The following is a 72,089-nucleotide window of genomic DNA, read 5'->3' as shown; positions in this document are numbered from 1 at the left end:
AGCACTTAATGATCCAAATTGTAGACCGGCAGTGATGGAAGAAATGAATGCTCTAAGAAAAAGTGGGACTTGGGAAATTGTTGATCCACCTAAAGATCATAAAATATTTGGATGTAAATGGGTGTTTACGGTAAAATGTAAAGCAGACGGAAGTATAGAGAGATACAAGGTAAGATTGGTTGCAAAAGGGTTTACTCAAACATATGGAGTAGACTATCAAGAGACTTTTGCTCCGGTCGCTAAAATAAACTCTATCCGAATACTATTGTCTCTAGCAGCTAATTTCAATTGGCCTTTACATCAGTTAGACGTCAAGAACACCTTTCTTAACGGAGAATTAGAAGAAAAGGTGTTCATGCGGTTACCTCCTGGATTTGAACAGGTATTGGGTCATGATAAGGTATTAAGATTAAAAAAGTCCTTGTATGGCCTTAAACAATCGTGTACATGGTTTAAGCGCTTTACTAAGGTCGTAAAGGGCTATGGTTACTTTCAAAGCCAAGCTGACCATACACTGTTCTGTAAACGGTCTAGGGATGGTAAAATTTCTATTTTAATTGTTTATGTGGATGACATAATTATAACAGGTGATGATCTTGAAGGAATAACATGTTTAAAGAAACGATTATCACAAGACTTTGAGATAAAGGACCTAGGAGAGCTAAAATATTTCCTTGGCATGGAGTTTGCAAGGTCGAGGGAAGGCATCTTTGTCAATCAAAGAAAATACATTCTTGATTTACTCAAGGGGACAGGACTACTAGGTTGCAAAGCTGCTGAGACTCCAGTTGAAACTAATATAAAACTTACACCTGCTAAGCCTGCAGATGTAATCAACAGAGAACAATATCAGCGTCTTGTAGGCAGGCTTATCTATCTATCACATACTCGTCCTGATATAGCTTTTGCTGTGAGTATGGTGAGTCAATTTATGCACTCACCTGGACAAGAACACTTCACCGCAGCCTACCGAATATTAAGATACTTGAAGGGAACGCCTGGAAAAGGTCTTATGTTTAAAAGGCGTGGTAATTTACAGATTGAGGTATACACTGATGCTGATTGGGCAGGAAGTGCCGATGCACGGTCAACATCAGGGTACTGCACCTTTATTGGAGGAAATCTTGTCACCTGGAGAAGCAAAAAACAAAGTGTTGTAGCTCGAAGTAGTGCCGAGGCTGAATTAAGATCTCTTGCAAATGGAATTTGTGAAGCAATATGGATAAAAAGGTTACTGTATGAGTTGAGAATTTCCATTTCAATTCCTATAAAAATCTACTGTGATAATAAAGCTGCCATTTCGATTGCTCATAATCCAGTTCTACTATTCATCTCATCTCATCTCATTCAACTATTCTGTTTTTTAATCCTCGTCACGACTCATCTCATCTCTTACTCATTCAATTTATCAGATTGCAAATTGTTTCTGGCGAGTAATTGCAGCTCTAAATTTCTATACATCTTTCTGCATAAGTATATATCACGGGACTCCACTTTGCTGAACTTAAAGGTAGAAATGTACCAAAAGGCCACTTTGCTGTTTATGTCGGAGAAACTGAAAGGAAGAGATTCATAGTCCCATTATCATATTTAAAGCATCGTTCATTCCAAAAGTTGTTAAGGCGGGCTGAAGAAGAGTTTGGCTATGATCATCCTATGGGATGTCTTACAATCCCGTGCAATGTGGAAACGTTCATTAGTGTGACTTTCAATTTAGGTTCCTCGAAATAGTGAAACACTTTAAATGCTTAGACTGTTAGACATTTGAAACAGAGTTTGTTGTATGTAAAAATTATATAAAAGTTAACACACTGTTCACCGAAGAAATCTAGTATTCAACCATTCATAACTCTGCTGCACTAGTCAAACTCATATGACAATATCTGTGAAAAAGAATGTTCCACTGATTCATAAGCCGTAGGTATTAAAAAATGAAGCCCAAACATAAAAATTAAGGTATGAATGAAAAGATGATGCCAGACATGAAATTCTATCTGATCCTCAATTATCTGACACAATCTAATTAAAATGAAATTAAATTGAAAGGTTGGAGATCATTTCCGCAAAAAAAATTAAGTTCTTTAAAAATCCTACCATTGACTTCTATACGGAGAAAATGATGAATGCTAAAGTACCAAATTGGATATAACATTTATTTAAAAATACAGTAAATGTCTTCCAGTAAAGAAATGTCTGCAAATTGGACTTTCTTATAGAAAAGAAAGTACAGCCAACCCTAGTTATTACTTTAAGGCAAAAAAGCAAAGAAAAAATGTCTACAAAAATGTATGATGATCAATTCTGTACATGTTGCAGTCAGTAAAAAGGCTGAAGCATCAATCCTGCCTCATAATCCCCGTAAACGAGAAGTGAGATCAAGGAATATATCCTCTCTGCATGGTATTGTAAGTCCACCATTTGGATGATTAAAACCATATTCTTCCTCGGCTTGACTTAACAAGTTCTGAAAAGAAGATATGTTTAAGAATGATAATGGAATCACGAATCGCTTTTTCTCTTGTTCTCCAACATAGACTGCACAATAACCTTTTGGTACATCTGACCATTTAGAACCTGTGTGCCTGGCACTGAAGGAAGATCGTCGAAGAATTTGTTTAGCTTGATTAATAAGAGGCATACGAATAGCCATGGCTGTCAAGAATGAATGAAAAATAATAATTTCTTGATGACTTGATAATTGAAGAACCTTAGATAGTTGAGCTTAATTGTTTTGATGAGTATCTGAAGAATTGCAAGTGTATATATAGATGCAGTTTGTAAGTGGAATATATCTCGACAAGAACATGAGTGGTGCAGGTACCTTACGTGGGGTTAGTGATAAACAATAGTTCATGGACTGCACATGGCTCTGTTTTGCAACTCAGCATCGAGAAGATAATATGGGGATTTATAGCCATTAGACTGAAATGAAAAAGCAGATGTAAATAAAAATACTGTTGGATCTCTATATTCAAAATCCGTATCTGTATTCTGTGGTTGATTTGCTGCTTATTAAGACTGTTCAGGAACATGTTTCAGACATATAAGATATGAAAATATACGACGTAGACATCTATTTATGTAATTACTGGGGCAATATGCATCCAACTGCTAATGTGGAGAGGGTATTGAAACAGTCAATTTAAGAAGATACATTGGAATTTTGTTACACATGGTTCTGCCTCCTAAAAACAACATAAGAAATTATGTAGGGCTTCTGATGAGTTGGTCATCAAAGGCGGTTACATATATAATTCTAACAACTGGTAATCAACTTGGTTATATTCGCGTTGATAGCTGAATATTTTTAGTTCATTTTGCAACAGTGACAAGTCTTGACAAAGCAATTCTTGTTTCTCTTATCTTATGGTATTGCTAAAGTACTCTCTTAACTGAGAAAGAAGATCGGCTACTTGTTGCTGTATGCAAAACTTATTGCATAGATAAAACTAAAATTGTATAAATCGGATAAAACTTAAAAGCAGTTTTTAAACATTACAAATATTTCACATCAGTATGAGGGTACAAAGACATAAAAAGTAATATTTGATTATTAACAGGACATTAAATTTGCGGATAAACACATGTGAATAATTAAAGGCAAAAAATCTAGAACAAACGTTTTCTGTAGCGAACTTATTGTGGTATTTAGCGCAGTAAGACAATATTTAGCGTAGTAAGACAAAATACACTAAACATCCTTGTCCGGTAAGTGTGACTTATCTTGGATTCACAAAAAAAACACTTAACATGTCTTACCACGCTTAATACACATGGTAAGTCTGCTATATCAAACACTTGCCGGGGATCAGGACCCCTAACTAAATTTTTTTATTTAAAACTTGTGTATAAGATTACTTCAAACAAAGTACAATTTGAATGTTTGTCTATTACGAAATGGAAGACCAGAACTCTCCTATTACTGATTCCAGTTGGTTTAGTTCTTTATCTAAACTATAAATCTCTATAAACTATGCAAAATTCATGAGTACCTGACTGAGAAACCTAGGTTTTAAATTCTAACTAGTTCAGAGTTCTTTTCACAGTATCAAGTATCGGAACATCAACTTTAGCATTGTAAACAACTATGTATGTAACTAATTAACAGTTCCTTTTTTACGGTGATTATCAAGATGTTTTTATAACTTCTGTTCTGTAAATTAACGATGTGGATAACATAGAAATATTGTTCACATTTTGGAATTAGTTTTAGGTACACTTGTACTTTCTTCCCAAGACAAGACATTTGTTTATAGAAATATTGTTCACATTTTGGAATTAGTTAAGAGTTTTGCTGTTTATGTCGGAGAAACTGTAAGGAAGACATTCATAGTTCCATTATCATATTTAAAGCATCGTTCATTTCAAGAGTTATTAAGGGGGGCTGAAAAAGAGTTTGGCTACGATCATCCTATTGGATGTCTTACAATCCCGTGGACTGTGGAAAAATTTGTCAGTGTGACTTGTAGTTTAAGTTCCTTCAAATCGTGAAAATAGACATAGTAAATGCTTAGACATTTGAAACAAAATTCATTATAATTATGTAAAAGTTATCATACAGAAATCTGAAAATCTCTGCTGCAGTAGCCATTTTGATCTTAGGCATGAAAATTCTTACTGCAGAAGAAAAGGCCTTCTTTATTGCAAGGATTTTCGTATTTGAAGAGATATTTCCATGCGGGGATGATCGTTTCACTGATGTGTAAAAGAATCAACATTGCTTGAAATTTGCAAGTAAAAAATATTTTAGGACTTGTTGGAAAATTTGAAGTTTTATCAAAATCCTAACATTGGTTGCTCAGTTCTTTGTTACCTCTACTCTATATCACTAATGAACTTTAAACAACTGCGTAAAACTTTATTTTCCACATTTCATATCTCTGCAAATGGGACTTTCTTATAGATTTTGCTGAATGTTTCAACTGGAAAAATTCTTACAGAGAAACCCTAGTTATTACTTCAGGGCAAAAAATTTCTTAGAGATCAAGTTGCTGAAAATTTCAATAAAAAAATTTCTTATATAAAAGAAAGTACAGCCAACCCGAGTCATTACTTTAGGGCAATAAAGCAATGAAAAAATGTCTACAAAAATATGTGATGATCAATTCTGTACATGTTGGAGTCAGTAGAAACTAGAAAAGGCCTGACTCATAACCCCCCTAAGCGAGAAGTGAGATCAAGAAAAATATCCTCTCTGCATGGTATTGTAAGTCCACCATTTAGATGATGAAAACCATATTCTTCCTCGGCTTGACTTAACAAGTTCTGAAAAGATGATTTGTTTAAGAATGATAATGGGATCACGAATCGTTTCTTTTCTTGTTCTCCAACATAGACTGCAAAATAACCCTTTGGCACATCTGACATTGTAGAACTTGTGTGCCTGGCAGTTAAGGAAGATCTTCGAAGCATTTGTTTAGCTTGGTTAATAAGAGGCATACGGATAGCCATAGATCTGAAGAATGAATATGAAATAATGATCTCTTGAGGACTTGATAATTGAAGAAATCTCAGATAATTGAGCTTGGTAGTTTTGATGAGAGTATCAGGTGAATTGCAAGTGTATATATAGATGCACTTTGTAAGGGGATTATATTTCGACAAGATCATGAGTGGTGCAGGTACCTTACTTGTGGGGTTAGCGGTAAACAATAGTACATTGGCATTTTGTTACACATGGTTCTGCCTCCTAACAACAACATAAGAAATTATGTAGGGCTTTTGATGAGTTGCTCATTAAATTCGGTTACATAATTCTCAAAACTGGAACAACTTGGCCTATGTTTGCACTAATAGCTGAACATTTCTATTTCATTTTGCAACAGTGACAAGTCTTGACAATCTTGTTTCTCTTAACTTATGGTACTGCTAAAGCACTCTCTGATTGAGAAAGAAGATCGGCTACTTGAAGCTCTACGCAGAACTTATTGCATAGATGGTTTTACTTGTCACTGGCTTACCTAACTAGATAAACTGGCTGCCACTAGGAAACAATTTAAGGTTATTCCCAAACTGATCATGACTCAGTGTCATGATCCATGACTCTGTGGCATTTTGTTGCAGTTGGTTCTGTCTCCCATCAACTGCAGAAGAAGTCTTGTAGGACTTGTTATAGTATGCTAACTTTATTTTAACCAATTTTTAGATGTTGAAATGGAAAAATCTTTGCAAAGAAAAAATAACTAATTTAAGCACTGCTACAGTTCTTTGATTGGTCATCAAAACAATCGGCTATTTGAAGTACAATGGAATAAGTTAAATGCCATTTATGTATACTATGCATTTTAAAGAAAACCGTTAAAGTACATGGTATTGGAATCTAGCATAGCTGCATAGGCTGAATGAAAAAATGTCTACAAAAATGTGTGATGATCAATTCTGTACATGTTGGAGTCAGTAGAAACTAGAAAATGTTGGATTTTAAACGCAGCAGGGGAATGGTAAAACACTTTTACACATACAAAATCCAAATAAAAACATATAAATCGTGAATAAAAATTTGAGGGATCGAATCTAACCTTTTAAAATAATTCGGAGACAACGATCAGAGATCCTTAGCAGTTGCTCCTCAAGTGTGAAACACTCCACCGGTATCCACCAAGAAAACGATGCTAAGAGGAGGAAGAAGGTGGAGAGAATTGGGTTTTCCAAACTTTTTGGGTTTTCGGGTTCGATGTGTGTTAGAATAAAATAGGGTCTATAATAGTGTATTTATATGCAAAATTTTCAGTTCCCATAAATATATTATTATTTTCCCATTATATTCTCATTAATAATTAAAACACCTTTTAATTATTAATCTTTTTCTAAACACTTTAAAATAATTCTCTCTCTTGATTTAATTTCCAAAAATTAAATCCTTTAATTAATAATATTAAGAACTTTTCTTAATTAATTTATAATCAATTAAATCTCATTTAATCAATTATTAAATTTGCCAATTAATTATTTATTTCACAATAAATAATTATTAGCCATTATTAATTAATTCCTCCACCAATAAATCATTCTCTTTTTATGGTGTGACCCTGTAGGTTCAATATTAAGCCGATAGTAGAAATAAATAATAATAAAACTATTTTATCATTATTTATATAAATTCTCTAATTTATTAAATATGATTAATTAATCACATTTATTCTACATCGTGAGTGATGCTTCTCAACATATCGGGACTATCCGGATAATATGAATTCACTGCTTAGAATACCAAGAACCTGTCAGTGAATAGTTTCCGTACAATAAACTCCTTCTACCCTACAATGTCCCGATTAAATACAAGGCATGGATCTCGTGTCAAGCCTATCTAATTCAATCAGTTTGCTTACCATTTACTATGCGTAGTTCTATGCAAATTAGAAACTCCTTTCTAATTTCATTTACTCTGGCCAGAGATTCCTGAACTAGCATAAGTGGATCAGCCTTGAACATTCGCTTCCTTCACTGGAAGGGGTAGATCCTTTATTGATCATACACTATCTTCGTGTACAAATTCCTATACCCAGAAGAGCCCTAATAATTGTCCCTGGAGACTAAGAACTAAACCAAAGCATAGTTCAGTGTACACAAGATGACTATGATGACCTCAAGTCTAAGGATACTTGTACAACTATCACTATGTGAACAACTGCTGACACGTGAGTGAACTCCATCAATTGTTCAGCTGTGCGAGTCATGTTCAGTGAACTTATTCTATAATAAGCACCTACATACTAGCTATAGTGTCACCACACAATGTCTATGAGAACAGACATCCTTCATAATGAAGCAAGCATAGTATGTACCGATCTTTGCGGATTATTAATTACCAGTTAGTAATCCTATGACCAGGAACTATTTAAGTTTAGAGTTATCATCTTTTTAGGTCTCACTATTATGATCTCATCATAATCCATAAAAAGCTTTACTCTAAATTATGGTATATCTTATTTAAACACTTAAATAGATAAAGCGCGTAATAAAAACAAAACAAGTCTTTATTAATATCAATGAAATCAAAACAGATTACATAAAAGTTATTCCTAAACCCTAATACATGATTGGACTTAGGACATATTCCTTTCAATCTCCCACTTGTACTAAAGCCAATCACTCTGGTATCTAATACCCATCTTGTCTTTATGACGATCAAAGTGACTTTCATAAAGTAGCTTTGTGAGTGGGTCTGCTATGTGTATGTGTGTCAACTCTATTTCAATACAATACAAGAAATGTTACCGCGCTCCCACTAACCCTTTTGTAGACGCATGGTTCATCTTCGCTTTTGATAAAATCAAACTCTTTGATTGTCTCATCAAAACGAATGTTCCATCTTTCGAGAAGCTTGCTTTAAACCATATGGTTCGCAGTATCTTGCACACTAGGTTTTCATTTCTCTTGGAAAGAAAACCATCTGGCTATTTGCCAGATCTCATAGTCGTAGTAAGCAGCAATCGCAAGCAAAATCCGAACTGATTATAACAGGGCTATAGGTAAAAGGTTTCATCAAAGTCAATCCATTGCCTTTGTTTGAATCCTTTTGCCACAAGCCTGGCCTTAAAGGTCTCCACCTGACCATCTGCTATAATCTATCTTTTGTATACCGTATACATAGATTCCATTCTGGATTTCATGGCACTATGCCATTTCTCTGAGTCAACACTACTCTTAGCCTCATTATAGGTCACAGGGTCGTCATCATCAATGATCGACAACTCATTGTCATTCTCAATGACAAGGCCATATTACCTCTCAGGTTGGCGAGACACTCTCCCTGACCTATGAATGGGCTGTTCCACAAAAGGTTGTTCAGTCAGAACAGGTGTTTGCACTTGATCCGTAGTAGTTTGTGCTTCTTGAACTTCATCAAGTTCAATTTTGCTCCCACTGTTTCCTTCAAGGATAAACTCCTTTTCCAAGAAGGTAGCATGTCTGGAGACAAACACCCGATGATCGGTGTAAAAGTAATACCCTAAAGTCTCTTTAGGATATCCCACAAAACTACATTTTACGGATCGATATTCCAGCTTATCTGGGTCAACATTCTTGACATAAGCTAGACATCCCCAAATCTTAACGTGTTTAAGACCCGGTTTCCTTACTTTCCATATCTCATACGGAGTTTGAGGAACAGATTTAGAAGGCACCTTATTCAGTAAATATGCTGAGGTTTCCAATGCATAACCCCATAGGAATACTGGAAGATTTGCATAGCTCATCATGGACCAAACTATGTCTAACAAAGTTCGATTTCTCCTTTCAGATACCAATCTGGAGGAGTCCACTGGGAGACTATACCATTTATTTTGAGATAATCTAGAAACACTCCATTAAAGTATTCACCACCTCGATCTGATCGAAGAGTTATAATACTATGTTTGGTTGTTTCTCCACTTCATACTATATTCTTTGAACTTTTCAAAGGCCTCAGACTTATGTTTCATCAAACACATATCCGAATCCAGATCTATCATCTATGAAAGTAATGAAGTATGAAAATCCACCCATGGCTTGCGTAGACATTGGTCCACATACATCTGTGTGTACCATTCCTAGCAAATTTGCAGCCCTCTCTCCATGTCTACTAAATGGAGACTGTAATGCCACTATAAAGTGAGATTTTCATCATCCCTTTTCTTTTATTAGTTTGTTCAATCTGAAGTAAATTATGTCACATATATACAGACCATTATTTAAAGTACCACGTCCATAAAGAATATTATCTCTAAGAATAGAACATTCATTATTCTCAATAATAAATGAAAATCCATCCAAGTCTAACATGGGAATAATATTCCTCACAATCGAGGGAACAAAATAACAATTATTTCAAACAATAGTCTTGCCCGTAGGCCTATGTAAATGAAATGATTCTACATCTTCAGCAGCAACTCTTGCTCCATTTCCCATCAGTAGAATCACCTCCTCTTCCTCAAGAGTCCTACTTCTCCTTGGTCCCTGCAACAAATTGCAGATATGAGAACCACAGGCGGTATCTAATACCCAAGTAGAAATGACATATTCACTTCTATCATGAACATACCTGAATCAGAAGCGGTAGTCTCACTACCCTTCTTCTTTTCAATTCTGCAAGGTAAACCTTGCAGTTCCTCTTCCAGTGCCCCACCTTGTTACAGTGAAAGCAAACAACTTTGCTCTTGGGGTCTTCAGCTTTTGGTGGAACCGGCATTTTCTCACCTACTTTCTTCTTCTTGGAAGAGTTCCTCTTCCTTTTCTTAGGATTGGAACCTTCACCAATTAGAAGAACAGAACTCTTCTTAGGGGAAAAATTCGATTCCGCAGTCTTCAACATGTTGTGGAGTTCAGGCAGGCTGACATCCAACTTATTCATGTGAAAGTTCACAACAAACTGCGAGAACGAACTCGGAAGCGATTGCAAGACCAAGTCTTGGCTCAGCTCCCCATCCATGGCAAAACCAAGTTGTCCAAGACGTTCAATCAAATTGATCATCTTAAGTACATGGTCATTCACAGATGATCCCTCAGACATCCTACAACCGAACAGCTCCTTCGATATCTCAGATCGAGCTGTCCTCCCCGCCACATCATACAACTCTTGTTGATGCATGAGGATAGTGCGAGCATCCATATGCTCATATTGCTTCTGTAGCTCAATGTTCATGGAAGCTAGCATGATGCATTGAGCAACATTTGCATCATCTATCCACTTACGATACACAACATGTTCATCATTATGTGCATCACTAGCAGGTTCAGTAGGCTTAGGTGAGTCAATCACGTATTCCAGCTTCTCAATCCTGAGAACAATTCTCAAGTTTCGAAGCCAGTCAGCATAATTAGGACCAGTCAATTTGTGAGCATCTAGTATGCTCCTGAGTGATAGTGCAGAAGACATAACGTACAAAGTAAATCTGTAAATGAAATACATAACAACACTTAGCAAATATTCGATTTCATTTTAAAGCACTATATGAATCGGGTCTTTATTCATAAGTGGCTCCCACTAGTTTATCTAATTTATTCAACCCTCTACGTGAAAAATTAAGCATTCATAATGCTAGTGGGAATAGGGATTCTACATTCCATTACACAACCCCGGCTGTGGCACGAAATGCCATGTAATGTTCAATAGGCAGACAACTCTTGTCAATTACATCTTATGTTATTCCCTAATCAAACTTTAGCCTCTTGAATAATTGAGTCACGGCTGTGGCACGACAAACTCAATATTCTAAGTCAAGTCAAACCCAACATTCCGTACAAATGAATCAGTCCCCAAAGGCCCACGGCTGTGGCACGTAACGACCTTTAGATTCTTATTCAATGTACACATCTCTATGTAATAGACAAGTATTTCTTATTTCAAAATCAAAGCCCTCGGCTGTGGCACGAAACGACAATGATTCAAAAATAAGAACTACTTTCTATCATGTTGGAAGGCTATGACCGACACAAGCCCGTTGTGTCATTGGCCAATTACTACTTGATATTATTTAATTTTAGAGGGATTATATTACGTTACAATCATAATCATATTATAAAGAGATTCTTCCTTTTAAATTAAATATTTCAAATCAATAATCAATAATCAGACGATTCCCAGATCGGGTGGAGCATTGTCAAGAGGCGTCACTTAATAACCCTTTCTTACAGATATAAATCTGTTGTTGACAGAATCATCCTTTCTCTCATATCGAAAATTCATATTCAATTATGTGTTTCACAAACATAAGAATCTCATGATTGTATTCATAATATTGTTTTTAAGGTTATGAAATAATTTCACTATACTAGGTTGTCTAACAAACACCTTATGTTCATTTAAGTTCACCTAAATCTATCATCGCATGATAAAATAAGCATATATCACATATATCAACATGAATAAACATCAAGGTAGGCATGTTACATCATCTAGCACATTGGTCTAAGCAATATACATCTCTATGTATCACATGAAGCATTTAAAAGCAACTAAAACAGTCAAAAATAGCTTTAAAAACTTCATGGAAATATAAACAGTTCAAAACTTTTATATAAACTAAAATTGATCACTCCATTAGATCGGTCTCGGAAAAACGAATCCAACGGTATATTACACACCCAAAACGGAGTTACGAAACTCCCAGAAAATCAATTTTAAAATTAACAGACGGGCTGTAACGCATTACAGGAACGCGTTACAAGCCCTGTAACGCATTCTGGTGATGCGTTACACCCCATTTAAGCCATTAAAGGGTGTAACGCATTCCTTGAATGCGCCACAGGTGTGTAACGCATTCCCGGAATGCGTTACACCCCTCTTTTTTTTGTTTGTTTTTTCAGCAGCCGCCGCTTTTCCTCGGTTTGCGCACCTGACAACTCTGATTCTTCTCTGTCCTTTACTGACAGCCGTGCAACACACAAACAACAGACAAACTTTTGCAGATGTACAGATTATATATATATACAACATATTATATATATATATCTATATTTTATTACAATTTTAATTGATACAACTTCAAAAATTCATAATAAAAAATCTATACATCATAAAATTATGAAAAAAATACCCAGACGATCTACAACACTTGTAGAACCCAGATCAACATTCAAAATTATTCTGAGAAACGATTTCTCATCAGACAAAATTAATCCATAATATAACTTGTAAAAATCATAATTAATTCATACAAGCATATAAAATTATGAAATTTTTACCACAGATCTATATGCATACAACCTATGCTCATATTAATTCAACAATGTTTTTCTCCATTTAAACATGTACCACTTATAGTTAAGGGGGACAAATCCCATGAAAAGTAGACACTTCACTGTCCATTGGAACATCCAAAACCTCCTTTTCTAGGGGTGTACACGGTTTGGCCAACCCGAACAATCCAAACCGAATCGACCCTATTTCGGCCGAACCAAACCGATTTCTTTCAACCCGATATATAGTTTGGTTGAAAAAATGTCAACCCGATTTAATTGGGTTGGATATGGTTTTCGATAATTTTAAACCAATCTAACCCAATCCGATTAAAATATATATGTACATGCTAATAAGTTAATCCAAAATTATGTTTAGGCCATTTACATAGATCCATATATCTCTAACTCTAAATGTAACTTATATCCTCCATGTTCATAGTTCATGGTACTGCTAAAGCACTCTCTGATTGAGAAAGAAGATCGGCTACTTGAAGCTCTACGCATAACTTATTGCATAGATGGTTTTACTTGTCACTGGCTTACCTAACTAGATAAACTGGCTGCTACTAGGAAACAATTTAAGGTTATTCCCAAACTGATCATGACTCAGTGTCATGATCCATGACTCAGTGGCATTTTGTTGCAGTTGGTTCTGTCTCCCATCAACTGCAGAAGAAGTCTTATAGGACTTGTTATAGTATGCTAACTTTATTTTAACCAATTTTTAGATGTTGAAATGGCAAAATCTTTGCAAAGCAAAAATAACTAATTTAAGCACTGCTACAGTTCTTTGATTGGTCATCAAAACAATCGGCTATTTGAAGTACAATGGAATAAGTTAAATGCCATTTATGTATACTATGCATTTTAAAGAAAACCGTTAAAGTACATGGTATTGGAATCTAGCATAGCTGCATAGGCTAAATGAAAAATGTCTACAAAAATGTGTGATGATCAATTCTGTACATGTTGGAGTCAGTAGAAACTAGAAAATGTTGGATTTTAAACGCAGCAGGGGCATGGTAAAACACTTTTACACATACAAAATCCAAATAAAAGCATATAAATCGTGAATAAAAATTTGAGGGATCGAATCTAACCTTTTAAAATAATTCGGAAACAACGATCAGAGATCCTTAGCAGTTGCTCCTCAAGTGTGAAGCACTCCACCGGTATCCACCAAGAAAATGATGCTAAGGAGGAGGAAGAAGGTGGAGAGAATTGGGTTTTCCAAACTTTTTGGGTTTTCGGGTTCGATGTGTTAGAATAAAATAGGGTCTATAATAGTGTATTTATAGGCAAAATTTTCAGTTCCCATAAATATTATTATTATTTTCCCATTTATTATTCTCATTAATAATTAAAACACCTTTTAATTATTAATCATTTTTCTAAACACTTTAGAAATAATTCTCTCTCTTGATTTAATTTCCAAAAATTAAATCCTTTAATTAATAATATTAAGAACTTTTCTTAATTAATTTATAATCAATTAAATCTCATTTAATCAATTATTAAATTTGCCAATTAATTATTTATTTCACAAATAAATAATTATTAGCCATTATTAATTAATTCCTCCCCAATAAATCATTCTCTTTTTATGGTGTGACCCTGTAGGTTCAATATTAAGCCGGTAGTAGAAATAAATAATAATAAAACTATTTTATCATTATTTATATAAATTCTCTAATTTATTAAATATGATTAATTAACTAATCACATTTATTCTACATCGTGAGTGATGCTTCTCAACATATCGGGACTATCCGGATAATATGAATTCACTGCTTAGAATACCAAGAACCTGTCAGTGAATAGTTACCGTACAATAAACTCCTTCTACCCTACAATGTCCCGATTAAATATAAGGCATGGATCTCGTGTCAAGCCTATCTAATTCAATCAGTTTGCTTACCATTTACTATGCGTAGTTCTATGCAAATTAGAAACTCCTTTCTAATTTCATTTACTCTAGCCAGAGATTCCTGAACTAGCATAAGTGGATCAGCCTTGAACATTCGCTTCCTTCACTGGAAGGGGTGAATCCTTTATTGATCATACACTATCTTCGTGTACAAATTCCTATACCCAGAAGAGCCCTAATAATTGTCCCTGGAGACTAAGAACTAAACCAAAGCATAGTTCAGTGTACACAAGATGACTATGATGACCTCAAGTCTAAGGAAACTTGTACAACTATCACTATGTGAACAACTGCTGACACGTGAGTGAACTCCATCAGTTGTTCAGCTGTGCGAGTCATGTTCAGTGAACTTATTCTATAATAAGCACCTACATACTAGCTATAGTGTCACCACACAAATGTCTATGAGAACAGACATCCTTCATAATGAAGCAAGCATAGTATGTACCGATCTTTGCGGATTATTAATTACCAGTTAGTAATCCTATGACCAGGAACTATTTAAGTTTAGAGTTATCATCTTTTTAGGTCTCACTATTATGATCTCATCATAATCCATAAAAAGCTTTACTCCAAACTATGGTATATCTTATTTAAACGCTTAAATAGATAAAGTCCGTAATAAAAACAAAATAAGTCTTTATTAATATCAATGAAATCAAAACAGATTACATAAAAGTTATTCCTAAATCCTAATACATGATTTAACGCTTTATGAACTCTTTATGAACAAGAATCTGTCTAAGCAGAATAAGCGGCCAGTAAGAATCTGCCAAGTTCATATTTTAAAATTCGCTAACACTTCCAAGTACATCCATTTAACGCTCTGTCAAGCTTTCATCAGACCACATAAAAATGTGTTTGTGATTTAATCTGAGAGTGTGATGATCATGAAGTACCTATAGCTTTTCCTCAAGATATCGAGTTCAAAATTCAAGAAGGTACAATATTATCACAACATATGAGGCATTTGTTATAAATAACAAAATTATAAACTTCTTAACTCCATGCAATTTTCTTTATCATCATGTTAACGATCTATTTAAGAGTAACTTGATTTCTTTAAAATTCTTTTTGGCTTTCAAGAAAATGCATTGTGCTTTAAGTATGATAAAGGTAGTTTTTGAACTCTTTCTTTACTCTTATTGAGCATAAACAGGTAATTACCTGTAATCCAAGCAAGATAATAAAGCTTGTCAGATTTTCAATTTTGTGCAAGAGTGGAGCATAAGATAATTAACAGAATGGAGTTTTAAGTATGATAAATCAAGTACAAACTAATCTATTTTATTTGCCTTTCCAACAGAAAAAACAAGTGTCCTCAAGGTCAATTTATTGATTTTTTTTAGGAAATATCAGGAAGCTGATGCTGATATACAATGTAAGACAGCTACCGGCTAGAAAAGCTTGAATATTAATAATCGAGTGGAGTTTTAAGATTCAGTCTATAAGTAGGTCCAGTGATGATTCGAGGACTGTTATATCTGCAGGGGAATCAAAACAAGATGGTGAATCCTATGTTACTGGCATTATAAATATACATTACAATTAATTAATACGTCTTTATGTTCGTTATGAAAGTTAATAACACCTATAAGTGGCGGGAATCTATCTATAACAGCATAAAGTTGACAGTAAAAGGAAATATCATAATGAACTTGTTGCTATCGTTTTTCTAATAATTTAGGGAAAAGGAAACTTGTTGAAGGTTTATGTTCCTGTACAACCTCCATAAACAACAAAAATGGCCGTTTAGGGGAGATCCTAGGTTCAAGTACTGCATACTTCTGTTAGTTGCCTTAAGTTAAGAAACTGTCCCCCAAATATGCATTTCCTTTGGATTCACCGTGCTGTTTTTTAACTTCACCTGTAATATTATTACAGACACAACTATTTATACAAAGGCAATCCTCGTCACGACTCATCTCATCTCTTACTCATTCAATTTATCAGATTGCAAATTGTTTCTGGCGAGTAATTGTAGCTCTAATTATCTATACATCTATCTATCAAAGATACGTATATATCATGGGAATCCACTTTGCTGAACTTAAAAGTAGAAATGTTACAAAATGCCACTTTGCTGTTTATGTCGGAGAAACTGAAAGGAAGAGATTCATAGTTCCATTATCATATTTAAAGCCTCGTTCATTCCAAAAGTTGTTGAGGCGGGCTGAGGAAGAGTTTGGCTATGATCATCTAAGGGATGTCTTACAATCCCGTGCAATGTGGAAACGTTCATTAGGGTGATTTTCAATTTAGGTTCCTCGAAATAGTGAAACTTTTTAAATGCTTAGACTGTTAGACATTTGAAAAAGAGTTTGTTGTATGTAAAAATTATATAAAAGTTATCACACTGTTCACCGAAGAAATCTAGTATTCAACCAGTTATGTCAAATTCATATGACAATATATGTGAACAAGAATGTTCCACTGATTCATAAGCCGTAGGTATCATACATACTTAAGGCTAATGCAGATTATGTACGTTGCTGTTGTGTCATCTTGCATGCCACATCACTATTCTCTCAACAACGACCTCTAGGACCACATTGTTGTGTATAATTCTAACTACACAGCAACAATGAGCAGTTATATATATAATAACAAGAACATGACAGATAACCAATTAACGAAATAAAACACGAAGGCAATAACAAACTATAAAGACTGTAATTGACAAAGAAAGTAAAGAAAACTTATCTCTTATCGCTTTCCAAATTCTGATAAGAAGAAGAACACAACAGCTGAGTCGCTAAACCCTTCAAGAGGACTTGACTGTTCTTGAAGAGATTATTGCCCCCCACTTAAGCTGTGATGGAATGCAGCAATATCGCTTCCAGGATAAAACAACAACAGATCAATCTGACCACAAAACCAACAATGATCAACGGCGACTCGCACCTCAGTTTGCCCAAAAAACCTATGCAACTCATATATGTTTGCGAGGTAGGCACCGAGACTTGTGTCCTTTTAATCTCAAGTATACCTCTCAATATATAGGCATCTCAAGTTGCTCTTCTTCTATTTTACTTGATGTGGTACACCAAGTAACAAAACAGAAAAAGTAAACAAAATGGGTTTTCCTTATTATTTATATATCCTGATTAATTAATATTAATATTACAAAATATATTCAGAGTATGATTAAAATAATCCCTTACTCAGTATATTTCCTCTGACTCCAATCGGGTTGAGTTGCCACTAGCACTAGGCCACACAAGCATTCCACTTATGCTAGTAGTTGTAAACAACACTAACACAAGATGCTATATAAACTCAATATCTTTCTTTTACAATCCAATTGTGGGACAAAATCCCAGAACCCTTTCAACACGCAACTTTGTCTCAATATATTCATGGATTCCACTAGAAAATTCTTAGATCCAAATATGAGGTTTAAGTCTTCATGTCAAGGAACAACCTCCAAGTGTTAGTTTCCGGAAATCATAGCAAGAACATATATAAAATATGCCTTAAACTTTCCATTTTCTAACAAGTCCCCCACAAATCCATAATTAAATTGCATACCAGATTTTATCATGACTTGCTTTTCAGAGTCGGTACACCCTCCCGGGTTTGAACCCTCCTAAGTCCTCTACTTCGATGGCTACAGGATACAGATGGAATGTTTCACCTTGAATCTTTATCCGTTGGGTGTAACCACACTCCATAGACGACGACAAGTCAAAGGCTATGGTGCCAATCTACGGCTTTGAGACGTTAATGTTCATGTCTCGATCCTGTTCGTCGAATGTTTCGAGGAATACCCTTTCCTCTAATTGCGACCACACAATTACATTCGCTTAGCTGGGCATCTCCAGAGATGTACTGCTATCATCTCGTCAAACGACTTGACCCCATTCAGAGTTCAAATAACTCTTGCTAACTAGCAGTTCAAGTACCGTCTTAAGGTTTATAGGGAATAGACTCAGATATATAAGTATCTAAATGTATATGGTAGAGGTACTACCAATTTATCCTTACAACTTGTTATTACCACATTGAATACACTTCGAGGGATCTCCTCTCAGTGTATGGGGTTCCCGCTGTTGATGAATTATTGATGGGTTACCGTCCATCCCCACCTCGACTAAGGACTATAGCTATGCTCAATCCCTTTAGTCAACGGATTAGCTATATTATCCTGAGTTCCTATGAACTCTATAGCAATAATCCTATCAGACACAAGACCCCTTATAGACTTTAGTCTAACTGTGAGTGTCTCTTTATTTAGCAATTAACTTTACACTTCTGACTTGTCGATAGTTTACGGCTATCAAATGAAAAGAAATGGCAGGAATCGGCTTACTTAATACAAGAACATACTCACGAGTCCATGTAACCATTCAGCCTCCGTCCCCGTGGCATCAAGTGCACACAACTCAGCCTCAAAGTAGACCGGTAATCAAAGTCTGTCTAGAAGACTTCCAGGACACTGCTCCACCCGCAAGGGTAACACATATCCAGTCACTCCATTGGAACCAAATTCTTACGCTATCCAACTTGCATCACTGTACCCCTCGAGTACCCCCGGAAAATCTCCGGTAATGCAAGCCAAGGGACATAGTTCCCTTCAGATATCAAAGAACTCTATCCAGTGCCTCCCAATGAGTCTTATTTTGATAGCTTGTATATCTAGCCAACTTAGACACAGAATAAGAAATATCTGGCCTAGTCACATTAGCAAGATATTGCAAACTCCCAATAATCTAAGAATACCTTAACTGAGACACAGGAACTCCTGAACTATTCTTAACTAAGACAACTTTTGAATCATATGGTGTACTAGCGATTCTACAATTTGAATAACCATACATCTCAAGTATAGATTTCTCTATATAATGAGACCGTGACAAAGTTATTCCATCAGTTGACTGAGTCAACTTGATCCCAAGAATCACACCAGCTTTACCCATATCTTTCATCTCAAAGTGCATCTTCAAGAAACTCTTTGTCTTGTTAATAATCTCAATATTGGTTCCAAACAACAAGATATCATCTACATACAAGCACACGATCACACAATCATTACCTCTAACCTTATAGTAGACACACTTGTCACTTTCATTAACTAAAAACTCGAAGTCTAAAACAGTTTCATCAAACTTTTTTTTTTGCCAGTCTATAGGTGCTTGTTTAAGGCCATAGATGGACTTGACTAGTCTACATACTTTCCTCTCATTACCAGATACAACAAATCCCTCAGGCTGATCCATATAAATCTCTTCTTCAAGGTCACCATAAAGAAAAGCCGTCTTTACATCCATTTGATGGATGATAAGACCATGTACAAAAGCCAATGCAATAAGCATTCAGATTGTTGTCATTCGGGCAACTGGAGAATATGTATCAAAATAATCAATGCCTTCTCTTTGCCTAAAGCCCTTAGCAACTAGCCTAGCCTTGTACTTATCTATTGAACCATCAGGGTTTAACTTCCTCTTGAAAATCCACTTACATCCTATAGTAGAACACCCAGGAGGGAGATCGACTAACTCCCATGTTCCATTAGAAACAATAGAGTCCATCTCACTCTTCACAGCGCCTTTCCAGTACCTTGATTCCAAAGAATCCATGGCCTGACGGAAAGTTAAAGGTTCGTCCTCGACATTGTAAGTGATGTAATCACTTCCAAAGTCCTTGACTAGCCTTGAACGCTTACTCCTTCTAGGTTCCTCTACTTTGTTAGGAGTAGAGCTACTACCAGGATCCACCCCCATATTTGTCATCTTTTCCACATGATCAGGAATAGAACTTGATGTGTGAGTGGGATCATCCTCAGAACCACCCAAAGATATACCAGTCTTCATTGGGAATACTTCCTCAAGAAAGTTTCATCATGAAACTCAACTATCGTATTCGCCACAATACCATCTATGTCAGATTTTAATACTAAAAATCTCATAGCAGTTGTGGTTTCAAGATAGCCCAAAAAGATACAATCAACAGTTTCGGACCCAGTTTCTTTCTCTTGTGTTCAGAGACAAGCACCTTAGCAAGGCACCCCCACACACGAAGATAACTCAAACTTGTCCTACGCTTTCTTCATAATTCATATGGTGTCTTGTCCATATGTTTCAGAGGGACTCTATTCAGAATATGGCAAGCCGTATTCAGAGCATCTCCCCACATGTACTTAGGCAACCCAGAATTAATTAGCATATTGTTAATCATGTCTTTAAAAGTTCTGTTCTTGTCGTTCTGCCACCCATTAGACTCAGGTGTGTATGGTGGAGTAACCTCATGAACTATACCATTGTTTGCGCAAAATTCATTAAACAAGGTACTCGTATGCTCACCACCTCTATCAGACCTCAAACGTTTAAGTACTTTGCCAATTTGTGTTTCAGCTTCATTTTTATACATAATGAATTTATCTAGTGCTTCATTCTTATGTTTAAGCAAATAAACATAACAATATTTACTACAATCATCTGTAAAGGTAATGAAATATCTACAGTGATCCTTGGTCAACACACCACCAAATTCACATATGTCTGAGTGCACTAAATCTAACAAGTCTGAATCCCTAAAAACATTATAAAAATGTTTCCTTGTTTGTTTAGCAGTTACACACACTTGACACTTAGATTTCTTATCAATGGCGTATTTTGGAATCAACTCTAAATTCAACATATTCTTTAGAGCACCAAGATTTAAATGACCAAGTCGTAAGTGCCACAAATCAGATGATTCTACACAATTAATAGAAGGTGCAACACTATCATTAATAAAACCACCCAAAACGGGTTCAACATTTATTAAAAACAAACCATCAGACAAGTAACCCTTGCCAAAGAATGTACCAGTATGAGTAATAACTACTTTATTACACTTCAAAGAAAGTTCAAAGCCGTTTTTAACTAAACAACTTCCACTTATAATATTTCTACGAATAGAGGGAACATGATACACTCTAGTGAGAGATAGAATCCGCCCAGAAGCAAACTTCAGGTCTACGTTTCCTATTCCAAGCACTTGTGCAGCACTAGCATTCCCATCGTCACTGTCACTCCATGACTCTGTTGACAAGATACAAACAAGCTAATATCAGCACAAATATGTACATTAGCTCCAGTATCAATCAACCACTCATATGACAGATAAGTGAAAAGTAGTACAGGGTTGTAAGTAACATACCCGTCATCGGTTCCAGAGGCAACAACCTCACCAATGACCATGTTAGCTACTGGCCCATTCGTGGTTCCAAGTCCAAGCACAATATTTGCTTGAGCTACCACTCCAGCTTTCTTAGCTTTCTTACTTGGACAGTTCTTGCTCCAATGACCAACCTGTCCACAAGACCAACATGGTTTGTTCGCCTTTGGTTTCTTAGCCTTGTTCTTGTCAGGTTTAGTGTTAGCCTTCTTAGTGACTACCTTTCTTTTCTGTCCTACAATCACTACATTCACCTTCGAGCTCCCATGTTCCACAGGCAACACATGTCCTTATTTGGACTTGTGCTGCTCCCGTACTGAGATGTCCAACATCAAGTTAGTCCATGTGATCTCTCCTTTCTGTCTTTTCAGGGAGAGAGCAAACTCTTCCCAAGCCTTATGGAGCTTTTCAATCACAGACATCACTCGAAACTTCTCAAGCAAGACCATACCGGACTCACCCAAATCATGAACTAACATCTCAAACTCATGAACCTGTTCAGTCATGGATTTTCCATCCACCAGCTTAAAATCAAGAAACCTAGCCATAGAATACTTCTCAAATCCTTGAGAATCAGTATTATGGGTTTGGTCCAGCTTATCCCATTAGACTTTAGCAGTATAGGCATCTGATGAATAAACATCGAACAAGGTGTTCTCCAAGGATGCCAAAATTGGCTGCCCTAGCCACCCCATCCTTCTCAGCCCATAAAGCATAAACCTTAACAGATTCAGCTTTCTCTTGATCCAACCCAGGAGGATCATACTGTACCACTAACAATAGACCCTCAACCGTTAACTAGAGCTTCGTCTTTTCTGCCAAAGAGAAAAAGAAGCTCCACCACTAAATTTATTAGGCATACCCGATAAATCAATTGGATGGGGAAAACGATACGTGGTCCAGTCAATGGTAGTAGTACCACCAGAACCAAAACCAGTCTCAACAGTTTTAGGAACATCACCAGTTTCGTTAACCATCTTGCTAATTAATATATAACACAGATAATCTCTTCAAGATTGTTGGGTATAATTCTAACTACACAGCAACAATGGGCAGTTATATATATAATAACAAGAACATGGAAAATAACCAACTAATGAAATAAAACACGAAGGCAATAACAAACTATAAAGACTGTAATTGACAAATAAAGTAAAGAAAACTTATCTCTTATCGCTTTCCAAATTCTGATAAGAAGAAGAACACAACAGCTGAGTCGCCAAACCCTTCAAGAGGACTTGACTGTTCTTGAAGAGATTATTGCCCCCACTTAAGCTGTGATGGAATGCAGCAATATCGCTTCCAGAATAAAACAGCAACAGATCAATCTGGCCACATAACCAACAATGATCAACGGCGACTCGCACCTCAGTTTGCCCAAAAAACCTATGCAACTCATATATGTTTGCGATGTAGGCACCGAGACTTGTGTCCTTTTAATCTCAAGTATACCTCTCAATATATAGGCATCTCAAGTTGCTCTTCTTCTATTTTACTTGATGTGGTACACCAAGTAACAAAACAGAAAAAGTAAACAAAATGGGTTTTCCTTATTATTTATATTATATCCTGATTAATTAATATTAATATTACAAAATATATTCAGAGTATGATTAAAATAATCCTTACTCAATATATTTTATATTAATAATTAAATAATCAATATAAATAATTAAACTTGTACTAGAAAAGAAAAATATAAGAGTTCCCACTAGCACTAGGCCACACAAGCATTCCACTTATGCCTCGCCGAGCCGCGCCGAGCCGAGTTTAAAAACTGAGCCAAATAAAATGTTCACGATCGACTCGTTTATAAACGAGCCGAGCAAAGCCATTTGCTCACGAACAACCGAGCCGAGCCAAACTCGAGCCGAGTTGAGTTGTCCACTAACAGTTCGTATATATTTTTTAATCGACCCAGCTTAAGGTATAGTTCGCAAATACTAGTTTCATCTTATAATTATATACCCACACTCACACCCTAGACTTAATTCTTAATCCATTGGTGTATAATTTTATCAATATATTTCACAAGTCAAGTTTTAAGAATAAAATTAATTTTATTTTAAATTATTTAGACATTCATAACTTTAGAAATCGTACATTACTTTTAAATTGTAGATGTCGATTGTCAAATATATAGTAATTTCTGATATTTCAGTTAAATTGGTTAAAATTAGAAAAGACATATAAAATAAAATAAAGAAAGTAAGCCCCTTTAAGTGGTCGAGAAATATAATTATTAAAAACTATTTTATTTTTTTTCTTAAAAATATTATAATGTTATAATTTATTTTAACAACTCATTATTATAATTTTTTTGAAATTGTAATTTTGGTCGATTTTATCATAGACTCCTCTAATAAAAGTGTGAGATGAAATTTACAGTTAACTTTAATTAGAAATTATTTGTTAAAATAATCAAGCTCCTGTAATATGTATTAAATTAATTATTTTATTTATTATTAAAATATGTATTAAATTTTAATTAAATTAATCATTTTACTTTAAAATAAGTATTAAATTTTAATTAAAAAATTTAAAATCTTTATACAAGTGATTAGTAAATATTTATTATTTGTTATATATAAAATTTTATACGAGCCAAGTCGAGTTACCGAGTTCGAGCCGACTCCGAACTAAACGAGTCGAGTCCGAGCCGAACATACAAATAACTCGGCTCGGCTCATTTAATTAATTAATCAGATTGCAAATTGTTTGGGGAGAGTAATTGTAGCTCTAATTTTCTATACATCCTTCTATCAAAGATACGTATATATCATGGGAATTCACTTTGCTGAACTTAAAAGTAGAAATTTACCAAAATGCCACTTTGCTGTTTATGTCGGAAAAACTGAAAGGAAGAGATTCATTGTTCCATTATCATATTTAAAACATCGTTCATTCCAAAAGTTGTTAAAGCGGGCTGGAGAAGAGTTTGGCTATGATCATCCTATAAGATGTCTTACAATCCCGTGCAATGTGGAAACGTTCATTAGTGTGACTTTCAATTTAGGTTTCTCGAAATAGTGAAACACTTTAAATGCTTAGACTGTTAGACATTTGAAAAAGAGTTTGTTGTATGTAAAAATTACATAAAAGTTATCACACTGTTCACCGAAGAAATCTAGTATTCAACCATTCATAACTCTGCTGTACTAGTCAAATTTATATGACAATACCTGTGAACAAGAATGTTCCACTGATTCATAGGCCGTAGGTATCATACATACTTAAGGCTAATGCAGATTATGTACGTTGCTCCTCTAGGACCACATTCTCATAATTGTCTTTTTTATCCTTCTAGTTAGCTTAAGTACTCTGATAGTATAAGAACATGGTTGTCCTTCTCTATTCCTAGTTTGTTGATTGCTATATGTAAAGAAAGCTGTATGGATTGAAGGCATTATTGAATGATTATCATTTTGACATTTATGGTTGTTTCTCATTTCCAGATTTGTATATTTCTCTATTAGTCTTTATGGTATCAGAGCCATTACATATGCTTATTTGGTTTTGTTTTTAAATTCAACTAATCTGTGTCATACTCTTTCATCATCTCTCTATCTGTTTTTATTTCAGATCTAAGAAAGCTTGAGTGTCTGTTTACCCAAAATGGCGTATGGTCCTTTATCTGTAAGTGTCTCCAAGCTACAATGTGCTTCAGACTATAGATCTTGGAAACGATCGTTTGAAATTCAACTCTCTGCTAAATGCAAATTAGGGTTCTTGACTGGATCTATTCCCAGATATGCTTCTGATGCTGTTCAAGCGGCTCAATGGGACACCTGTAATGACCTTGTTGTGTCATGGTTGCATAGAAATGTTGCTGATGGTATTAAACAGTCCATCCTCTTCATAAACTCTGCATCGGAGGTATGGTCTCAGCTTGAAAAACGCTTCTTGTTAAGTAATGGGTCTTAAAAATATAAGCCCACTAGTGATCTATATGCACTTAGACAAAACAATATGAAACTCAATGACTATTTCACTACCTTGAGTAGCCTCTGGGAGGATATTGAGTCCATGAAAGCACTCCCAGTGATTACCACTGTTGCTGCAGACGTTACAGCCTTTATTTCTGCTATTGATAAATATAAAGCTAAGTCACGTCTTCTTTAATTCTTGAATGGTCTTGATGATATGTATGTTGCTCTTCGCTCTCAACTCTTAATGCAAAATCCCCTCCCTAGTGTTGATGTTGCATTTTCCACTTTACAACAAGAAGAATCACAAAGGGACTTGTTTGGTTCAGTAAATCAAGATGCTGCTGCTATGTATGGCAGATCTCAGAATGAATATAAAGGACCAACTTGTCAGGCATGTGGGCAAAAGAATCACAGTGGGGATAAGTGTTAGACTATGATAGGCTACCCACGTTGGCATCGAAAGTATAAACCCCTCACCTCAAAACCTCAGTCTATTGTTACTACTCCCAAGCAGCCTAGGCGTGCTAACCATGCTGTACAAGAGAGCGCTTCTCCTGATGTGACCTTGACAACTCAACAACTGCAGCAACTTTTGAAAATTTTACCTCAGTCAGCTGCATCGAATAGTGCTTCCTTGTCAATTCCTGATGATGAGCTCGAAAATTGTTTTTCTGGAATGGTGTCTTGTCATATGTCTACGACTGATAACACAACCTGGATTGTTGACTCTGGTGCAAGAGACCACATGACCTTTAGCATTGATATACTGAGCAATGTTCGAGCAGCTCCTCCTGATGTAATTATTAAGTTGCCAACAGGGGCCAGTGCAAAGATTACTCATATTGGAAACTTAATACTGAAAAGTGGTCTTGTCTTGAAAAAGGTTCTTTTTGTTGCCTCAGTTTCAACATAATTTAATGTCTATTCATAGGATGTCTGAGGTCAACAACTATGTGGTCCATTTTTACCGAGAAGGATTCACTATTATTGATGCAGCAACAAAGCAAACACGGGAAAATGGTGCACTTCAAAATGGATTGTATTATCTCAAGGATGAGCTTGTTGTGATCACTACTAACTCTGTCTCGAAGCAGCCAATATCAGACTATGCATTGTGGCACACATGATTGGGACATGCTTCCATCACCAAATTGAGGTATATACCTTTTCTTAGATACCATCCCTTGCTAGTTGAAAAAATATGTGTCACTTGTCCAATGTCTAAGTTTGCTAAACTCTCATTTGACTTGAGTAATTCACATGCTTCTGATAAGTTTCAACTGATACATGTTGACACGTGGGGGCCTAATAGAGTGGCTACAAGAGGAAAATATAAACATTTTCTCACCATAGTTGATGATTACTCTAGAGTTACTTGGGTATATCTCCTACATCAGATATCAGAATTATCTTGCCACCATGAAATCCTTTTGCAACTATGATGGTGTGCAATTCAAACGAAATGTACAAACTATATGGTCTGATAATGCAACAAAGTTTAGTGATTTAAAACTGTCGACAGTTCTATGCAGACAATGGAATATTACACCAAACCTTATGTGTCAATCGATCACAGCAAAATGCTCGTGTGGAACGACGTCATAGATATGTGCTTGAAGTTGCTAGATGCCTTTATTTTCAAGCTGGTCTGCCATTGGAACACTGGGGTGAGTGTGTCCTTGATGCTGTTTATTTGATTAACCGACTTCCAACACCAGTTTTGGAGAATAAAACACCATACGAGACCATGTTTGACGAACCACCGGATTATGATCGTGTAAAAGCCTATGGGCGCCTTGCCTTTGCTGCGAACCCATCTCAAAATGGTGATAAATTCGGCCCAAGGGGAGTCCCGTGTGTCTTTGTTGGATAACCGTTTATTCAAAAGGGCTATACCTTGGATTTTACAAACAAGAAGACATTTATCTCTCGTGACGTGATCTTTCATGAGTCAATTTTTCCTCTCAATAGTGCAAGTTCAGATTCTTATATACAACCTAAGCCTGTGAAGATGCCTCAGCCTAGTGCCTACTGCCATGATGACATAGTGTTTGAGGATGGGCAGCCAACTGATGAGACAAAAAACAATGATTCATACACATCACCACCTGAATAGGAGATCCTCTCGAGTCACTCATAAGCCTGCTTGGTTGGGAGATTATGTGAACAGTGTGCACACATCTGCAAATGTTGCAAGCATTGTTGACATGGTGATAAATGATCATTTTCAGTGTTTCTCAGCAAACTTGACAATTAACAATGATCCTACCAGCTTTAAACAAGTTGTGCAAAGCGAGAATTGGAGAGAAGCCATGAATAGTGAGTTAACAGCCTTGGAAGAGAACAACACTTGGAAAATTACTAAACTTCCCCAGGCAAGAAAGCCATTGGATGCAAGTGGCTCTTCAAAACTAAGTACAATCCTGATGGAATGATTGAAAGGTACAAATCAAGGCTCGTGGTTCTGGGATGCAAACAGATTTATGGCATTGATTATGCAGAAACATTCCCTCAAGTCGCGAAATTAACAGTACAAATGGACGTGTCTAACGCATTCCTGAACGGAGATCTTGATGAAATTATCTATATGAAATTTCCTTAAGGGTACAGTGGCATGAGATCGCGAATTACTGCTGAGTCTGCCCATGCTGCAAATTGGTCAACTGGCGAATGGGTGGGTCAACTTTTAAAATCATTGTACGGGCTCAGACAGGCACCACGCCAATGGTTCAGTCAACTGTCTGAAACATTGCTGAACCTTGGCTATGAGCAATCAAAAACTGACTACAGCTTGTTTACAAAAACCTCGGGTGAGAAAATTACATTGGTGCTTGTTTACGTTGATGACCTTCTTATATCTGGCAACACTAATACGGAGATTGAGCACCTCAAAGCAATGTTGGCTAAGCAGTTTCATATGAAAGATCTGAGTGTAGTGAGCTATTTTCTGGGCCTTGAAATTGCTCGCTCGTCAGCTGGCTTCTTCGTTTCACAGAAGAAATACACGTTGGATTTGCTACATGAATTCGGCATGACAAATGCATCATCCCTCAAATTTCCAATGGACTCACATCTGAAATTAACTCCGACAAGTGGCACGCCACTCACAGATCCTCATCCTTATCAAAGACTCGTTGGAAAACTTATATACTTGACAGTGACACGTCCAGATATTGTGTTTGCTGTGCACATCTTGAGCCAACCATCTTCAGGCAGCAATGAAACTACTTCGATATTTGGGAGGCAATCCGTCTCAGGGTGTTCTCTTGTTATCTGCATCCCGCCCCTCGATACAAGCATACTCAGACAGTGATTGGGCGAATTGTCCGGTAACTCGTCGATCAACATCTGGTTTTTGTTTGCTTCTGGGTGACTCTCCTGTGAGTTGGCAAACAAAGAAACAACAAGTTGTAACTCGTTCAGTATCGCTCCATGGCACTTACAACATGTGAAATAACGTGGTTATTTACTCTCCTGAAAGACATGGGCCTCTCCTCCTTGCCACATACAGTTCTGCATTGTGATAACATGGCAGCACTCTCTATTGCAGCCAACCCAGTGATGCATGCTAGAACCAAACATATTGAAGTGGATTGTCACTTCATACGCGACAAAGTAAAGGCTGGAGATATTAAAACTTCTCATGTGCCTTCTGGGTCTCAACATGCAGACATACTAACAAAGCCACTCTCAGTGAAACAACACTATCACCTTCTGGACAAGATTGGAGCTTAGCTTCCCCTGCGTCTCCAGATCAGCCTGAAGGGGAGTAATGCAGATTATGTACGTTGCTGCTGTGCCACCTTGCATGCCACATCACTATTCTCTCAACAACCACCTCTAGGACCACATTCTCATAATTGTCTCTTTTATCCTTCTTGTTAGCTTAAATACCATTGACTTCTATACGGATAAAATGATGAATGCTAAAGTACCAAATTGGATATAACATTTATTTAAAAATACAGTAAATGTCTTCCAGTAAAGAAAGGTCTGCAAATTACACTTTCTTATGGACCAAGTTGCTGAAAATTTCAACAAAAAAGTTTCTTACAGAAAAGAAAGTACAGCCAACCCTAGTTATTACTTTAAGGCAAAAAAGCAAAGAAAAAATGTCTACAAAAATGTATGATGATCAATTCTGTACATGTTGCAGTCAGTAAAAAAACTGAAGCATCAATCCTGCCTCATAATCCCCCTAAATGAGAAGTGAGATCAAGGAATATATCCTCTCTGCATGGTATTGTAAGTCCAGCATTTTGATGATGAAAGCCGTATTCTTCCTCTGCTTGACTCAACAAGTTCTGAAAAGAAGATTTATTTAAGAATGATAATGGGATCATGAATCGCTTCTTTTCTTGTTCTCCAACATAGACTGCAAAATAACCCTTTGGTACATCTGACATTGTAGAACTTGTGTGCCTGACAGTTAAGGAAGATCTTCGAAGAATTTGTTTAGCTTGGTTAATAAGAGGCATACGGATAGCCATAGATCTGAAGAATGAATATGAAATAATGATCTCTTGAGGACTTGATAATTGAAGAAATCTCAGATAATTGAGCTTGGTAGTTTTGATGAGAGTATCAGATGAATTGCAAGTGTATATATAGATGCACTTTGTAAGGGGATTATATTTCGACAACAACATGAGTGGTGCAAGTACCTTACTTGTGGGGTTAGTGGTAAACAATAGTACATTGGAATTCACATGGCTCTGTTTTGCAACTCAACATTAAGGAGATTACGTAGGGATTTATAGCTACTCGTCTGATACAATAGCTGGCTTTTGATGAGTTGGTCATCAAAGTCGGTTACATAATTCTAAAAACTGGAACAACTTGGCTATGTTTGCACTAATAGCTAAAAATTTCTATTTCATTTTGCAACAGTGACAAGTCTTGACAATCTTGTTTCTCACCTTATGGTACTGCTAAAGTACTCTCTAATTGGTTTTACTTGTCAATGGCTTACCTAACTAGATAAACTGATCAAGGCTTAGTGCACAACTTTGGTCATAATTTCCGAGGGCCACGTGACTCAGACTCCCGTACTGAGCAGTTAGTTCTGTATAAAATCTGAGGAATCCAACCATTTAATTCGATAAGAATTACCAAATAAGATCCTACTATTGAATTTAAAAAATGTCCCAATACAGATATATTTGGTTGCTTAATCGTTTTTAACCTGTGGCAATGAAAAAACTTATTAACTGCATCAACATTTAAATTCAAGGTTTAACATGTCTGGAAAAGTTAGTTGTTTAAGAATGCAAACAGTGACAAAATATAATGTCATGAAACTGCAGAATATTTCATTGAAATATTTCTTACAGAAATGAAAGTACAGTCAACCCTAACTTCAAGGGAATCCACTTTGCTGAACTTAAAAGTAGAAATGTACCAAAAGGCAACTTTGCTGTTTATGTCGGAGAAACTGAAAGTGTTAAATATATGATCCTATCTGGGCCTTCCTCTAACACCTTAAGGTTTTAGATGAGCTGGTTACTCAACATGGTATCAGAGCTTAGGTTAGCGGGAGGACTAAGGTTCAATTCCTAGCCACCTCCAATATTCTCACAATTTATTGTGGACATTAAGGCAATTATTCCCCAAAGATGGGAGCCGGTGGTCCACTCTTCGACCCATAAATGGGCTTTCGAGTGAGGGGGAGTGTTAAATATATGATCCTATTGGGGCCTTCCTCTAACACCTTAAGATTTTAGATGAGCTGGTTACTCAATAGAATAGAAGAAATTCATAGTTCCATTATCATATTTAAAGCATCGTTCATTCCAAAAGTTGTTCAGGCGGGCTGAAGAAGAGTTTGGCTATGATCATCCTATGGGATATCTTACAATCTCGTGCAACGTGGAAATATTCATTAGTGTGACTTTCAATTTAGGTTCCTCGAAATAGTGAAACATTTATAAGTGCTTAGACACTTAGACATTTGAAACAGAGTTTGTTGTATGTAAAAATTATATAAAAGTTATCATACTGTTCAGCGAAGAAATCTATTCAACCATTCATAACTCTGCTGCACTAGTGAAACTCATATGACAATATCTGTGAACAAGAATGTTCCACTGATTCATAAGCAGTAGGCATCATAAACGAGCCGAGCAAAGCCAAGTCGAACACGAGTTTGCTCACGAACAACCGAGCCGAACTCGAGTCGAGTTTAGTTGTCCACTAAAAGTTCGCATATATTTTTTAATCGACCCAACCTAAGGTATAGTTCGCAAATACTAGTTTCATCTTACAATTATATACCCACACTCACACCCTAGACTTGATTCTTAATCCATTGGTGTATAATTTTATCAATATATTTCACAAGTCAAGTTTTAAGAATAAAATTAATTTTATTTTAAATTATTTAGACATTCATAACTTTAGAAATCGTACATTACTTTTAAATTGTAGATGTCGATTGTCAAAGATATAGTAATTTCTGATATTTAAGATAAATTGGTTAAAATTAGAAAAGACATATAAAATAAAATAAAGAAAGCAAGCCCCTTTAAGGGGTCGGGAAATATAATTATTAAAAACTATTTTATTTTTTTTCTTAAAAATATTATAATGACTCACTATTTTAATTTTTTTGAAATTGTAATTTTGGTCGATTTTATCATAGACTCCTCTAATAAAAGTGTGAGATGAAATTTACAGTTAACTTTAATTAGAAATTATTTGTTAAAATAATCAAGCTCCTGTGATATGTATTAAATTAATTATATTATTTATTATTAAAATATGTATTAAATTTTAATTAAATTAATCATTTTACTTTAAAATAAGTATTAAATTTTAATTAAAAAATTTAAAATCTTTATACAAGTGATTAGTAAATATTTATTATTTGTTATATATAAAAATTTTATACGAGCCAAGTCGAGTTACCGAGTTCGAGCCGACTCCGAGCTAAATAAGTCGAGTTTGAGCCGAACATACAAATAACTCGGCTCGGCTCATTTAATTAATTTATCAGATTGCAAATTATTTCTGGAGAGTAATTGTAGCTCTAATTTTCTATACCTCCTTCTATCAAAGATACATATATATCATGGGAATTCACTTTGCTGAACTTAAAAGTAAAAATTTACCAAAATGCCACTTTGCTGTTTATGTCGGAAAAACTGAAAGGAAGAGTTCATTGTTCCATTATCATATTTAAAACATCGTTCATTCCAAAAGTTGTTAAGGCGGGCTGAACAAGAGTTTGGCTATGATCATCCTATAGGATGTCTTACAATCCCGTGCAATGTGGAAACATTCATTAGTGTGACTTTCAATTTAGGTTCCTCAAAATAGTGAAACACTTTAAATGCTTAGACTGTTAGACATTTGAAAAAGAGTTTGTTGTATGTAAAAATTACATAAAAGTTATCACACTGTTCACCGAAGAAATCTAGTATTCAACCATTCATAACTCTGCTGCAGTAGTCAAATTCATATGACAATATCTGTGAACAAGAATGTTCCACTGATTCATAAGCCGTATGTATCATACATACTTAAGCCGTAGGTATCATACATACGTTGCTGCTGTGCCACCTTGCATGCCACATCACTATTCTCTCAACAACCACCTCTAGGACCACATTCTCATAATTGTCTCCTTTATCCTTCTTGTTAGCTTAAGTACTCTGATAGTATAAGGACATGGTTGTCTTTCTCTATTTCTAGTTTGTTGATTGCTATATATAAAGGAAGCTGTATGGATTGAAGGCATTATTGAATAATTATCATTTTGACATTTGTGGTTGTTTCTCATTTCCAAATTTGTATATTGCTCTATTAGTCTTTATGGTATCAGAGCCATTACTTATGCTTATTTGGTTTTGTTTTTAAATTCAACTAATTTGTGTTATACTCTTTCATCATCTCTTAATCTGTTTTTATTTCAGATCTAAGAAAGCTTGAGTGTTTATTTACCCAAAATGGTGAATGGCACGACATTATCTGTAAGTGTCTCCAAGCTACAATGTGTTTCAGACTATAGATCTTGGAAACGATCGTTTGAAATTCAACTCTCTGCTAAATGCAAGCTAGTGTTCTTGACTGGATCTATTCCCAGATATGCTTCTGATGTTGTTCAAGCGGCTCAATGGGACACCTGTAATGACCTTGTTGTTTCATGGTTGCATAGAAATGTTGCTGATGGTATTAAACAGTCCATCCTCTTCATAAACTCTGCATCTGAGGTATGGTCTCAGCTTGAAAAATGCTTCTTGTTAAGTAATGGGTCTTAAAAATATAAGCCCACTCGTGATCTGTATGCACTTAGACAAAACAATATGAAACTCAATGACTATTTCAGTACCTTGAGTAGCCTCTGGGAGGATATTGAGTCCATGAATGCACTCCCCGTGATTACCACTGTTGCTGCAGATGTTACAGCCTTTATTTCTGCTATTGATAAATATAAAGCTAAGTCACGTCTTCTTCAATTCTTGAATGGTCTTGATGATATGTATGTTGCTCTTCGCTCTCAACTCTTAATGCAAAATCCCCTCCCTAGTGTTGATGTTGCATTTTCCACTTTGCAACAAGAAGAATCACAAAGGGACTTGTTTGGTTCAGCAAATCAAGATGCTGCTGCTATGTATGACAGATCTCAGAATGAATATAAAGGACCAGCTTGTCAGGCATGTGGGCAAAAGAATCACAGTGGGGATAAGTGTTGGACTGTGATTGGCTACCCACGTTGGCATCGAAAGTATAAACCCCTCACCTCAAAACCTCAGTCTATTGTTACTACTCCCAAGCAGCCTAAGCGTACTAACCTTGCTGTACAAGAGAGCGCTTCTCCTGATGTGACCTTGACAACTCAACAAATGCAGCAACTTTTGAAAATGTTACCTCCGACAGCTGTATCGAATAATGCTTCCTTGTCAATTACTGATGATGAGCTCGAAAACTGTTTCTCTGGAATGGTGTCTTGTCATATGTCTACGACTGATAACACAACCTGGATTGTTGACTCTGGTGCAAGAGACCACATGACCTTTAGCATTGATATACTGAGCAATGTTCGAGCAGCTCCTCCTGATGTAATTATTAAGCTGCCAACAGGGGCCAGTGCAAAGATTACTCATATTGGAAACTTAATACTGAAAAGTGTTCTTGTCTTGAAAAAGGTTCTTTATGTGCCTCAGTTTCAACATAATTTAATGTCTATTCATAGGCTATCTGAGGACAACAACTGTGTGGTCCATTTTTACCCAAAAGGATGCACCATTATTGATGCAGCAACAAAGCGAATACAGGCAAATGGTGCACTTCAAAATGTATTGTATTATCTCAAGGATGAGCTTGTTGTGATCACTGCTAACTCTGTCTCGAAGCAGCCAATATCAGACTATGCATTGTGACAGACATGATTGTGACATGATTCCATCACCAAATTGAGGTATATACCTTTTCTTAGACACCATCCCTTGCCAGTTGATAAAATATGTGTCACTTGTCCAATGTCTAAGTTTGCTAAACTCTCATTTGACTTGAGTAATTCACATGCTTCTGATAAGTTTCAACTGATATATGTTGACACGTGGGGGCCTTATAGAGTGGCTACAAGAGGAAAATATAAACATTTTCTCACCATAGTTGATGATTACCCTAGAGTTACTTGGGCTCAGACAGGCACCACGCCAATGGCTCAGCAAACTGTTTGAAACATTGCTGAACCTTGGCTATGAGCAATCAAAAACTGACTACAGCTTGTTTACAAAAACCTCGGGTGAGAAAATTACATTGGTGCTTGTTTACGTTGATGACCTTCTTATATCTGGCAACACTAATACGGAGATCGAGCACCTCAAAGCAATGTTGGCTAAGCAGTTTTATATGAAAGATCTGGGTGCAGTGAGCTATTTTCTGGGCCTTGAAATTGCTCGCTCGTGAGCTGGCTTCTTCGTTTCACAGAAGAAATACACGTTGGATTTGCTACATGAATTCGGCATGGAAATGTTAGGACCTGTCCAGTCCTTATATTTCTATATATATATATATAGAAATGAATTCTTTTATTGATAAACACACACACAACTAGGTGGTATTCGAGAGACCACCCACTCTCCACAAACACACATAAGTCATCTTATTTCTTCCTTCCCTAACATATAAATGGCTTCCCTATTTATAACCCCAATCTCAACTCACAATCCCTAAATTAAAGCTAAAATATTATTATTCTCACCAAATCCTTCCTTTGAAATCCATAACTGATGCACACACTAATTATTCAGATTTGTACTGATTTAAAAATTATTCTATTTATTATGTTTCCTAACATTACCGGCCGCCCAAACTTGAACCTTGTCCTCAAGGTTCAAATGAGAAAATAGTTTCATTCTTTCTTTTTCCTTTTCTTTCTAGTCGAGAACCCCTGGCTCTCCGCCAATAATTTTCTAAATTCCTCCCAAGTACAAGAAGGTGCTTGACATTCCCCACAATTGTACAAGAACAAAGGATCGTGTCTCAAGTATACTACAACTGACCAGACCTTCTTAGTTGGTGATGAGAGGTTACTAATTTTAACATAACGTTCAGCCTCCAACGACCGACCTTCAAGTTTTACGCACGACCGACCTTCAAGTTTTACGCCTTCGAACATGACTGTTTCAATTCTTCGCGATAAAGAGTCCATGGATGCACTTGGATGCGATGAGACATTAGACAAACAAGTCTCTTGTTCTTGAAGTTTTCCAAAACCAATCATTTCAGAATCTGATTTAAGATCTCTTTCAATCGCTTGTACTCCCTTCAGCTTCTCCTCAATTTCGTGGACCGAATTCGTGACCCGTTTCAAGCCTTGCTGATTCTCAACAACAGACGGTGATGGTCCACTAGTCTCGCAACTATAGCTGTCCATTTTTGCAAGTATGGCAACCATACCTTCTTTGAGGAATGAAATGTCATTTTGAAGCTTTTCAATGTTGAACTTCTGATATTCTGCTTGCATTATTTCAGTTTTTTTTCTAAGTCGTCGATTTGATACAACTTGTTTTGTACCTATCGTTGCCCCGAGAACAACGTTGCCACAAGAACAAAGGTGCTCTGATACCACTGTTAGGACCTGTCCAGTCCTTATATTTGTATATATATATATATAAAGAAATGAATTCTTTTATTGATAAACACACACACAACTAGGTGGTATTCGAGAGACCACCCACTCTCCACAAACACACATAAGTCATCTTATTTCTTCCTTCCCTAACATATAAATGGCTTCCCTATTTATAACCCCAATCTCAACTCACAATCCCTAAATTAAAGCTAAAATATTATTATTCCCACCAAATCCTCCCTTTGAAATCCATAACTGATGCACACACTAATTATTCAGATTTGTACTGATTTAAAAATTATTCTATTTATTATGTTTCCTAACATTACCGGCCGCCCAAACTTGAACCTTGTCCTCAAGGTTCAAATGAGAAAATAGTTTCATTCTTTCTTTTTCCTTTTCTTTCTAGTCGAGAACCCCTGGCTCTCCGCCAATAATTTTCTAAATTCCTCCCAAGTACAAGAAGGTGCTTGACATTCCCCACAATTGTACAAGAACAAAGGATCGTGTCTCAAGTATACTACAACTGACCAGACCTTCTTAGTTGGTGATGAGAGGTTACTAATTTTAACATAACGTTCAGCCTCCAACGACCGACCTTCAAGTTTTACGCACGACCGACCTTCAAGTTTTACGCCTTCGAACATGACTGTTTCAATTCTTCGCGATAAAGAGTCCATGGATGCACTTGGATGCGATGAGACATTAGACAATAAAGTCTCTTGTTCTTGAAGTTTTCCAAAACCAATCATTTCAGAATCTGATTTAAGATCTCTTTCAGTCGCTTGTACTCCCTTCAGCTTCTCCTCAATTTCGTGGACCGAATTCGTGACCCGTTTCAAGCCTTGCTGATTCTCAACAACAGACGGTGATGGTCCACTAGTCTCGCGACTATAGCTGCCCATTTTTGCAAGTATGGCAACCATACCTTCTTTGAGGAATGAAATGTCATTTTGAAGCTTTTCAATGTTGAACTTCTGATATTCTGCTTGCATTATTTCAGTTTTTTTTCTAAGTCGTCGATTTGATACAACTTGTTTTGTACCTATCGTTGCCCCGAGAACAACGTTGCCTCAAGAACAAAGGTGCTCTGATACCACTGTTAGGACCTGTCCAGTCCTTATATTTGTATATATATATATAAAGAAATGAATTCTTTTATTGCTAAACACACACACAACTAGGTGGTATTCGAGAGACCACCCACTCTCCACAAACACACATAAGTCATCTTATTTCTTCCTTCTCTAACATATAAATGGCTTCCCTATTTATAACCCCAATCTCAACTCACAATCCCTAAATTAAAGCTAAAATATTATTATTCCCACCAAATCCTCCCTTTGAAATCCATAACTGATGCACACACTAATTATTCAGATTTGTACTGATTTAATAATTATTCTATTTATTATGTTTCCTAACAGGAAAATGCATCATCCACAAATTTCCAATGGACCCTCATCTGAAATTAACTCCGACAAGTGGCACGCCACTCACAGATCCTCATCCTTATCAAAGACTCGTTGAAAAACTTATATACTTGATAGTGACACGTCTAGATATTGTGTTTGCTGTGCACATCTTGAGCCAACCATCTTCAGGCAGCAATGAAATTACTTCGATATTTGGGAGGCAATCCGTCTCAGGGTGTTCTCTTGTCATCTGCATCTCGCCCCTCCATACAATCATACTCAGACAGTGATTGGGCGAATTGTCCGGTAACTCGTCAATCAACATCTGGTTTTTGTTTGCTTCTGGGTGACTCTCTTGTGAGTTGGAAAACAAAGAAACAACAAGTTGTAGCTCGTTCAGTATCGCTCCATAGCACTTACAGCATGTGAAATAACGGAGTTATCTACTCTCCTGAAAGACATGGGCCTCTCCTCTTTGCCACCTGCAGTTCTGCATTGTGATAACATGGCAGCACTCTCTATTGCAGCCAACCCAGTGATGCATGCTAGAACCAAACACATTGAAGTGGATTGTCACTTCATACGCGACAAAGTAAAGGCTGGCGATATTAAAACTTCTCATATGCCTTCCGGGTCTCAACTTGCAGACATACTAACAAAGCCACTCTCAGTGAAACAACACTATCACCTTCTGGACAAGCTTGGAGCTTAGCTTCCCCAGCGTCTCCAGCTCAGCCTGAAGGGGAGTAATGCAGATTATGTACGTTGATGCTGTGCCACTTTGCATGCCACATCACTATTCTCTTAACAAACCACCTCTAGGACCACATTCTCATAATTGTCTCTTTTATTCTTCTTGTTAGCTTAAGTACTCTGATAGTATAATGATAGTATAAGGACATGGTTGTCTTTCTCTATTCCTAGCTAGTTTGTTGCTTGCTATATGTAAAGGAAGCTGTATGGATTGAAGGCATGATTGAATGATTATCATTTTGACATTTATGGTTGTTTCTCATTTATGTATTAAAAAATGAAGCCGAAACATAAAAATTAAGGTATGAATGAAAAGATGATGCCAGAGATGAAATTCTATCTGATCCTCAATTATCTGACACAACCTAATTAAAATGAAATGAAATTGAAAGGTTGGAGATAATTTCGGTAATTTTCGCAAAAAAAAATAAGTTCTTTAAAAATCCTACCATTGACTTCTATACGGATAAAAGGATGAATGCTAAAGTACCAAATTGGATATAACATTTATTTAAAAATACAGTAAATGTCTTCCAGTAAAGAAATGTCTGCAAATTGGGCTTTCTTATGGATCAAGTTGCTGAAAATTTCAATAAAAATATTTCTTATATAAAAGAAAGTACAGCCAAACCTAGTCATTACTTTAGGGCAATAAAGCAATGAAAAAATGTCTACAAAAATGTGTGATGATCAATTCTGTACATGTTGGAGTCAGTAGAAACTAGAAAAGGCCTGACTCATAATCCCTCTAAACGAGAAGTGAGATCAAGGAAAATATCCTCTCTGCATGGTATTGTAAGTCCACCATTTGGATGATGAAAGCCATATTCTTCCTCTGCTTGACTCAACAAGTTCTGAAAAGAAGATTTATTTAAGAATGATAAGGGGATCACAAATCGCTTCCTTTCTTGTTCTCCAACATAGACTGCAAAATAACCCTTTGGTACATCTGACATTGTAGAACTTGTGTGCCTGGCAGTGAAGGAAGACCGTCGAAGAATTTGTTTAGCTTGGTTAATAAGAGGCATACGGATAGCCATAGATCTGAAGAATGAATAAGAAATATTGATCTCTTGAGGACTTGATAATTGAAGAAATCTCAGATAGTTGAGCTTAGTAGTTTGGATGAGTATCAGATGAATTGCAAGTGTATATATAGATGCACTTTGTAAGTGGATTACATTTCGACAAGAACATGAGTGGTGCAAGTACCTTACTTGTGGGGTTAGTGATGAACAATAGTACATGAAGCACATGGCTCTGTTTTGCAACTCAACATTAAGGCGATTACGTAGGTATTGAAACAGTCAATTTAAGAATATACATTGGCATTTTGTTACACATGGTTCTGCCTCCTAACAACAACATAATAAATTATGTAGGGTTTTTGATGAGTTGGTCATTAAATTCGGTTACATAATTCTAAAAACTGGAACAACTTGGCTATGTCAGTGGCTTACCTAATAGCTGAATGTTTCTATTTCATTTTGCAATAGTGACAAGTCTTCTTGTTTCTCTTACCTTATGGTACTGCTAAACTCTGATTGAAAAAGAAGATCGGCTACAGTTCTTTAGATGTGGACATGGCAAAATCTTTGCGAAGCAAAAAATAACTAATTTAAGCACTGCTACAGATCTTTGATTGATCATCAAAAAATCAGCTATTTGAAGTACAATGGAATAAGTTAAACGCCAGTTATGTATACTATGCATTTTAAAGATAACCGTTTAAGTACATGGTATGGTATTAAAAATAACTGCATAGGCTGTTTATTTTGCGCCTGCCAACACACTGCAATTTGAATGTTTGTCTACTACGAAATGGAAGACTGGAACTCTCCTAAGATGCTCATTCCATAGATGACGAATACATTGTTGGTTGGTTTACAACGATACAAGTTGTAATCTAGTGACAATACAGTTTAATTCTTGATCTAAACTATATATCTCTACAAACTATGCAAAATTCATGCTGTACCTAACAGAGAAACCTAGGTTTTAATGTCTAACTAGTTAAGAGTTCCTTTCACAGTATCAAGTACTGAAACTTCAACTTTGGCATTTTAAACAACTATGTATATAACTAACTAACAGTTCCTTTTTACGGTGATTATCAAGATGTTTTTATAAATTCTGTTTTGTAAATTAACGATGTGGATAACATAGATATATAGGTCACTTTCTGGAATTAGTTTTAGGTACTCTTGTACTTTCTTCCCAAGACAAGACATTTGTTTTTTCTTACATTTTCCTTGGATCCATCATTCTTTTTTGTAAATACTCATTTGCATCCCTTCAGATTAATTGTCTAGACTTGATGGCCACTCAACTATATATATTTGCACACACAAGCAGATACACTCCAATAACTCATTTACTCAATCTAAGTTAATCCCTACATCATATTGAAGAGTAGTTCCTGGAAAGTTCGTGCCTAGCTTCCGTTTATTTACATACCTAAGTAAGATACATATATCATGGCAATCCACCTTCCAGGGTTTAAAAGTAGAAATGTACCAAAAGGCCACTTTGCTGTTTACGTGGGAGAAAATGAAAGGAAGAAATTTATAGTCCCATTATCATATCTGAGGCATCATGCGTTCCAGAAATTGTTAGGGCGAGCGGAAGAGGAGTTTGGCTATGATCATCCAATGGGGTGCCTTACAATTCCTTGCAATGAGGAGACTTTCATCAATGTGACCTGCAGTTTGAGATCCCACAAATCACGAGGCTATAGATTATAGCGTAAATCCTTAGATTTAGCCTTTAAAAATCAATTTTGTTCAATGTTGTGCAAGAGAGGAGCATAAGATAATTAACAGAATGGAGTTTTAAGTATGATAAATCAAGTACAAACTAATCTATTTTATTTGCCTTTCCAACAGAAACAACAGGTGTCCTCAAGGTGAATTTATAGATTTTTTTTAGGAAATATCAGGAAGCTGATGCTGATATACAATGTAAGACAGCTTCCAGCTAGAAAAGCTTGAATATTAATAAAATTAATAATCGAGTGGAGTTTTAAGATTCAGTCTATAAGTAGGTCCAGTGATGATTCGAGGACTGTTATATCTGCAGGGGAATCAAAACAAGATGGTAAATCCTATGTTACTGGCATTATAAATATACATTACAATTTATTAATACGTCTTTATGTTCGTTATGAATGTTAATAATACCTATGAGTGGCGGGATTCTATAACAGCATAAAGTTGACAGTAAAAGGAAATATCATAATTAACTTTTGCTGTCGTTTTTCTAATAATTTATGTTCCTGTATAACCTCCATAAACAACAAAAATGGCCGTTTAGTAACCGGGAGATCCTAGGTTCTGTTAGTTGCCTTAAGTTAAGAAACTGTCCCCCGAATATGCATTTCCTTTGGATTCACCGTGCTGTTTTTTAACTTCACCTGTAATATTTTTCCAGACAAAACTATTTATACAGAAAGGCAATCCTCGTCACGACTCATCTCATCTCGTACTCATTCAATTTATTATTTATCAGATTGCAAATATCTGTGAACAAGATTGTTCCACTGATTCATCAGCAGTAGGTATCATACATACTTAAGGCATGTATTGAAAAATGAAGCCCAATCATAAAAATTTAGGTATGAATGAAAAGATGATGCCAGACATGAAATTCTATCTGATCCTCAATTATCTGACACAATCTAATTAAAATGAAATTAAATTGAAAGGTTGGAGATCATTTTGGTAATTTCCGCAAAAAAATTTAACTTCTTTAAAAATCCTACCATTGACTTCCATACGGAGAAAACTATGAATGCTAAAGTACCAAATTGGATATAACATTTATTTAAAAATACAGTAAATGTCTTCCAGTAAAGAAATGTCTGCAAATTGGACTTTCTTATAGATCAAGTTGCTGAAAATTTCAACAAAAAACTTTCTTAAAGAAAATGTCTACAAAAATGTGTGATGATCAATTCTGTACATGTTGCAGTCAGTAAAAAGGCTGAAGCATCAATCCTGCCTCATAATCCCCCTAAACGAGAAGTGAGATCAAGGAATATATCCTCTCTGCATGGTATTGTAAGTCCACCATTTGGATGATGAAAACCATATTCTTCCTCGGCTTGACTTAACAAGTTCTGAAAAGAAGAAATGTTTAAGAATGATAATGGAATCACAAATCGCTTTTTTTCTTGTTCTCCAACATAGACTGCACAATAACCTTTTGGCACATCTGACCCTTTAGAATCTGTGTGCCTGGCACTGAAGGAAGATCGTCGAAGAATTTGTTTAGCTTGATTAATAAGAGGCATACGAATAGCCATGGCTGTCAAAAATGAATGAAAAATAATAATTTCTTGATGACTTGATAATTGAAGAACCTTAGATAGTTGAGCTTAATTGTTTTGATGAGTATCTGAAGAATTGCAAGTGTATATATAGATGCAGTTTGTAAGTGGAATATATCTCGACAAGAACATGAGTGGTGCAGGTACCTTACGTGGGGTTAGTGATAAACAATAGTTCATGGACTGCACATGGCTCTGTTTTGCAACTCAGCATCGAGAAGATAATATGGGGATTTATAGCCATTAGTCTGAAATGAAAAAGCAGTTGTAAATAAAAATACTACTCAGTTGGATCTCTATATTCAAAATCAGTATCTTAATTCTGTGGTTGATTAGCTGCTTATTAAGACTGTTCAGGAACATGTTTCAGACATCTATTTATGTAATTATTGTGGCAATATGCATTGAACTGCTAATGTGGAGAATGAAACCGTCAATTTAGGAAGATACATTGGAATTTTGTTACACATGGTTCTGCCTCCTAAAAACAACATAAGAAATTATGTAGGGCTTCTGATGAGTTGGTCATCAAAGTCGGTTACATAATTCTAACAAATGGTAATCAACTTGGTTATTTTCGCATTGATAGCTGAATATTTTTAGTTCATTTTGCAACAGTGGCAAGTCTTGACACAGCAATTCTTGTTTCTCTTATCTTATGGTACTGCTAAAGTACTCTCTTTGCTGAAAAAGAAGATCATCTATTTGTTGCTGTAGGCAAAACTTATTAACTCACAAAGTTAGAGTGTCTGCAACACTGAAAATCCTTGTGCGGTAAGTGTGACTTATTGTGGAAAAATTCGTCAGTGTGACTTGCAGTTTAAGTTCCTTCAAATCGTAAAAATACACTTTGTAAATGCTTAGACATTTGAAACAAAGTTCATTGTAATTATGTAAAAGTTATCATATAGAACTCTGAAAATCTCTGCTGCAGTAGCCATTTTGATCTTGGGCATGAAAATTCTTGCTGCAGAATAAAAGGCCTTCTTTAGTGCAAGGATTTTCGTATTTGCACAGAGATTTTCATGTGGGGATGATCATTTTACTGATGTGTAAAAGAATCGACATTGCTTGAAATTCACAAGTAAAAGATATTTTACGACTTGTTGGAAAATTTGAAGTTTTGTCAAAATCCTAACATTTGGTTGCTCAGTTCTTTGTTACCTCTACTCTATATCACTAATGAACTTTTAACAACTGCGTAAAACTATATTTTCCAGATTTCACATCTCTGCAAATGGGACTTTCTTATAGATTTTGCTAATGTTTCAACTGGAAAAATTCTTACAGAGAAACCCTAGTTATTACTTCAGGCAATAATTTCAACAAAAAATTTCTTATAGATCAAGTTGCTGAAAATTTCAACAAAAAAATTTCTTATATAAAAGAAAGTATAGCCAACCCTAGTAATTACTTTAGGGAAATAAAGCAATGAAAAAATGTCTACAAAAATGTGTGATGATCAATTCTGTACATGTTGGAGTCAGTAGAAACTAGAAAAGGCCTGACTCATAATCCCCCTAGGCGAGAAGTGAGATCAAGAAAAATATCCTCTCTGCATGGTATTGTAAGTCCACCATTTGGATGATGAAAGCCATATTCTTCCTCTGCTTGACTCAACAAGTTCTGAAAAGAAGATTTATTTAAGAATGATAAAGGGATCACGAATCGCTTCTTTTCTTGTTCTCCAACATAGACTGCAAAATAACCCTTTGGTACATCTGACATTGTAGAACTTGTGTGCCTGGCAGTTAAGGAAGATCTTCGAAGAATTTGTTTAGCTTGGTTAATAAGAGGCATACGGATAGCCATAGATCTGAAGAATGAATATGAAATAATGATCTCTTGAGGACTTGATGATTGAAGAAATCTCAGATAGTTGAGCTTAGTAGTTTTGATGAGTATCAGATGAATTGCAAGTGTATATATAGATGCACTTTGTAAGTGGATTACATTTCGACAAGAACATGAATGGTGCAAGTACCTTACTTGTGTGGTTAGTAGACAATAAAACAAATTATAATGTAAAAGAAAAATCACCAAATTTTATTTTTAAAATTTGGCATTTAGGCACACATGGTTCTGCCTCCTAACGACAACATAAGAAACAACAGAATAACAACACATTGGCACTTAGGCACACTATGTAGGGCTTCTTATGAGTTGGTCATCGAAGTCTGTTACATATTTCTAACACTGGCAATCAACTTGGCTGTATTTGCAGTTTTGCAATGATAGCTGGATGTTTCTATATCTACTTGGCTATATGACAAGTCTTACTTTTCTGGCTCTTCTATCACTTTTAACACCATCCTCTCGAACTCTTTAGCATCGAAAAAGCAGGACTGAAAAATGGGAAAAATATAATGAAGAAGCGAGGAATTGAATCTCGAACCTTGTTTCATCAAGAAACGACATTTTCGCTAGGGCTGTAATTCGAGTCGGGCGGCTCGCGAGCTTGCCCGGCTCGAACTCGTTTAAGTGGGCTCGACTCGGCTCGTTTAGTTAAACGAGCCGAGTTCGGACAGAAGTTGCGACTCGTTTAATTACCCGAGCCGGCTCGACTCGACTCGTGAAATTAAACGAGCCGAGTTCGGGTGGAGTTTTTGGCTCGATTAAGTGTAAAATTAAACGAGCCGGCTCGCCCGACTCGTTAATACCGGCTCGTTTAGCTAAACGAGCCGACTCGACTCGACTCGTGAAATTAAACGAGTCGAGTTCGGGTAATGGTTTAGGGTTTAGGCTCGAGTCGAGTTCGAATTATGCCCGGCTCGAAACTCGGCTCGCTCGGCTCGAATTACAGCCCTAATTTTCGCCATCACCAAGGATATAATAAAATGCATTTTGCTCTACCAATTCAGCTACTTCCCCAATAATTTTTAATTACTTTTCTGGCACTTCTATCACTTTTAACACCATCATCTCGAACTCTTTAATATCGAACAAGTAGGAATGAAAAATGGGAAAAATTGAACCTCGAACCTTGTTTCATCGAGAAACTACATTTTCACTAAGGATATATAAATGCATTTTGCTCTACCAATTGAGTTATTTCCCCAATAATTTCCTCCTGCCCGAAGAAAGCTGTCAGTTAAAGCTAAAGCTGCAAACAAACAGAACCGAGCCGAGCCGAGCATAATTTTTTTTTAAACTAGCCGAGCCGAGCCGCGCCGAGCCGAGTTTAAAAACTGAGCCGAAACAAAATGTTCACGATCGACTCGTTTATAAACGAGCTGAGCAAAGCCAAGCCGAACACGAGTTTGCTCACGAACAACCGAGCCGAGCCGAACTCGAGCCGAGTTGAGTTGTACACTAACAGTTCGCATATATTTTTTAATCGACCAGCTTAAGGTATAGTTCGCAAATACTAGTTTCATCTTACAATTATATACCCACACTCACACCCTAGACTTGATTCTTAATCCATTGGTGTATAATTTTATCAATATATTTCACAAGTCAAGTTTTAAGAATAAAATTAATTTTATTTTAAATTATTTAGACATTCATAACTTTAGAAATCGTACATTACTTTTAAATTGTAGATGTCGATTGTCAAAGATATAGTAATTTCTGATATTTCAGTTAAATTGGTTAAAATTAGACTAGACATATAAAATAAAATAAAGAAAGCAAGCCCCTTTAAGTGGTCGAGAAATATAATTATTAAAAACTATTTTATTTTTTTTCTTAAAAATATTATAATGTTATAATTTATTTTAACAACTCATTATTTTAATTTTTTTGAAATTGTAATTTTGGTCGATTTTATCATAGACTCCTCTAATAAAAGTGTGAGATGAAATTTAGAGTTAACTTTAATTAGAAATTATTTGTTAAAATAATCAAGCTCCTGTAATATGTATTAAATTAATTATTTTATTTATTATTAAAACATGTATTAAATTTTAATTAAATTAATCATTTTACTTTAAAATAAGTATTAAATTTTAATTAAAAAATTTAAAATCTTTATACAAGTGAATAGTAAATATTTATTATTTGTTATATATAAAAATTTCATACGAGCCAAGTCGAGTTACCGAGTTCGAGCCGACTCCGAGCTGAACGAGTCGAGTCCGAGCCGAACATACAAATAACTCGGCTCAGCTCATTTAATTAATTTATCAGATTGTAAATTGTTTCTGGAGAGTAATTGTAGCTCAAATTTTCTATACATCCTTCTATCAAAGATAGTATACATCATGGGATTACTTTGCTGAACTTAAAAGTAGAAATTTACCAAAATGCCACTTTGCTGTTTATGTCGGAAAAACTGAAAGGAAGAGATTCATTGTTCCATTATCATATTTAAAACATCGTTCATTCCAAAAGTTGTTAAGGCGGGCTGATGAAGAGTTTGGCTATGATTATCCTATAGGATGTCTTACAATCCCGTGCAACGTGGAAACGTTCATTAGTGTGACTTTCAATTTAGGTTCCTCGAAATAGTGAAACACTTTAAATGCTTAGACTGTTAGACATTTGAAAAATAGTTTGTTGTATGTAAAAATTACATAAAAGTTATCACACCATTCACCGAAGAAATCTAGTATTCAACCATTCATAACTCTTCTGCACTAGTCAAATTCATATGACAATATCTGTGGACAAGAATGTTCCACTGATTCATAAGCCGTAGGTATCATACATACTTAAGGCTAATGCAGATTATGTACGTTGCTGCTATGCCATCTTGCATGCCACATCACTATTCTCTCAACAACGACCTCTAGGACCACATTCTCGTAATTGTCTCTTTTATCCTTCTTGTTAGCTTAAGTACTCTGATAGTATATGGACATGGTTGTCTTTCTCTATTCCTAGTTTGTTGCTTGCTATATGTAAAGGAAGCTGTATGGATTCAAAGGCATTATTGAATGATTATCATTTTGACATTTGTGGTTGTTTCTCATTTTCAGATTTGTATATTGCCCTATTAGTCTTTATGGTATCAGAGCCGTTACATATGCTTATTTGGTTTTGTTTTTAAATTCAACTAATCTGTATCATACTCTTTCATCATCTCTCAATCAGTTTTTATTTCAGATCTAAGAAAGCTTGAGTGTCTGTTTACCCAAAATGGCGAATGGCATGAGATTCACTATTGATTTATCCCTCAGATGGTCCTTTGTCTATAATTATTAAGTTGCCAACAGGGGCCAGTGCAAAGATTACTCATATTGGCAACTTAATATTGAAAAGTGGTCTTGTCTTGAAAAAGGTTCTTTATGTGCCTCAGTTTCAACATAATTTAATGTCTATTCACAGGCTGTCTAAGGACAACTGTGTGGTCCATTTTCACCCAGAAGGATGCTCCATTATTGATGCAGCAACAAAGCGAACACGGGCAAATGGTGCATTTCGAAATGGATTGTATTATCTCAAGGATGAGCTTGTTGTGATCACTGCTAACTCTGTCTCGAAGAAGCCAATATCAGACTATGCATTGTGGCACACATGATTGGGACATGCTTCCATCACCAAATTGAGGTATATACCTTTTCTTAGACACCATCCCTTGCCAGTTGATAAAATATGTGTCACTTGTCTAATGTCTAAGTTTGCTAAACTCTCATTTGACTTGAGTAATTCACATGCTTCTGATAAGTTTCAACTGATACATGTTGACACGTGGGGGCCTTATAGAGTGGCTACAAGAGGAAAATATAAACATTTTCTCACCATAGTTGATGATTACTCTAGAGTTACTTGGGTATATCTCCTACATCAGAAATCAGATTATCTTGCCACCATGAAATCCTTTTGCAACTATGTTGGTATGCACTTCAAACGGAATGTACAAACCATACGGTTTTATAATGTAGCAAAGTTTGGTAATGTCAACTGTCGACAGTTCTATGCAGACAATGGAATAATACACCAAACCTCATGTGTCAATCAACCATAGCAAAATGCTCGTGTGGAACGACGTCATAGATATGTGCTTGAAGTTGCTAGATGCCTTCGTTTTCAAGCTGGTCTGCCATTGGAACACTGGGGTGAGTGTGTCCTTGCTGCTGTTTATTTGATTAATCGACTTCCAATACCAGTTTTGGAGAATAAAACACCATAAGAGACCTTGTTTGACGAACCACCGGATTATGATCGTGTAAAAGCCTATGGGTGCCTTTTCTTTGCTGCGAACCCATCTCAAAATGGTGATAAATTCGGCCCAAGGGGAGTCCTGTGTGTCTTTGTTGGATACCCGTTTAATCAAAAGGGCTATACTCTGTTGGATTTGACAACCAAGAAGACATTTGTCTCTCGTGACGTGATCTTTCATGAGTCGATTTTTCCTCTCAATAGTGCAAGTTCAGATTCTTATATACAACCTACGCCTGTGAAGATGCCTCAGCCTAGTGCCTACTGCCATGATGATATAGTGTTTGAGGATGTGCAGCCAACTGATGAGACAAAAAACAATGATTCATACACATCACCACCCGAATAGGAGATCCTCTCGAGTCTTTCATAAGCCTGCTTGGTTGGGAGATTATGTGAACAGTGTGCACACAACTGCAAATGCTGTAAGCGTTGTTGACATGGTGATAAATGATCATTTCCAGTGTTTCTCAGCAAACTTGACAATTAACAATGATCCTACCAGTTTTAAACAAGCTGTGCAAAGCGAGAATTGGAGAGAACCATGAATAGTGAGTTAACAGCCTTGGAAGAGAACAACACTTGGAAAATTACTAAACATCCCCCAGGCAGGAAAGCCATTGGATGCAAGTGGCTCTTCAAAACTAAGTACAATCCTGATGGAACGATTGAAAGATACAAATCAAGGCTCGTGGTTCTGGGATGTAAACTGATTTGTGGCATTGATTATGCAGAGACATTCGCACACCAGTGGCGAAATTAACAACAGTTCATGCTCTCTTAGCTATGGCTGCAATACAAGGCTAGGCAACAGTGCAAATGGACGTGTCTAACGCATTCCTGAACGGAGATCTTAATGAAATTTTCTATATGAAATTTCCCTAAGGGTACAGTGGCATGGGATTGCGAATTATTGCTGAGTCTGTCCATACTGCAAATTGGTCAACTGGCGAATGGGTGTGTCAACTGGCGAATGGGTGAGTCAGACAAGTGGCACGCCACTCACAAATCCTCATCCTTATCAAAGACTCGTTGGAAAACTTATATACTTGACAGTGACACGTCCAGATATTGTGTTTGCTGTGCACATCTTGAGCCAACCATCTTCAGGCAACAATGAAATTACTTCGATATTTGGGAGACAATCCGTCTCAAGGTGTTCTCTTGTCATCTGCATCTCGCCCCTCAATACAAGCATACTCAGACAGTGATTGGGCGGATTGTCCGGTAACTCGTCGATCAACATCTGGTTTTTGTTTGCTTTTGGATGACTCAGGGCAATCCCGCCTTTGGGGAATCCCTCCTTTGAAGTGAAAGATGCAAAAGATCATCAGAAAGGATACAACCCCTTTCTCTTTATGATATTCCAGCCTTGGCAAACAAAGAAACAACAAGTTGTAGCTCGTTCGGTATCGCTCCATGGCACTTACAGCATCTGAAAAAACGTGGTTATCTACTCTCCTGAAAGACATGGGCCTCTCCTCCTTACCATCTGCAGTTCTGCATTGTGATAACATGGCAGCACTCACTATTACAGCCAACCCAGTGATGCATGCTAGAAACAAACACATTGAAGGTGTTCTCTTGTCATCTGCATCTCGCCCCTCAATACAAGCATACTCAGACAGTGATTGGGCGGATTGTCCGGTAACTCGTCGATCAACATCTGGTTTTTGTTTGCTTTTGGATGACTCAGGGCAATCCCGCCTTTGGGGAATCCCTCCTTTGAAGTGAAAGATGCAAAAGATCATCAGAAAGGATACAACCCCTTTCTCTTTATGATATTCCAGCCTTGGCAAACAAAGAAACAACAAGTTGTAGCTCGTTCGGTATCGCTCCATGGCACTTACAGCATCTGAAAAAACGTGGTTATCTACTCTCCTGAAAGACATGGGCCTCTCCTCCTTACCATCTGCAGTTCTGCATTGTGATAACATGGCAGCACTCACTATTACAGCCAACCCAGTGATGCATGCTAGAAACAAACACATTGAAGGTGTTCTCTTGTCATCTGCATCTCGCCCCTCAATACAAGCATACTCAGACAGTGATTGGGCGGATTGTCCGGTAACTCGTCGATCAACATCTGGTTTTTGTTTGCTTTTGGATGACTCAGGGCAATCCCGCCTTTGGGGAATCCCTCCTTTGAAGTGAAAGATGCAAAAGATCATCAGAAAGGATACAACCCCTTTCTCTTTATGATATTCCAGCCTTGGCAAACAAAGAAACAACAAGTTGTAGCTCGTTCGGTATCGCTCCATGGCACTTACAGCATCTGAAAAAACGTGGTTATCTACTCTCCTGAAAGACATGGGCCTCTCCTCCTTACCATCTGCAGTTCTACATTGTGATAACATGGCAGCACTCACTATTACAGCCAACCCAGTGATGCATGCTAGAAACAAACACATTGAAGTGGATTGTCACTTCATACGCGACAAAGTAAAGGCATGCGATATTAAAACTTCTCATGTGCCTTCTGGGTCTCAACATGCAGACATACTAACAAAGCCACTCTCAGTGACCTCTACCCCTGCGTCTCCAGCTTAGCCTGAAGGGGAGTAATGGAGATTATGTACGTTGCTGCTGTGCCACCTTGCATGCCACATCACTATTCTCTCAAAAACCACCTCTAGGACCACATTCTCGTAATTGTCTCTTTTATCCTTCTTGTTAGCTTAAGTACTCTGATAGTATAAGGACATGGTTGTCTTTCTCTATACCTAGTTTGTTGGTTGCTATATGTAAAGGAAGATGTATGGATTAAAGGCATTATTGAATGATCATAATTTTGACGTTAAGGCATGTATTAAAAAATGAAGCCCAAACATAAAAATTAAGGCATGAATGAAAAGATGATGCCAGATATGAAATTTTCTATCTGATCCTCAATTATCTAACACAATCTAATTAAAATGAAATTAAATTGAAAGGTTGGAGATTATTTTAGTAATTTCCGTAAAAAAATTTAAGTTATTTAAAAATCCTATCATTGACTTCTATACGGATAAAACGATGAATGCTAAAGTACAAAATTGGATATAACATTAATTTAAAAATACAGTAAATGTCTTCCAGTAAAGAAATGTCTGCAAATTGGACTTTCTTATAGATCAAGTTGCTGAAAATTTCAACAAAAAACTTTATTACTTTAAGGCAAAAAAACAAAGAAAAAATGTCTACAAAAATGTACGATGATCAATTCTGTACATGTTGCAGTCAGTAAAAAGGCTGAAGCATCAATCCTGCCTCATAATCCCCCTAAACGAGAAGTGAGATCAAGGAATATATCCTCTCTGCATGGTATTGTAAGTCCACCATTTGGATGATGAAAACCATATTCTTCCTCTGCTTGACTCAACAAGTTCTGAAAAGAAGATTTATTTAAGAATGATAATGGGATCACGAATCGCTTCTTTTCTTGTTCTCCAACATAGACTTCACAATAACCTTTTGGTACATCTGACCCTTTAGAACCTGTGTGCCTGGCACTGAAGGAAGATCGTCGAATAATTTGTTTAGCTTGATTAATAAGAGGCATACGAATAGCCATGGCTGTCAAGAATGAATGAAAATAGACTTTGTAAATGCTTAGACATTTGAAACAAAGTTCATTGTAATTATGTAAAAGTTATCATATAGAAATCGGAAAATCTCTGCTGCACTAGCCTTTTTGATCTTGGGCATGAAAATTCTTACTGCAGAATAAAAGGCCTTCTTTAGTGCAAGGATTTTTGTATTTGCAGATATATTTTCATTTGGGGATGATCGTTTTACTGATGTGTAAAAGAATCGACATTGCTCAAAATTCGCAAGTAAAAGATATTTTACGACTTGTTGGAAAATTTGAAGTTTTGTCAAACTCCTAACATTTGGTTGCTCAGTTCTTTGTTACCTCTATTCTTTATCACTAATGAACTTTTAACAACTGTGTAAAACTATATTTTCCGGATTTCACATCTCTGCAAATGGGACTTTCTTATAGATTTTGCTGAATGTTTCAACTGGAAAAATTCTTACAGAGAAACCCTAGTTATTACTTTAGGGCAAAAAATTTCAACAAAAAATTTCTTATAGATCAAGTTGCTGAAAATTTTACCAAAAAAATTTCTTATATGAAAGAAAGTACAGCCAACCCTAGTCATTACTTTAGGGCAATAAAGCAATGAAAAAATGTCTACAAAAATGTGTGATGATCAATTCTGTGCATGTTGGAGTCAATAGAAACTAGAAAAGGCCTGACTCATATTTCTGATTCCGCAAGTATCATTGAGCAGTCCACAAGGACCCCTAAAACTCAAAACCCTACAACAGAATCTCACTCCATTCAGATCACTACTATACGACTGAATGGAGAAAACTTCCTACGCTGGTCTCAGTCTGTTCGCATGTACATCCGTGGCAGGGGTAAAATTGGTTACTTGACAGGGGATAAGAAAGAGCCTGATGCAAAAGATGCCACCTATTCAACGTGGGATGCAGAGAATTCTATGGTTATGACTTGGCTGGTGAATTCAATGGAGGAGGATATAAGTTCCAACTATATGTGCTACCACACAGCAAAGGAGCTTTGGGATAACGTCAATCAGATGTACTCTGATTTAGAAAATCAGTCTCAAGTGTATGAGCTGACTTTGAAGCTTGGAGAAATCCGCCAAGGTGAGGATAATGTTACTAAGTATTTTAATTCCTTAAAACGTCTTTGGCAAGATTTAGATCTATACAATAATTATGAGTGGAAATCTCCAGAGGATTGTAATCACTATAAGAAAACGGTGGAGGATAATCGTATTTTTAAGTTTCTCATTGGTCTTAATGTTGAGTTTGATGAAGGCAGGATAACTGCTAGGAAAGTCGTCGCCTAGTAATGCTTGGAAAAAGGAATCTCATAAGTACAGTTGAGAATTCTGCTCTTGCACTTGATACTAATATTGGACGAGTTGATTCTAAAAGGACTGATGAGAAGCCTCGTATTTGGTGTGATCATTGCAACAAACCACGTCATACACGTGAAACTTGTTGGAAGATTCATGGAAAACCAACAAATTGGAAGGGTTCTCATGAAGGCCGATTCAACCGTTCTCCCGCTGCACACGAGGCAAAATCTGTTACACTTAATGAAGAGCATGTCACTAATCTTTTAAAGCTGTTAAACTCTAATCTAGGCTTATTAACTGCTCCCAATGCTTCTGTTGCGCAAACAGGTAATGAAATAAAAGCCTTATCTTCTTATTTTCCTCATCATTCTACCCCTTGGATCATTGACTCGGGGGCTTCAGATCACATGACCAGTTCTTCTTACTTATTTCATACTTATAATCCTTGTTCTGGTCATGAAAAATTCGTATCGCAGATGGCTCATATTCTGCAATAGCTGGTAAAGGTTTGATTAATCTATCTAAAACCATTTCCCTTAAATCTGTTCTTCATGTCCCAAAACTTGCATGTAATCTCTTGTCAGTTAGTAAGTTATTCAGAGATTCTAATTGCCGTGTTATATTTTGTGAAACTCACTGTATATTTCAGGAGCAGAGTTCGGGGAAGATGATTGGCAGTGCTAAGTTGATAGATGGTCTCTACTATTTTGAAGATGCCTTCAAGAATAAAGAAGCTCGAGGTTTCAGTAGTATCAATTCTATCCCTAATAAAGATCAGATTATGCTTTGGCATTACCGACCAGGACACCCTAGTTTAAGAGATTTGATTGCTCTAAGTTCTTTTGCGAAAGCTGCATATTATCTAAAAATCATAAAACTCTTTATCCTTCCAGACCCTATCAAGCCTCTAAACCATTCTACTTAATACATAGTGATGTTTGGGGTCCCTCTAGAATTAAAACTTATACCGGTAGGAGGTGGTTTGTCACATTTACTGATGATCATACTCGTTTATGTTGGATTTATTTGATGAGTGAAAAATCTGAAGTTGCAGACTTGTTCACGAATTTTTACTCAATGGTGGAAACCCAATTTCAAACTAAAATTGGAATTCTTCGTACTGATAATGGAACCGAGTATTTTAAAAGAGTTCTTACAAGTTTTTTGAAAGAAAAAGGCATTCAACATCAATCTACTTGTGTTGATACGCCTCAACAAAATGGCATCGCAGAGCGAAAAAATAAGCATTTACTTGAAGTTGCACGTGCAATTATGTTTTCTATGCACGTTCCTAAATATCTATGGGGAGAAGCAATTTTAACTGCATCTTACTTAATTAATCGTATGCCTACACGTGTTTTAAACTATGTTACTCCTCTTGAACATTTCAAAAAGTATTTTCCCGAGTCACGTATTTTGTCAGGCATTCCTCTTAAAACATTCGGGTGCACTGTCTATGTTTACATATCCAATAAAGAAAGGTCAAAACTTGATCCTAGGGCTGAAAAATGTGTTTTTATTGGTTATGCCCCAAATAAAAGAGGATATAAGTGCTTTAACCGAAAATCGAGAAAAACCACAATATCTATGGATGTCATTTTTCTCGAACATCAACCGTTTTTTAAAAAGGGTTTACTTCAGGGAGAGGAACAAGAGCAAACAAAAGAAAATTTTTGGGATATGATGCCCACTCCTTTACCTAAAATTGTGGATAATGACATATTATCATATAAAGAGGATCTTGTTATGCCTCTCACTACTGGTAAAACTGGAAATCCTTGCATTGATATTCCAAGTATAACTGATTCTTTAACAGGGGGAGAAATACTATCTAAGGTTCCTATGGAACGGAGTACAGAGCTTCTGGTTTATACAAGGAGGAAAAATTATCAAAAAAGTAGAGAACCAGATATCCCTTCTGCACTAGTCCATTCAACAATCCCGGACATTGAATCTGAAAATACAGGTACTTCACATATGCCTTTACCTAGTGTTGTTAACAGTCCAGCTAGCCTTTCTCCAACTTCTAATAATTTGTCTGATCCAAATATTGCTTCTGATGATCATAATATTCCTATAGCAATCAGGAAAGGAAAGCGTTCATGTACTAATCATCCTTTGTCCAAATATATGTCCTACGGTAAACTCTCAAAAAAACATAGTTCTTTTACATCAAAAATTTCTAATCTGTTTGTGCCCAGAAACATTCAGGAAGCACTTAATGATCCAAATTGTAGACCGGCAGTGATGGAAGAAATGAATGCTCTAAGAAAAAGTGGGACTTGGGAAATTGTTGATCCACCTAAAGATCATAAAATATTTGGATGTAAATGGGTGTTTATGGTAAAATGTAAAGCAGACGGAAGTATAGAGAGATACAAGGTAAGATTGGTTGCAAAAGGGTTTACTCAAACATATGGAGTAGACTATCAAGAGACTTTTGCTCCGGTCGCTAAAATAAACTCTATCCGAATACTATTGTCTCTAGCAGCTAATTTCAATTGGCCATTACATCAGTTAGACGTCAAGAACACCTTTCTTAACGGAGAATTAGAAGAAAAGGTGTTCATGCGGTTACCTCCTGGATTTGAACAGGTATTGGGTCATGATAAGGTATTAAGATTAAAAAAGTCCTTGTATGGCCTTAAACAATCGTGTACATGGTTTAAGCGCTTTACTAAGGTCGTAAAGGGCTATGGTTACTTTCAAAGCCAAGCTGACCATACACTGTTCTAGTAAACGGTCTAGGGATGGTAAAATTTCTATTTTAATTGTTTATGTGGATGACATAATTATAACAGGTGATGATCTTGAAGGAATAACATGTTTAAAGAAACGATTATCACAAGACTTTGAGATAAAGGACCTAGGAGAGCTAAAATATTTCCTTGGCATGGAGTTTGCAAGGTCGAGGGAAGGCATCTTTGTCAATCAAAGAAAATACATTCTTGATTTACTCAAGGGGACAGGACTACTAGGTTGCAAAGCTGCTGAGACTCCAGTTGAAACTAATATAAAACTTACACCTGCTAAGCCTGCAGATGTAATCAACAGAGAACAATATCAGCGTCTTGTAGGCAGGCTTATCTATCTATCACATACTCGTCCTGATATAGCTTTTGCTGTGAGTATGGTGAGTCAATTTATGCACTCACCTGGACAAGAACACTTCACCGCAGCCTACCGAATATTAAGATACTTGAAGGGAACGCCTGGAAAAGGTCTTATGTTTAAAAGGCGTGGTAATTTACAGATTGAGGTATACACTGATGCTGATTGGGCAGGAAGTGCCGATGCACGGTCAACATCAGGGTACTGCACCTTTATTGGAGGAAATCTTGTCACCTGGAGAAGCAAAAAACAAAGTGTTGTAGCTCGAAGTAGTGCCGAGGCTGAATTAAGATCTCTTGCAAATGGAATTTGTGAAGCAATATGGATAAAAAGGTTACTGTATGAGTTGAGAATTTCCATTTCAATTCCTATAAAAATCTACTGTGATAATAAAGCTGCCATTTCGATTGCTCATAATCCAGTTCTACTATTCATCTCATCTCATCTCATTCAACTATTCTGTTTTTTAATCCTCGTCACGACTCATCTCATCTCTTACTCATTCAATTTATCAGATTGCAAATTGTTTCTGGCGAGTAATTGCAGCTCTAAATTTCTATACATCTTTCTGCATAAGTATATATCACGGGACTCCACTTTGCTGAACTTAAAGGTAGAAATGTACCAAAAGGCCACTTTGCTGTTTATGTCGGAGAAACTGAAAGGAAGAGATTCATAGTCCCATTATCATATTTAAAGCATCGTTCATTCCAAAAGTTGTTAAGGCGGGCTGAAGAAGAGTTTGGCTATGATCATCCTATGGGATGTCTTACAATCCCGTGCAATGTGGAAACGTTCATTAGTGTGACTTTCAATTTAGGTTCCTCGAAATAGTGAAACACTTTAAATGCTTAGACTGTTAGACATTTGAAACAGAGTTTGTTGTATGTAAAAATTATATAAAAGTTAACACACTGTTCACCGAAGAAATCTAGTATTCAACCATTCATAACTCTGCTGCACTAGTCAAACTCATATGACAATATCTGTGAAAAAGAATGTTCCACTGATTCATAAGCCGTAGGTATTAAAAAATGAAGCCCAAACATAAAAATTAAGGTATGAATGAAAAGATGATGCCAGACATGAAATTCTATCTGATCCTCAATTATCTGACACAATCTAATTAAAATGAAATTAAATTGAAAGGTTGGAGATCATTTCCGCAAAAAAAATTAAGTTCTTTAAAAATCCTACCATTGACTTCTATACGGAGAAAATGATGAATGCTAAAGTACCAAATTGGATATAACATTTATTTAAAAATACAGTAAATGTCTTCCAGTAAAGAAATGTCTGCAAATTGGACTTTCTTATAGAAAAGAAAGTACAGCCAACCCTAGTTATTACTTTAAGGCAAAAAAGCAAAGAAAAAATGTCTACAAAAATGTATGATGATCAATTCTGTACATGTTGCAGTCAGTAAAAAGGCTGAAGCATCAATCCTGCCTCATAATCCCCGTAAACGAGAAGTGAGATCAAGGAATATATCCTCTCTGCATGGTATTGTAAGTCCACCATTTGGATGATTAAAACCATATTCTTCCTCGGCTTGACTTAACAAGTTCTGAAAAGAAGATATGTTTAAGAATGATAATGGAATCACGAATCGCTTTTTCTCTTGTTCTCCAACATAGACTGCACAATAACCTTTTGGTACATCTGACCATTTAGAACCTGTGTGCCTGGCACTGAAGGAAGATCGTCGAAGAATTTGTTTAGCTTGATTAATAAGAGGCATACGAATAGCCATGGCTGTCAAGAATGAATGAAAAATAATAATTTCTTGATGACTTGATAATTGAAGAACCTTAGATAGTTGAGCTTAATTGTTTTGATGAGTATCTGAAGAATTGCAAGTGTATATATAGATGCAGTTTGTAAGTGGAATATATCTCGACAAGAACATGAGTGGTGCAGGTACCTTACGTGGGGTTAGTGATAAACAATAGTTCATGGACTGCACATGGCTCTGTTTTACAACTCAGCATCGAGAAGATAATATGGGGATTTATAGCCATTAGACTGAAATGAAAAAGCAGATGTAAATAAAAATACTGTTGGATCTCTATATTCAAAATCCGTATCTGTATTCTGTGGTTGATTTGCTGCTTATTAAGACTGTTCAGGAACATGTTTCAGACATATAAGATATGAAAATATACGACGTAGACATCTATTTATGTAATTACTGGGGCAATATGCATCCAACTGCTAATGTGGAGAGGGTATTGAAACAGTCAATTTAAGAAGATACATTGGAATTTTGTTACACATGGTTCTGCCTCCTAAAAACAACATAAGAAATTATGTAGGGCTTCTGATGAGTTGGTCATCAAAGGCGGTTACATATATAATTCTAACAACTGGTAATCAACTTGGTTATATTCGCGTTGATAGCTGAATATTTTTAGTTCATTTTGCAACAGTGACAAGTCTTGACAAAGCAATTCTTGTTTCTCTTATCTTATGGTATTGCTAAAGTACTCTCTTAACTGAGAAAGAAGATCGGCTACTTGTTGCTGTATGCAAAACTTATTGCATAGATAAAACTAAAATTGTATAAATCGGATAAAACTTAAAAGCAGTTTTTAAACATTACAAATATTTCACATCAGTATGAGGGTACAAAGACATAAAAAGTAATATTTGATTATTAACAGGACATTAAATTTGCGGATAAACACATGTGAATAATTAAAGGCAAAAAATCTAGAACAAACGTTTTCTGTAGCGAACTTATTGTGGTATTTAGCGCAGTAAGACAATATTTAGCGTAGTAAGACAAAATACACTAAACATCCTTGTCCGGTAAGTGTGACTTATCTTGGATTCACAAAAAAAACACTTAACATGTCTTACCACGCTTAATACACATGGTAAGTCTGCTATATCAAACACTTGCCGGGGATCAGGACCCCTAACTAAATTTTTTTATTTAAAACTTGTGTATAAGATTACTTCAAACAAAGTACAATTTGAATGTTTGTCTATTACGAAATGGAAGACCAGAACTCTCCTATATTACTGATTCCAGTTGGTTTAGTTCTTTATCTAAACTATAAATCTCTATAAACTATGCAAAATTCATGAGTACCTGACTGAGAAACCTAGGTTTTAAATTCTAACTAGTTCAGAGTTCTTTTCACAGTATCAAGTATCGGAACATCAACTTTAGCATTGTAAACAACTATGTATGTAACTAATTAACAGTTCCTTTTTTACGGTGATTATCAAGATGTTTTTATAACTTCTGTTCTGTAAATTAACGATGTGGATAACATAGAAATATTGTTCACATTTTGGAATTAGTTTTAGGTACACTTGTACTTTCTTCCCAAGACAAGACATTTGTTTATAGAAATATTGTTCACATTTTGGAATTAGTTAAGAGTTTTGCTGTTTATGTCGGAGAAACTGTAAGGAAGACATTCATAGTTCCATTATCATATTTAAAGCATCGTTCATTTCAAGAGTTATTAAGGGGGGCTGAAAAAGAGTTTGGCTACGATCATCCTATTGGATGTCTTACAATCCCGTGGACTGTGGAAAAATTTGTCAGTGTGACTTGTAGTTTAAGTTCCTTCAAATCGTGAAAATAGACATAGTAAATGCTTAGACATTTGAAACAAAATTCATTATAATTATGTAAAAGTTATCATACAGAAATCTGAAAATCTCTGCTGCAGTAGCCATTTTGATCTTAGGCATGAAAATTCTTACTGCAGAAGAAAAGGCCTTCTTTATTGCAAGGATTTTCGTATTTGAAGAGATATTTCCATGCGGGGATGATCGTTTCACTGATGTGTAAAAGAATCAACATTGCTTGAAATTTGCAAGTAAAAAATATTTTAGGACTTGTTGGAAAATTTGAAGTTTTATCAAAATCCTAACATTGGTTGCTCAGTTCTTTGTTACCTCTACTCTATATCACTAATGAACTTTAAACAACTGCGTAAAACTTTATTTTCCACATTTCATATCTCTGCAAATGGGACTTTCTTATAGATTTTGCTGAATGTTTCAACTGGAAAAATTCTTACAGAGAAACCCTAGTTATTACTTCAGGGCAAAAAATTTCTTAGAGATCAAGTTGCTGAAAATTTCAATAAAAAAATTTCTTATATAAAAGAAAGTACAGCCTACCCGAGTCATTACTTTAGGGCAATAAAGCAATGAAAAAATGTCTACAAAAATATGTGATGATCAATTCTGTACATGTTGGAGTCAGTAGAAACTAGAAAAGGCCTGACTCATAACCCCCCTAAGCGAGAAGTGAGATCAAGAAAAATATCCTCTCTGCATGGTATTGTAAGTCCACCATTTAGATGATGAAAACCATATTCTTCCTCGGCTTGACTTAACAAGTTCTGAAAAGATGATTTGTTTAAGAATGATAATGGGATCACGAATCGTTTCTTTTCTTGTTCTCCAACATAGACTGCAAAATAACCCTTTGGCACATCTGACATTGTAGAACTTGTGTGCCTGGCAGTTAAGGAAGATCTTCGAAGCATTTGTTTAGCTTGGTTAATAAGAGGCATACGGATAGCCATAGATCTGAAGAATGAATATGAAATAATGATCTCTTGAGGACTTGATAATTGAAGAAATCTCAGATAATTGAGCTTGGTAGTTTTGATGAGAGTATCAGGTGAATTGCAAGTGTATATATAGATGCACTTTGTAAGGGGATTATATTTCGACAAGATCATGAGTGGTGCAGGTACCTTACTTGTGGGGTTAGCGGTAAACAATAGTACATTGGCATTTTGTTACACATGGTTCTGCCTCCTAACAACAACATAAGAAATTATGTAGGGCTTTTGATGAGTTGCTCATTAAATTCGGTTACATAATTCTCAAAACTGGAACAACTTGGCCTATGTTTGCACTAATAGCTGAACATTTCTATTTCATTTTGCAACAGTGACAAGTCTTGACAATCTTGTTTCTCTTAACTTATGGTACTGCTAAAGCACTCTCTGATTGAGAAAGAAGATCGGCTACTTGAAGCTCTACGCAGAACTTATTGCATAGATGGTTTTACTTGTCACTGGCTTACCTAACTAGATAAACTGGCTGCCACTAGGAAACAATTTAAGGTTATTCCCAAACTGATCATGACTCAGTGTCATGATCCATGACTCTGTGGCATTTTGTTGCAGTTGGTTCTGTCTCCCATCAACTGCAGAAGAAGTCTTGTAGGACTTGTTATAGTATGCTAACTTTATTTTAACCAATTTTTAGATGTTGAAATGGAAAAATCTTTGCAAAGAAAAAATAACTAATTTAAGCACTGCTACAGTTCTTTGATTGGTCATCAAAACAATCGGCTATTTGAAGTACAATGGAATAAGTTAAATGCCATTTATGTATACTATGCATTTTAAAGAAAACCGTTAAAGTACATGGTATTGGAATCTAGCATAGCTGCATAGGCTGAATGAAAAAATGTCTACAAAAATGTGTGATGATCAATTCTGTACATGTTGGAGTCAGTAGAAACTAGAAAATGTTGGATTTTAAACGCAGCAGGGGCATGGTAAAATACTTTTACACATACAAAATCCAAATAAAAACATATAAATCGTGAATAAAAATTTGAGGGATCGAATCTAACCTTTTAAAATAATTCGGAGACAACGATCAGAGATCCTTAGCAGTTGCTCCTCAAGTGTGAAACACTCCACCGGTATCCACCAAGAAAACGATGCTAAGGAGGAGGAAGAAGGTGGAGAGAATTGGGTTTTCCAAACTTTTTGGGTTTTCGGGTTCGATGTGTGTTAGAATAAAATAGGGTCTATAATAGTGTATTTATATGCAAAATTTTCAGTTCCCATAAATATTATTATTATTTTCCCATTTATTATTCTCATTAATAATTAAAACACCTTTTAATTATTAATCTTTTTTCTAAACACTTTAGAAATAATTCTCTCTCTTGATTTAATTTCCAAAAATTAAATCCTTTAATTAATAATATTAAGAACTTTTCTTAATTAATTTATAATCAATTAAATCTCATTTAATCAATTATTAAATTTGCCAATTAATTATTTATTTCACAAATAAATAATTATTAGCCATTATTAATTAATTCCTCCACCAATAAATCATTCTCTTTTTATGGTGTGACCCTGTAGGTTCAATATTAAGCCGATAGTAGAAATAAATAATAATAAAACTATTTTATCATTATTTATATAAATTCTCTAATTTATTAAATATGATTAATTAATCACATTTATTCTACATCGTGAGTGATGCTTCTCAACATATCGGGACTATCCGGATAATATGAATTCACTGCTTAGAATACCAAGAACCTGTCAGTGAATAGTTTCCGTACAATAAACTCCTTCTACCCTACAATGTCCCGATTAAATACAAGGCATGGATCTCGTGTCAAGCCTATCTAATTCAATCAGTTTGCTTACCATTTACTATGCGTAGTTCTATGCAAATTAGAAACTCCTTTCTAATTTCATTTACTCTGGCCAGAGATTCCTGAACTAGCATAAGTGGATCAGCCTTGAACATTCGCTTCCTTCACTGGAAGGGGTAGATTCTTTATTGATCATACACTATCTTCGTGTACAAATTCCTATACCCAGAAGAGCCCTAATAATTGTCCCTGGAGACTAAGAACTAAACCAAAGCATAGTTCAGTGTACACAAGATGACTATGATGACCTCAAGTCTAAGGATACTTGTACAACTATCACTATGTGAACAACTGCTGACACGTGAGTGAACTCCATCAATTGTTCAGCTGTGCGAGTCATGTTCAGTGAACTTATTCTATAATAAGCACCTACATACTAGCTATAGTGTCACCACACAATTGTCTATGAGAACAGACATCCTTCATAATGAAGCAAGCATAGTATGTACCGATCTTTGCGGATTATTAATTACCAGTTAGTAATCCTATGACCAGGAACTATTTAAGTTTAGAGTTATCATCTTTTTAGGTCTCACTATTATGATCTCATCATAATCCATAAAAAGCTTTACTCTAAATTATGGTATATCTTATTTAAACACTTAAATAGATAAAGCGCGTAATAAAAACAAAACAAGTCTTTATTAATATCAATGAAATCAAAACAGATTACATAAAAGTTATTCCTAAACCCTAATACATGATTGGACTTAGGACATATTCCTTTCAATCTCCCACTTGTACTAAAGCCAATCACTCTGGTATCTAATACCCATCTTGTCTTTATGACGATCAAAGTGACTTTCATAAAGTAGCTTTGTGAGTGGGTCTGCTATGTTGTTATGTGTGTCAACTCTATTTCAATACAATACAAGAAATGTTACCGCGCTCCCACTAACCCTTTTGTAGACGCATGGTTCATCTTCGCTTTTGATAAAATCAAACTCTTTGATTGTCTCATCAAAACGAATGTTCCATCTTTCGAGAAGCTTGCTTTAAACCATATATGGTTCGCAGTATCTTGCACACTAGGTTTTCATTTCTCTTGGAAAGAAAACCATCTGGCTATTTGCCAGATCTCATAGTCGTAGTAAGCAGCAATCGCAAGCAAAATCCGAACTGATTATAACAGGGCTATAGGTAAAAGGTTTCATCAAAGTCAATCCATTGCCTTTGTTTGAATCCTTTTGCCACAAGCCTGGCCTTAAAGGTCTCCACCTGACCATCTGCTATAATCTATCTTTTGTATACCGTATACATAGATTCCATTCTGGATTTCATGGCACTATGCCATTTCTCTGAGTCAACACTACTCTTAGCCTCATTATAGGTCACAGGGTCGTCATCATCAATGATCGACAACTCATTGTCATTCTCAATGACAAGGCCATATTACCTCTCAGGTTGGCGAGACACTCTCCCTGACCTATGAATGGGCTGTTCCACAAAAGGTTGTTCAGTCAGAACAGGTGTTTGCACTTGATCCGTAGTAGTTTGTGCTTCTTGAACTTCATCAAGTTCAATTTTGCTCCCACTGTTTCCTTCAAGGATAAACTCCTTTTCCAAGAAGGTAGCATGTCTGGAGACAAACACCCGATGATCGGTGTAAAAGTAATACCCTAAAGTCTCTTTAGGATATCCCACAAAACTACATTTTACGGATCGATATTCCAGCTTATCTGGGTCAACATTCTTGACATAAGCTAGACATCCCCAAATCTTAACGTGTTTAAGACCCGGTTTCCTTACTTTCCATATCTCATACGGAGTTTGAGGAACAGATTTAGAAGGCACCTTATTCAGTAAATATGCTGAGGTTTCCAATGCATAACCCCATAGGAATACTGGAAGATTTGCATAGCTCATCATGGACCAAACTATGTCTAACAAAGTTCGATTTCTCCTTTCAGATACCAATCTGGAGGAGTCCACTGGGAGACTATACCATTTATTTTGAGATAATCTAGAAACACTCCATTAAAGTATTCACCACCTCGATCTGATCGAAGAGTTATAATACTATGTTTGGTTGTTTCTCCACTTCATACTTATATTCTTTGAACTTTTCAAAGGCCTCAGACTTATGTTTCATCAAACACATATCCGAATCCAGATCTATCATCTATGAAAGTAATGAAGTATGAAAATCCACCCATGGCTTGCGTAGACATTGGTCCACATACATCTGTGTGTACCATTCCTAGCAAATTTGCAGCCCTCTCTCCATGTCTACTAAATGGAGACTGTAATGCCACTATAAAGTGAGATTTTCATCATCCCTTTTCTTTTATTAGTTTGTTCAATCTGAAGTAAATTATGTCACATATATACAGACCATTATTTAAAGTACCACGTCCATAAAGAATATTATCTCTAAGAATAGAACATTCATTATTCTCAATAATAAATGAAAATCCATCCAAGTCTAACATGGGAATAATATTCCTCACAATCGAGGGAACAAAATAACAATTATTTCAAACAATAGTCTTGCCCGTAGGCCTATGTAAATGAAATGATTCTACATCTTCAGCAGCAACTCTTGCTCCATTTCCCATCAGTAGAATCACCTCCTCTTCCTCAAGAGTCCTACTTCTCCTTGGTCCCTGCAACAAATTGCAGATATGAGAACCACAGGCGGTATCTAATACCCAAGTAGAAATGACATATTCACTTCTATCATGAACATACCTGAATCAGAAGCGGTAGTCTCACTACCCTTCTTCTTTTTCAATTCTGCAAGGTAAACCTTGCAGTTCCTCTTCCAGTGCCCACCTTGTTACAGTGAAAGCAAACAACTTTGCTCTTGGGGTCTTCAGCTTTTGGTGGAACCGGCATTTTCTCACCTACTTTCTTCTTCTTGGAAGAGTTCCTCTTCCTTTTCTTAGGATTGGAACCTTCACCAATTAGAAGAACAGAACTCTTCTTAGGGGAAAAATTCGATTCCGCAGTCTTCAACATGTTGTGGAGTTCAGGCAGGCTGACATCCAACTTATTCATGTGAAAGTTCACAACAAACTGCGAGAACGAACTCGGAAGCGATTACAAGACCAAGTCTTGGCTCAGCTCCCCATCCATGGCAAAACCAAGTTGTCCAAGACGTTCAATCAAATTGATCATCTTAAGTACATGGTCATTCACAGATGATCCCTCAGACATCCTACAACCGAACAGCTCCTTCGATATCTCAGATCGAGCTGTCCTCCCCGCCACATCATACAACTCTTGTTGATGCATGAGGATAGTGCGAGCATCCATATGCTCATATTGCTTCTGTAGCTCAATGTTCATGGAAGCTAGCATGATGCATTGAGCAACATTTGCATCATCTATCCACTTACGATACACAACATGTTCATCATTATGTGCATCACTAGCAGGTTCAGTAGGCTTAGGTGAGTCAATCACGTATTCCAGCTTCTCAATCCTGAGAACAATTCTCAAGTTTCGAAGCCAGTCAGCATAATTAGGACCAGTCAATTTGTGAGCATCTAGTATGCTCCTGAGTGATAGTGCAGAAGACATAACGTACAAAGTAAATCTGTAAATGATAAATACATAACAACACTTAGCAAATATTCGATTTCATTTTAAAGCACTATATGAATCGGGTCTTTATTCATAAGTGGCTCCCACTAGTTTATCTAATTTATTCAACCCTCTACGTGAAAAATTAAGCATTCATAATGCTAGTGGGAATAGGGATTCTACATTCCATTACACAACCCCGGCTGTGGCACGAAATGCCATGTAATGTTCAATAGGCAGACAACTCTTGTCAATTACATCTTATGTTATTCCCTAATCAAACTTTAGCCTCTTGAATAATTGAGTCACGGCTGTGGCACGACAAACTCAATATTCTAAGTCAAGTCAAACCCAACATTCCGTACAAATGAATCAGTCCCCAAAGGCCCACGGCTGTGGCACGTAACGACCTTTAGATTCTTATTCAATGTACACATCTCTATGTAATAGACAAGTATTTCTTATTTCAAAATCAAAGCCCTCGGCTGTTGGCACGAAACGACAATGATTCAAAAATAAGAACTACTTCTATCATGTTGGGAAGGCTATGACCGACACAAGCCCGTTGTGTCATTGGCCAATTACTACTTGATATTATTTAATTTTAGAGGGATTATATTACGTTACAATCATATCAGATTATAAAGAGATTCTTCCTTTAAATTAAATATTTCAAATCAATAATCATAATCAGACGATTCCCAGATCGGGTGGAGCATTGTCAAGAGGCGTCACTTAATAACCCTTTCTTACAGATATAATCTGTTGTTGACAGGAATCATCCTTTCTCTCATATCGAAAAATTCATATTCAATTATGTGTTTTCACAAACATAAGAATCTCATGATTGTATTCATAATATTGTTTTAAGGTTATGAAATAATTTCACTATACTAGGTTGTCTAACAAACACCTTATGTTCATTTAAGTTCACCGAAATCTATCATCGCATGATAAAATAAGCATATATCACATATATCAACATGAATAAACATCAAGGTAGGCATGTTACATCATCTAGCACATTGGTCTAAGCAATATACATCTCTATGTATCACATGAAGCATTTAAAAGCAACTAAAACAGTCAAAAATAGCTTTAAAAACTTCATGGAAATATAAACAGTTCAAAACTTTTATATAAACTAAAATTGATCACTCCATTAGATCGGTCTCGGAAAAACGAATCCAACGGTATATTACACACCCAAAACGGAGTTACGAAACTCCCAGAAAATCAATTTTAAAATTAACAGACGGGCTGTAACGCATTACAGGAACGCGTTACAAGCCCTGTAACGCATTCTGGTGATGCGTTACACCCCATTTAAGCCATTAAAGGGTGTAACGCATTCCTTGAATGCGCCACAGGTGTGTAACGCATTCCCGGAATGCGTTACACCCCTCTTTTTTTTGTTTGTTTTTTCAGCAGCCGCCGCTTTTCCTCGGTTTGCGCACCTGACAACTCTGATTCTTCTCTGTCCTTTACTGACAGCCGTGCAACACACAAACAACAGACAAACTTTTGCAGATGTACAGATTATAATATATATATACAACATATTATATATATATATCTATATTTTATTACAATTTTAATTGATACAACTTCAAAAATTCATAATAAAAAATCTATACATCATAAAATTATGAAAAAAATACCCAGACGATCTACAACACTTGTAGAACCCAGATCAACATTCAAAATTATTCTGAGAAACGATTTCTCATCAGACAAAATTAATCCATAATATAACTTGTAAAAATCATAATTAATTCATACAAGCATATAAAATTATGAAATTTTTACCACAGATCTATATGCATACAACCTATGCTCATATTAATTCAACAATGTTTTTCTCCATTTAAACATGTACCACTTATAGTTAAGGGGGACAAATCCCATGAAAAGTAGACACTTCACTGTCCATTGGAACATCCAAAACCTCCTTTCTAGGGGTGTACACGGTTTGGGCCAACCCGAACAATCCAAACCGAATCGACCCTATTTCGGCCGAAACCAAACCGATTTCTTTCAACCCGATATATAGTTTGGTTGAAAAAATGTCAACCCGATTTAATTGGGTTGGATATGGTTTTCGATAATTTTAAACCAATCTAACCCAATCCGATTAAAATATATATGTACATGCTAATAAGTTAATCCAAAATTATGTTTAGGCCATTTACATAGATCCATATATCTCTAACTCTAAATGTAACTTATATCCTCCATGTTCATAGTTCATGGTACTGCTAAAGCACTCTCTGATTGAGAAGAAGATCGGCTACTTGAAGCTCTACGCATAACTTATTGCATAGATGGTTTTACTTGTCACTGGCTTACCTAACTAGATAAACTGGCTGCTACTAGGAAACAATTTAAGGTTATTCCCAAACTGATCATGACTCAGTGTCATGATCCATGACTCAGTGGCATTTTGTTGGCAGTTGGTTCTGTCTCCCATCAACTGCAGAAGAAGTCTTATAGGACTTGTTATAGTATGCTAACTTTATTTTAACCAATTTTAGATGTTGAAATGGCAAAATCTTTGCAAAAGCAAAATAACTAATTTAAGGCACTGCTACAGTTCTTTGATTGGTCATCAAACAATCGGCTATTTGAAGTACAATGGAATAAGTTAAATGCCATTTATGTATACTATGCATTTTAAAGAAAACCGTTAAAGTACATGGTATTGGAATCTAGCATAGCTGCATAGGCTAAATGAAAAATGTCTACAAAAATGTGTGATGATCAATTCTGTACATGTTGGAGTCAGTAGAAACTAGAAAATGTTGGATTTTAAACGCAGCAGGGGCATGGTAAAACACTTTTACACATACAAAATCCAAATAAAAGCATATAAATCGTGAATAAAAATTCGAGGGATCGAATCTAACCTTTTAAAATAATTCGGAAACAACGATCAGAGATCCTTAGCAGTTGCTCCTCAAGTGTGAAGCACTCCACCGGTATCCACCAAGAAAATGATGCTAAGGAGGAGGAAGAAGGGTGGAGAGAATGGGTTTTCCAAACTTTTTGGGTTTTCGGGTTCGATGGTGTGTTAGAATAAAATAGGGTCTATAATAGTGTATTTATAGGCAAAATTTTCAGTTCCCATAAATATTATTATTATTTTCCCATTTATTATTCTCATTAATATTAAAAACACCTTTTAATTATTAATCATTTTTCTAAACACTTTAGAAATAATCTCTCTCTTGATTTAATTTCCAAAAATTAAATCCTTTAATTACATAATATTAAGAACTTTTCTTAATTATTATAATCAATTAAATCTCATTTAATCAATTATTAAATTTGCCAATTAATTATTTATTCACAAATAAATAATTATTAGCCATTATTAATTAATTCCTCCACCAAGAATCATTCTCTTTTTATGGTGTGACCCTGTAGGTTCAATATTAAGCCGGTAGTAGAAATAAATAATAATAAAACTATTTTATCATTATTTATATAAATTCTCTAATTTATTAAATATGATTAATTAACTAATCACATTTATTCTACATCGTGAGTGATGCTTCTCAACATATCGGGACTATCCGGATAATATGAATTCACTGCTTAGAATACCAAGAACCTGTCAGTGAATAGTTACCGTACAATAAACTCCTTCTACCCTACAATGTCCCGATTAAATATAAGGCATGGATCTCGTGTCAAGCCTATCTAATTCAATCAGTTTGCTTACCATTTACTATGCGTAGTTCTATGCAAATTAGAAACTCCTTTCTAATTTCATTTACTCTAGCCAGAGATTCCTGAACTAGCATAAGTGGATCAGCCTTGAACATTCGCTTCCTTCACTGGAAGGGGTGAATCCTTTATTGATCATACACTATCTTCGTGTACAAATTCCTATACCCAGAAGAGCCCTAATAATTGTCCCTGGAGACTAAGAACTAAACCAAAGCATAGTTCAGTGTACACAAGATGACTATGATGACCTCAAGTCTAAGGAAACTTGTACAACTATCACTATGTGAACAACTGCTGACACGTGAGTGAACTCCATCAGTTGTTCAGCTGTGCGAGTCATGTTCAGTGAACTTATTCTATAATAAGCACCTACATACTAGCTATAGTGTCACCACACAAATGTCTATGAGAACAGACATCCTTCATAATGAAGCAAGCATAGTATGTACCGATCTTTGCGGATTATTAATTACCAGTTAGTAATCCTATGACCAGGAACTATTTAAGTTTAGAGTTATCATCTTTTTAGGTCTCACTATTATGATCTCATCATAATCCATAAAAAGCTTTACTCCAAACTATGGTATATCTTATTTAAACGCTTAAATAGATAAAGTCCGTAATAAAAACAAAATAAGTCTTTATTAATATCAATGAAATCAAAACAGATTACATAAAAGTTATTCCTAAATCCTAATACATGATTTAACGCTTTATGAACTCTTTATGAACAAGAATCTGTCTAAGCAGAATAAGCGGCCAGTAAGAATCTGCCAAGTTCATATTTTAAAATTCGCTAACACTTCCAAGTACATCCATTTAACGCTCTGTCAAGCTTTCATCAGACCACATAAAAATGTGTTTGTGATTTAATCTGAGAGTGTGATGATCATGAAGTACCTATAGCTTTTCCTCAAGATATCGAGTTCAAAATTCAAGAAGGTACAATATTATCACAACATATGAGGCATTTGTTATAAATAACAAAATTATAAACTTCTTAACTCCATGCAATTTTCTTTATCATCATGTTAAC

The 72,089-nt window shown here is 35.9% G+C and overlaps 10 protein-coding genes across 10 annotated transcripts; 3 read left to right on the top strand and 7 right to left on the bottom strand.

The window, feature by feature from the left end:
- Positions 1–2,120: 2,120 nt before the first annotated feature.
- On the bottom strand, positions 2,121–2,913 carry LOC141704316 (auxin-induced protein 6B-like). The gene has a single exon (XM_074507563.1). The coding sequence runs from the start codon at positions 2,648–2,650 to the stop codon at positions 2,348–2,350; it is 303 nt and encodes a 100-aa protein (XP_074363664.1). The 5' UTR covers positions 2,651–2,913; the 3' UTR covers positions 2,121–2,347.
- Positions 2,914–4,857: 1,944 nt separating this feature from the next.
- LOC141704317 (auxin-induced protein 6B-like) lies at positions 4,858–5,528 on the bottom strand. Its single transcript, XM_074507564.1, has one exon. It carries the CDS (start codon positions 5,449–5,451, stop codon positions 5,149–5,151), a length of 303 nt encoding a protein of 100 aa, XP_074363665.1. The 5' UTR covers positions 5,452–5,528; the 3' UTR covers positions 4,858–5,148.
- A 19,835-nt stretch (positions 5,529–25,363) lies between these two features.
- LOC141704314 (uncharacterized) lies at positions 25,364–25,870 on the top strand. The gene is made up of 2 exons (XM_074507561.1): positions 25,364–25,624; positions 25,682–25,870. The coding sequence occupies exons 1-2, from the start codon at positions 25,364–25,366 to the stop codon at positions 25,868–25,870; spliced, it is 450 nt and encodes a 149-aa protein (XP_074363662.1).
- Positions 25,871–33,623: 7,753 nt separating this feature from the next.
- On the top strand, positions 33,624–35,057 carry LOC141704313 (uncharacterized). Its single transcript, XM_074507559.1, has 2 exons — positions 33,624–33,887; positions 33,945–35,057. The coding sequence occupies exons 1-2, from the start codon at positions 33,624–33,626 to the stop codon at positions 35,055–35,057; spliced, it is 1,377 nt and encodes a 458-aa protein (XP_074363660.1).
- A 4,312-nt stretch (positions 35,058–39,369) lies between these two features.
- Positions 39,370–40,075, bottom strand: LOC141704321 (auxin-induced protein 6B-like). Its single transcript, XM_074507567.1, has one exon. The coding sequence runs from the start codon at positions 39,963–39,965 to the stop codon at positions 39,663–39,665; it is 303 nt and encodes a 100-aa protein (XP_074363668.1). The 5' UTR covers positions 39,966–40,075; the 3' UTR covers positions 39,370–39,662.
- A 2,850-nt stretch (positions 40,076–42,925) lies between these two features.
- On the bottom strand, positions 42,926–43,228 carry LOC141704312 (auxin-induced protein 6B-like). Its single transcript, XM_074507558.1, has one exon. It carries the CDS (start codon positions 43,226–43,228, stop codon positions 42,926–42,928), a length of 303 nt encoding a protein of 100 aa, XP_074363659.1.
- Positions 43,229–44,465: 1,237 nt separating this feature from the next.
- On the bottom strand, positions 44,466–45,155 carry LOC141704323 (auxin-induced protein 6B-like). Its single transcript, XM_074507570.1, has one exon. It carries the CDS (start codon positions 45,062–45,064, stop codon positions 44,762–44,764), a length of 303 nt encoding a protein of 100 aa, XP_074363671.1. The 5' UTR covers positions 45,065–45,155; the 3' UTR covers positions 44,466–44,761.
- Positions 45,156–53,565: 8,410 nt separating this feature from the next.
- On the top strand, positions 53,566–54,222 carry LOC141704311 (uncharacterized). Its single transcript, XM_074507557.1, has one exon. The coding sequence runs from the start codon at positions 53,566–53,568 to the stop codon at positions 54,220–54,222; it is 657 nt and encodes a 218-aa protein (XP_074363658.1).
- A 4,346-nt stretch (positions 54,223–58,568) lies between these two features.
- On the bottom strand, positions 58,569–59,301 carry LOC141704318 (auxin-induced protein 6B-like). The gene has a single exon (XM_074507565.1). The coding sequence runs from the start codon at positions 59,096–59,098 to the stop codon at positions 58,796–58,798; it is 303 nt and encodes a 100-aa protein (XP_074363666.1). The 5' UTR covers positions 59,099–59,301; the 3' UTR covers positions 58,569–58,795.
- A 2,195-nt stretch (positions 59,302–61,496) lies between these two features.
- On the bottom strand, positions 61,497–61,978 carry LOC141704320 (auxin-induced protein 6B-like). The gene has a single exon (XM_074507566.1). The coding sequence runs from the start codon at positions 61,899–61,901 to the stop codon at positions 61,599–61,601; it is 303 nt and encodes a 100-aa protein (XP_074363667.1). The 5' UTR covers positions 61,902–61,978; the 3' UTR covers positions 61,497–61,598.
- Between the last annotated feature and the right edge of the window lie 10,111 nt (positions 61,979–72,089).

This window comes from Apium graveolens, unplaced genomic scaffold, assembly GCF_009905375.1.
Source record: "Apium graveolens cultivar Ventura unplaced genomic scaffold, ASM990537v1 ctg7706, whole genome shotgun sequence".
NCBI lineage: Eukaryota > Viridiplantae > Streptophyta > Magnoliopsida > Apiales > Apiaceae > Apium > Apium graveolens.
The sequence above is the reverse complement of the archived record's forward strand: the minus strand, read 5'-3'. Positions and strand labels throughout refer to the sequence as shown.

Bases quoted from the DNA above. Each gene is read 5' to 3' on its own strand.
- LOC141704316 (XM_074507563.1), bottom strand. From the start codon at position 2,650: ATGGCTATTCGTATGCCTCTTATTAATCAAGCTAAACAAATTCTTCGA.
- LOC141704317 (XM_074507564.1), bottom strand. From the start codon at position 5,451: ATGGCTATCCGTATGCCTCTTATTAACCAAGCTAAACAAATGCTTCGA.
- LOC141704314 (XM_074507561.1), top strand. From the start codon at position 25,364: ATGGCGTATGGTCCTTTATCTGTAAGTGTCTCCAAGCTACAATGTGCT. The intron at 25,625-25,681 runs GTATGGTCTCAG...TAAAAATATAAG, and splicing joins TCATAAACTCTGCATCGGAG to CCCACTAGTGATCTATATGC.
- LOC141704313 (XM_074507559.1), top strand. From the start codon at position 33,624: ATGGTGAATGGCACGACATTATCTGTAAGTGTCTCCAAGCTACAATGT. The intron at 33,888-33,944 runs GTATGGTCTCAG...TAAAAATATAAG, and splicing joins TCATAAACTCTGCATCTGAG to CCCACTCGTGATCTGTATGC.
- LOC141704321 (XM_074507567.1), bottom strand. From the start codon at position 39,965: ATGGCTATCCGTATGCCTCTTATTAACCAAGCTAAACAAATTCTTCGA.
- LOC141704312 (XM_074507558.1), bottom strand. From the start codon at position 43,228: ATGGCTATTCGTATGCCTCTTATTAATCAAGCTAAACAAATTCTTCGA.
- LOC141704323 (XM_074507570.1), bottom strand. From the start codon at position 45,064: ATGGCTATCCGTATGCCTCTTATTAACCAAGCTAAACAAATTCTTCGA.
- LOC141704311 (XM_074507557.1), top strand. From the start codon at position 53,566: ATGTTGGAGTCAATAGAAACTAGAAAAGGCCTGACTCATATTTCTGAT.
- LOC141704318 (XM_074507565.1), bottom strand. From the start codon at position 59,098: ATGGCTATTCGTATGCCTCTTATTAATCAAGCTAAACAAATTCTTCGA.
- LOC141704320 (XM_074507566.1), bottom strand. From the start codon at position 61,901: ATGGCTATCCGTATGCCTCTTATTAACCAAGCTAAACAAATGCTTCGA.